Here is a 72,089-nt window from a genome sequence, read left to right on the forward strand (position 1 = left end):
AGGGAATCGTACAGAAAAACTTGCATCGTGCATTGAAAAATTTTGTGTGTGCTCATAGGAATGGTTTAGGGAAATTGCATTAGATTGTGCTCTTTGCTCTTTGATTGAAAGAAATTTGATTTCTCTATCCCTATTACCTAAGATTTTCACTGTCAAAATTGAATGGAAAGAATGCTTATCATATTAGTTTCATTCCAGGAATTTAAAAATACATCACGTAGTGAACCTTGAAAGGAAAATTCTTAATCAAGATCAACTTAAAATTAACTTCAATTTACTTAATGGAGCATTGTCATCTAACGAATAGAAATTAGAGGTTCTAGGCTAGAGACGTATTCCAGCGTCATAAAACATAGCAGTTGTCACTAACTTGTCTGCAATACATCCCGAGTGTGATATCTCATCTCACGTACGTGATTATATCGTAGCTCATCCACGTACCTTTAGGTATATAGGTCAGTGTTACAGTACATAAAGTATATGGGAATGCTCTCACTGTGCGGTTTTGCATTAGATAGCACTAATACGGATTAGGCCTCCATGTACTTTCAGGTATATATGGGAGGACAACACTAGGTTTCTATCCATCCTTAGGTAATCGAGTTGGCTGCCTTGTACATTGTGATACACCAAACACAACATTTGTGGAGATTGCCTACCCGTACTTCTTGGTTCTCCAGGAGGTATTCTGCAGTTCACAGTTTCTTGGTAAACATTTTGTCTAGCTTAACCCTTTTTGTTTATTTATTTTTTGTAATAAAATCAATCAGAAATCATGGAGGAAAATCAACCCTTACCTCATCGTTTGCGAAGAGCAGCGATTAAACCGCCTTTATCTCCTGAAGCTACACCTTTTCGGTCAAAGCGGTCTCATTTGATTGGATCCAATACTTCACAAGCATCTGGTTCTTCATCTGAATTAGCAAAAACTCCTATACTGGTAAGTATTGTGACCCTAGTTACTCCTACGGTTACTGCTACATCTATTACTGAATTGGAATCTCCACAATTACCTGAGGAAACTAGAACCAAATCTAGTGAAATGGTAACCCAAGTTATTCAACAACAAGTTGATTCTCAATCTGAAGTTATTCAACAAGAAATTTCTTCTGAACCTGAATCTGTTCAAATAGAACTGGATCCTGAACCCATCATTGTTCAATCAGAAGTTACTTCTGAGCTAGAAGTTGTTCATGAAGCCCAACCTGAACTTTTTCTTTTACCAGAACATTTGGATCTTGAGGTGGAATAATCAGAAGTTGTTACCTTACCGGAAGAAGATCGACTGGTAGATCCTCAGACATCCATAACTGTCAAGACCTCCTCTTTACCTCAACAACAACCAGAAATCTATTACAGACCAGATGGTAAAGTTCTTCCACCTGGTTTGATTTCAATAGAAGAGAAACCTGAGGTAGAATCACCCAGAACTCCATTCCATTTTGGAACTGGACTTTATCTGTATCCTCATACTCCACATTTCACTTCTCCTTTTGATCTTGATTACTTTCAAACACCTACAGATTTGTTAGGAAACTTATTTGGATATTTGACTATGGCTGAGTCATCATCCCAGACCATACCATCTGTTACGGCTACGACAAAATATTATATCGCAACCTCTTTGATGTTTACTACGACACCTAAGTCACACTTGTATGATGTTCTATCCATCCCACCAGGTTACCAATCTTTATCAAGAACCCACTCAGGTGTTGCTTCTAGCCCTTGGTCTTCACAAATGTCCTTTACTGGAACTTTATCTGGTTCTTCATTTACAGGTATCAAACAGCTCGACCCATCAAGTTCACATCAAGCTGGTTCATTTGGTTACCATCATCTGTATCCGTTTAACACTGGACTACCCCCATACAGAGAACAATATGCATATTCTCCTTATTCTAGGGGGCAACCATAAGTCAATATATCGTCATATTTAGGTCAGCCTGGAATGGCTATCTCTCTGTGGAAACCAACTATGCCCGTTCAACCTAGGCTTGTGTATCCATCACAACCTATGCAAGCTGTCTCATCCATACCTACAACACTTTTTGTTACAACTATGCCACAATCACAAGCCTAGATTGTTGTATCGCAACCTGTGTAAGTTGGCCCTTCAACCTTAGACCCCCAAGTTTCAGGTATACAGATCCAGCCTTCTCAGGCGGTTTTACAACAACCACTTGTGTCTGGAGCCCAACAACTTCAGGCTAGTTTACCTTTTACTGGAATGACTCAGACTTACACTGGTTTAGTGTATTCAAAACCTAGTCAACCTTACATTGGTGGGCAACAACAACCGTTAAATCAACAACCATTGTACCAACAATAACAACAGTTGATTCAACAACCTTGGCAACCCCAATATCAACAACAACAATTCCAACAATACCAACCTCAACATGGACTTGTACAACAAGCTTATGCTGGGTTTGGTCAACAACAATTTTATCCATGCCCTGGTCAACAAGCCTATGCTCGGTTTGGACAACAACAAATTTACCCTAGTGAAAAACAATAACAACCTTACAACAGATTTTCTCAAAAAACTTACCCATATCAAGGTTACCAGCAACAGATGCCTTATCCTGGTATGCGAAGGCCAATTTCCCAGGCAATTCCATTTTACCCTGGATATGCTCAACCTAACCTCAATGGACAATTGCCTTTCGTTGCGACACTTGAGTTACCAGATCTAAATCAGCTCACCAATGACCCATTTCTTTACGCACCTTGGTGGCCGGTGATTCCTCATAAGTTACCTTCTGATATTCCGAAATTCAATGAAAATCCTAGAGAATACCCATCCAACCATGTCATGACATTTCATTTATGGTGTTCATCAAAATCTTTGAATGAAGATTCTGTTAGACTTCGTCTTTTCTAGAGAATGCTTATTGGTCCGGCTACAAAGTGGTACATCGAGTTACCACGAGCTACTTTCAATAACTTCACTTCTTTAGCTACCACGTTTTTAACCCACTTCCAGTTACCCAAATGATATGAGACTGGAACAGAACTACTAACCAACTTTAAATAGACTACTACTACTCATATCTCTGATCATATTCATGAGTTGCATAGTTGTCATCGAATGGTTAAAACTTATGTTCCTAATCAGCTTCTGGTTGAGTGGTTTATAAAATCCTTGCTGCCATCTATCACTGAGGAAGTGGCAAAAGGTGGAGTTGTCATATAAGAGCAAGTAATTGATCGTGCCCAATATTTGGACTTCATATATACACAGTCTAACATTCTCTATGACAAGATCCTAAATGCACCCCGACCAACTTTCACTATTCCTCCTCCACCATCAAGTAAGGACTCTCATGCCAGCGACGATGTGATTGGTTCTTAGAGCACACAAATGGTAGGTAGATGATCTGTGTTAGCACCTAAATCTGCCTTAGGCTGAAGGAAGGCAAAATTTAGGATAACCACAAACCACGCTCAGTCTGGTAGCTAGCCCTACCAGAACAGGAGAGGGCTCTCTCCGAGTCACACTCAGCAAATAAGTAAACGGAATGGTCTGAGATGACTAACAGTGAAATATTGATCTTAGGCTAGTAAGTAAATATGGATACAAGAAGCAATTTTTTATGAATGACTGAGTTTCTGGGATGGTATGGGACCAACGGACAGTAATGAGCAGAGAATTTACTACAAAGGCACAAATTACTTCATGAGGCAAGATAGGCGGAAAGTCTAGCAATTTAGTTTGAAATAACGCGGAATGGAGGAATTGCTTAGGAGGGTGAAAAGGGCATAAGTACATGAATCCTTTTCAACAGAAGAAGAACACTGAACATGAAATTTTCCCACGGGCAGAGCAATAAAAGTGAATTCTACCTTATCTAACTTAGAAAATTTCACTGGAAATGAATATGAAATGAACTGTGAAACATTACGAAATACATATGAAACATAAGAGACACATTTTCTACACTCACAACCACATGAATCTCATGAAACAGAGCCGCTACCTTTCATTAATCCTCTGTCAAAATATACAATGAAGAACTGAGTTTCTCTCCCACAGTCTCCCAGAAATTACAAGCCAACCAACCCTTTGCAAATGGTTTGCATACAATAAATAGACTATGCCATGAGGAAATAGAACGACCAAGAGTTGGGGAGTTTTTCAAATCATTACAAAGTGGAAGTGGAAAGCCAACCATTAGTTATAGGTGCAGCGTTACAAAAATGACAAATGGCTTGGGTGACTGCTCGCCTTCCTTTGCCACTTGGATAGAAGCCAACCTTTAGTGGAAATACTTTAAATTTTACCTTAGGTTCTGAAAAAAGTGTAGTGTAGATGAGCGGGTCCACTTGGAGAAAGTCGCGAATCGAAATGTCGCTTAGCGGAAGTGATTTTGGACTTTTTCTCTATATGCGCCGCGCTCAAATATATACGTGTCGTGCCACTTTGGAGGATATTTTGAGGTACCTACTAGAGTCTAAATTGTGCCCAAGTGTGCTTTTTGGAAAGCACTACCTGTCTACTTTCCAACCCAAGTGGAATTTTGGAATTTGGTGCTCTTTTGCCCCTCCAAAACTTCATTCTCCCAAGACTACTTCCTGTGTGTCAAAATAGGGGCAGAGAGGTCATTTTTTGAGTGTTTTTGACCTCCTGGGGACTCAAATCATGCCCAAATTTCTTGTCCATGCACCAGCAAGCATGATTTTTCATGTTGAATCCAAAAATGCAATCCATTTGTGATTTGGAGCTCCCAATCCTAAGCGTCGTGCCAGTGGCGTGGCGCACAGGGAGAAAAAACCTGTGTTGTGACCAAAAATTTTCCATGTGACCAAAATTACCCCAAATTTCTTGAAATTTGGGCTGGAGCTTCTCTATGAGGTGTTTTGCTGGGCCAAAGAGGCTTGGCCAATATCTGAAGTCGATCGAGCTCCCTTCGCCTCTTTTGCTTCTTGATTGCCTTCCTCAATTTCGCCTTCAAATTCCTGATTCGAGCCTTGCATACTTTGTTTCGCGCCATGTAGTGGAAAGCCATGTGTCTCAGCAATGCATGGTCCTTGTTGGCCTTGTCCAACAGCCTCTCCAAGTGCATGTTAACTCTCTCGAGATTGGCCTCCCGATCCTCATTAATCTCTTGCTCCAATGACGTGAGCTCAACTCTTCTCCTTTAGGCAGCTTGGTGATGCTCACGAATGTTCTGTAGCTCCATGATCGCTTGTTGATCTTCCATCTGTTTGTTCCTCTACTCCAGATATTTCATGTTCCATTTGGCTCTTTCCAAATCAAGGGACAAGGCTTGAATCTCTGCTTGCTGCTCCTGGATGATCTCTTTAAGCTGTGCACTTGTCGGTTCTGTATCTGTATCATCATCATGAAGGAGAACGAATTCGGTCTCTCATTCACTTGATGGCTCACCTGAAGGCCCCTCATCCTGCATTGGCTCCTTTCCTTTGTCCTGTTCTTGTGATGCTGATGGAGGAAGCGAGGCCCCTTCCACCCCGGGTGGAGATAACACTCGCTTTGTCGCTGCAAACAAACGTCTGGTGCCTTTCTGATATGTGATGAAAACTGGCACACTAGCAATCTCATGGTGCTCATACCAACAAGAAGGTTCACCCTCATGCTTAACCTCTGATAATACCTGTGAAGTGCTAAAGAGGTCACGGGAGATGAAATCATCCCAAGTAATGCCCTGCAATCCCAGCTGATGAACCACCAAAATCTTAATAAGAGCAAATTGATAAACACTGTTAAGTTGCTGCTGAGGGGTCTTGTGCTGCATGAAGGTGTTCACCCTCTCTATGTTCCTGCAAATGAAATATGGGATGTTCATCATATGTACCCTAGTAAAGTGCATGAGCAACCTGATGTGATAGGCATATAGATGAGAGAACCTCCCCTCACAGCTGAAGTACTTCATGATCAACTTCATGAGTGGAGCATATTCATCTTTCAAATATCAGAATGGAAAGACTCTTGTGAGCTGCCTCAAGAAACTGGCCTTAATGTAAGGCTCATAATGTTGTCGATCAACCTTCTGTTTCTTGTGCCATGGTTCTCCAACATTTGGTATGTCGGTTGCTAATGAGACAGTTTCAGGTGTCAGTGTGAAGGTGACACCGGCCAAGATAGAGTGATCTCCATGTAGGTGAAGCACAAAAAGACGGGCCAACTCATGATGAACTCGAACATTAGCCACCCTTTGAAAAAATTAAAAACATGATAGATGCTGGAAGCATGACATCGCAAGAGGGCAGCCCTGCAATTTAGTGAGGGTGGTTGGCTCATCCCTAACATGTTTTCCACTCTTGTGATGTCTCCTGGGAGCCTGTTCTTCCAAGGATGAATCACTTTGTGTCTCCATCTCATACTCTGATGAATGCTCAGATGTCATGACTGCTGTGTGTACTATACTTGGGCTGCCCTTTGATGATGGTGTGAAACTAGGTGTTGTTGTGATATCTGCCACCAAGGGCAACAATGAAAAAAAGAGAGTATTAGGAGGGGAATAATATGATGGGAATAGGGGTTGTGGGGAGAGGTTTTGTTTAGGGATATATAGGAGGGTTTGGGGATTTGATAGGGTAGGGTTTTGGGGTTTTGATAAGGTAGGGTTTTGGGGTTTATATTGACCAAAGAGTGGAGGGATAAGGAATAGGGGTTTGGTAATATTTTAGGGTAGGGAGAATAGGAAAAAATGGGATAGGGGGGATAGGGAAAAATGGTAAGAAAGGGAAAATGAGGGGTGATAACGGAACCTTGGCATCAACACCACAATTATGCAACCCTAGCAACAATGGCTTTTGGTGTTTTCTTGTGGTTGGTTTTATGAGTTTTGTTGCAATTAAACATAGCCATGAACCACCATAACATTCACAAAATTTGATGAGCAAGCCATGATATAGAGCCTACCTGTTGATTTGAGGGGTTTCACAGGCAACTTGAGGCAATTTGGCACGGTTTCGGGCCTTTGTGGGTGTGCGTCGCACGCCAAACCCAGTGCGCCGCACCCGTAGAAATTTTGCACTGTGGGGTGGCTTTGTGTGTGCCACGCCCCTCTGTGTGTGCGCCGCGCTCTGGAAAACGACTCCCACTCACTCTTAAACACGCACTTTTCTCTCCTAATCACTTTGCAACATTTCTCTATGACCTTGATTTGCACAATGACCTTGTTTGCTTGTGGAAACCTCTATTTAAAGGCTTTGAAGTCATGGGTTTAAATTTTTCTTCTCCAAAAACCCACTTTGCTAATGTTTCATTTTGGCCTTTTTCACTGACTTAAAGCAACACTTGAATTTCTCCTTTCCCTTTGAAATTTTAGGTCAAATGATGAAGCTTTCGGCACTGGATTGCATGACAGGGCATTTGGCCATGGAAACCACGACTGCACCTGAAGAAATCAACTGACAACTTTTTTGAAAATTTTATCACAAATGACACTGTTTGACTTTTCTTCAAAACAGAGTTTTGAAGAACAGTCAAAATTTGTCCACATGACGATGAAACTCTCTGAATCATAACTTTGTAAGGGCCTCACTCTGGCCTGCATTGTTATAGACATTTTTGTGCCTTGCAGCACCAAGCATGAAATGTCCATAAACCAAGGGCTCCTAAGTCCCTAAAAGTGTTGTTCCAACCCCTAAAGGAACAAGGTCAACAAATTACAGCTTCTCCCACAAGTTCTCCACCAGAAACTGCTCAGAATCAGTCAAATCAGGATCATTTCAGCTGCTCCACTAGCTAGTTGCGTTGCATAAAACCTAAATACACTAGCTAGGTGCGTTGCAACGCACCTAAATGCATTATCAGGGTGCGTTGAGCGGGAAATGACAAATGGCAGTGCCATTCCGCGAGGTGGAAAGACAATGGAAGCTTCCAGAATCTTCTCCAATGACACTTGCCTCACTGAATTCGACCAAGGATGAGTAAGAGGCTCTCAGTCTCCAAGTGGAAGCAAGAACTGACAGAGAGAAGACACTAGTCAAATCATAAGCTGACTCATCCTCCTTGCATACATCTATATATGGATCCCTCATCCCAGAGATCCGGAGGCTAGAATTTTGTGCATTGCAAGGAATTGTTGTTGGTTTTGAGATAGAGATCAGAGTATTGGGTGATTTATGCTTTGTTGGAGGTGAAGAAGGGGCTTCTTTGCTGGGAGGTTGATGCTGGATCAGGAATCATCGGTTGTAACTCCTCCTGGATCTTCTTGTTATATCAATAAAACTATTTGAGTTTCTCCTACATGCTTGTGTATCATTGATGCTTGTTACATTTGTATGTTTAGCTTAAATCTGATCCTAAGCTTTTTATGAATATAGATCCATGTCTTTGTGTAGTTTTCTTCTTCTGTGATCTTACAGGAACTTGGTGAAGCTGGGCAAGTAAGGGAGCAGGTAGCTGGAAGCTGTCAAAGAAGAGAGGGATTGGATCAAAGGACTAGCGCAAGACACAGGTCGGTTCTTTCTATCCCCCTCTATCTTTAATTCATAAAGGAAATACAAAAGTAGTTTTCTCTGTTTGTTTCTAAGGCAGCTGTCACACCTTAGTGGGATAGAGCAGTTCTAAATAGACACTTTTCCCGGTAACAAAATGGCGACTCCGCTGGGGAAGATTGTCTAATTAGTTTGTTTGTGTATCTTTTTGTTGTTTGTTTCATAAGCTTATAAGTAGCATTCGAACTGCATTTGCCATAACAAATGCAAAGTAGACATCTGCTACTTCAATCCATTCACTGGATCTGTTTATGATTTGAACAGCTGATTCACAAATGATCTGATTTCCCTTTTTGATAGCTCTTAGACCCTCCTTAGATCTACCCTCTGATTGTGCATTACTGATTGCTTTTACTCGGCCAAAAACCAAAGACTAAACTGCAAACCGTGACCCAGAACCCGGATAGAATTCTCGTTTCTGCCCCAGCGCAGGTACTGTGAAGAGTTCCTACATTTCAGCGAAGTTCCCGTGAGGGCAACCTGCGCTGCAATCCAGTTTCTCTGTGTTACAGGTGCGCTGATCAGACTAGCCCTGTGTAGCTGAGGTTCTTGTGCTTCATTCTTTCCAGTTTTGTCTCTAATTTTTGCAGCCTGTGATCAGCGTATGTGTCTGTTTAAAAAACCCCTTTTCCTTGCTGTAATTCCACCTCCTTTGTACAAAAGAACTGTAGATGTTTTTATGTGTTTGTTGAGTCATTTACAGTTTTCCATTGCAATAGTAGAATAGTCGTACTGTCGTCCTTTGATTTAGATCTGTCGCAAGTGTCGATTTCGATCATAGGAGAAAGTTTGATTGCTGTTGATAGTTAACTATACTTTTACTTTTGCCTTTGGTCTGAATTTGTGATTTTCTAGTGTCAAAAACAAGTATTTATTTCAAAATCGTAAAGCGTCGTAATCGTCTTTATCTTTTGATTTCGAAAAGAAGCTTGTTTGTGTTTGTCGCTTGAAAGCAAATTCAGATTTGTACATCAACTTTATTTTTAGCATCAATATTAAGAAAGTCGAAAACAAATACATGCACATGTGCATTTGCATATTGACAGTCTGTTTGGCTTGATTTAGGAAAGTGCATTTACAGTGTGCTCTTTGCTCTTTGTGAAAAGATTGTGTCTTTCTTTTCCCCTAGTAGCTAGGATTTTCATTGCTGAAAAGAGATAAAAGTTTGCTTATCATCTTTAGATTGCATTTTAGGAATTACATCTACATCTCGTGGTGAACCAAAAAGGCAAACTTCATAAGAAAGATCAACTTAAAATAAATTCAATGAATCTAACAACGCTTTGGAACTTAACGCACAACATTTAGAGGTCTAGGCTAGAGACATATTCCGGCGTCGTAAAGCCTGGTAACTGTTGTCCTCACTGATGGTTGGGTGATTCCTCCACTTTGAGACGATAAGTGCCAGTATGGACTTGTGCTCCCACGTACCGTCAAGTATATTTTGGGAGACCCCTATAGGCTTAAATCCTTTATCCATAGGAAGATGTGTCTGCCACCCTATCGATCGCAATGCACTAAACACAGCATTCGGGAAGATTGACTGTCATACCGTAAAAAGTATTCTGCAGTTTTGTGATTGGTTTGGTACTCCCTCTACCTAGATCTCCAGAGCAGTCCCTTTCGTTCCTTTTCAGACTCCTTAACGGAAAAGGTCCATCTGAGCACTTGTCACTTCAGGCTCATTAAAAATCGAAGGAGACTAGAGTCATCTTTTGTTTTTTCTCGACTCTTTAAAACTGAAAAAACAAGTTGTGTCAAAAGCGTCTAAAATTCATTTAATTCAGAAACACACTTCCCCTTTTTATTTTAGTTGATTGAGTAATCCGCAATCGTGGAAGAAAGTCAATTGAAACCACGTCATTCACGGAGGCTTACGAGTCAATCGTCTTTGTCTCCGGAATCAAAACCAGTACAGACAAAGCGAACTCGTTTAACCGGTTCCAAATCTCCTATTAAAGTTATAACAAGTGTTCCAACGACATCAGAGACTCCGGTTACTCCAAACATTTATGGAATCCCTGCCTCTACAGAAGAAGTTCGACAGCCACAGAGGGACAGTGATACTGATCCTAATCTGAGAGTAAACACTTGTGTTACCGAACCAGTTCCATCTACAACCAGTTCGGAGAGTCTTGCTCTTCAAACATCTGTCGCTGTCGATTCCATAACTTCTTCGGCACCAGAAATATTTTACGGACCTGACGGTATTCCCATTCCACCTGGTCTGATTGCAATTGAAGAAATTGTAGAAGATCCTCAAACAAGTACTCCAACGCACTTTGGAGTCAGGATCACTCTATATCCTTCTTCATCAGAAGTTAGTCTACCACCAGCGGAAGCTCCTGTAGAATCGCTAGGTAATCTTTTGGATAGACTACAAATGTCTGAGCAACCGTCAACATCTAGGACTGTGTCATCTGACACAGCGACAGCAGAACTCCCTGCTATCACTCCTACAATGTTCACCGGCATACCATCTGTCCCGACTAGCTCTCAGTCGCTAGAAGGAGCCCATTCAGGGGCTATTATGACAGTATGGTCCGTTCCTGTTTGTTCATCCGGAATAATACCCGGAAACTCTTATGTTGAGTCTCAACAAATTGATCCATTTGGAGGTCAATTTGGGCAGTCCGGTCCCCAAGGGCAAACAATTCCCTTGAGTTCCGGATTACCACCGTATGGGGGGCAGTATGCCCTTTCATTATCCCCTCCGGGAGGATATCCATACGGGAGTTCACAACAACATTCAGGTTACACTGGAATTACGTCAAGTGGTTGGGTACCTATACTACCTCAACAACCAAGAGTTGTGTATTCGATGCAACAATGCGTACCTATGTCGAAAATCCCGAATACACCAGCTATTGTGACGGTGTCACAAGTTCAAACGCTGCTTGTTGTATGCCAACCTCAGATTTCTCAGGTTGTAATGCAACAGCCCCTTGACCCTGTGACTCAACCACAATCGCCGACTAGTGGGGCGACACAGGTCCAGACGAGTACAATTACCCCTCACCTTGGTCCAACGGTTAGTATAGCGCAACAGCACATGGCTTCACAACCATGGCTGGTGCAATACCAACAACCACAATTCCAACAAGTATACCAAGGTTCTGAGCAGCAAATCTTTGCGAACAGTGGACAGTCGTACATTCAAAACGGTCAAAATCAACCATTTTACAATGGTCATGTCCACCAACCTTACCAGACATACCAGCATCAAATGCATTATGCTGGTATGCAAAGACCAACTGCTCAGGCAATCCCATCTTATCCTGGGTATGCTTCACCTAACCTGAATCAGCAGTTACCCTTTGTGGCAACCTTAGAGTTACCTAATTTAAATCGGTTAACAAACGATCCAATTGCTTACGCCCCTTGGTGGCCAGCGATTTTACATAAACTTCCATCGGATATTCCTAAATTTAATGGAAATCCGGGTGAAGATCCATCAAATCACGTGATGACATTTCATCCATGGTGTTCATCAAACACCCTAAATGATGATTCGATAAGACTTCGCCTCTTTCAGAGGACGTTAACGGGTCCAGCGGCAAAATGGTACATCGAATTGCCTAGAGCTTCGTTCGACAACTTCAGTACCTTAGCCACAACCTTTTTAACCCATTTTCAATTACCAATAAGGTACGAAACGGGAACAGAACTTCTTACCAACTTCAAACAGACAACGGCCACTCACATATCTGATCATATACATGAGTGGCGACGTCGTCGTAGAATGGTAAAAACGTACGTCCCCGATCAGCTATTAGATGAATGGTTTATCAAGTCATTACTGCCTCCCATCACGGAAGATGTGGCAAAGGGGGGAGTCGTAACAGAAGAGCAAGTTATCGCTCGTGCACAATATCTGGACTTGATCCATACTCAGTCCGGCACGCTCTATGACAAAATACCTGACGCCCCTAGACTGGAATTCTCAATTCTTCCTCCTCCTAAATCAAACAATGACTCTCATGCCGGCGATGGCGTGATTGGCACGACAAACACGAAATCGACAAAGGCTACATCCAAAAAGGCCCGTAAGAATTCAGGTCAAAATGCAAAAGACGAACTTCTTTCTTCGGAAGTAAATGTCGTATCGACAGATAAAGGCAAAGAAACCAAACAACCAGGGAGCAAGAAGAAAGGCAAAGGGAAGAAGAAGAAACAGGAAGAATCATCACCTAAAAAATCTTCTTCAAACCCTCCTGGAGATAGGAAACCAAAAAATCCATGCTATATATGCGATGAGGATCATTGGACCGCGCATTGTCCACACAGAGCTGAGCTTAAGAAATTCTTCAAGAATTCAAAAACCTCCGCAGTGTTAACTGATCTGTTTCCAAATCCAGGAACAAATCTGGTTGAAAGTGGAAATGCTTCCCCATCTCAAGTGCTAATGTTGTCGGTTTCAAAACAGCAAAATGATGCTTTGATATCGACAAGGAACAAAGATTATGGGAATCCACAGCTGTCGAACAACAAGGATAAAGATCAACCAAGTAGTTCGACAACAACTTCGACAGAAGTTGTGCCACCCACCATTCCTGAATTAACGATAAAACCGCCAAAGGGAGTAGTACACAAATCGACATTTAATCCCCGTGCTAGAGCGGCACAGCATTATAACATAGTGGAAGATTTGGCCCAATTGCCATCCGCTATGTCGACTCTTGAAGTACTACAAAATTGCCCATCCCAAAGGCAGGCTTTATTATCAGCCATTGGTGGGATTGACCCAAAGGATTCCAATCTTGTATCCTTTGATCATAAAGGATACGATCCTCAGTTACCATCTCAACTAGCTTTCCTTATTCAAGTGAAATCCCTCAACAAAACTGTTCATCGAACAATTATTGATGAGGGGGCATCTACATGCATTATGTCGATGAGTTGTTGGAAAACTTTAGGATCTCCAACCTTGTCGCGATCTTCGACGACATTAAAAGCATTCGACGGAAGGACATATACCCCATATGGTATCCTAAATAACTTGAAAGTTGAACTAGGAGGGAAAACGGTAGAAATAGATGTTGAAGTCATCGATGGGAATCTTGATTACAACATCCTACTAGGAAGACCATGGATTTATGCCATGGCAGCTGTTGTGTCGACCTATTTTAGAAAGATTGCATTTCCTTTTCAAGGAGGGATTACAATCGTCGATCAACAAAACTTCCTCCCCAATGGTTCTCAAGTTACTAGAAGCATTCCCATGATCCATGGAAGCCCCCATTCGCTTCAGAATATCGGAGTAGGCCTACTGAAAGATCCTATACTAATGGGAACTTTCGCTCTTCCACCTCCAATCAATCTGGCGGAAGTAGCGTCGGTAGGAACCTGCAACATGATATCTTCTACGAAGATCTCAAAAAATGATATCGACATGGATCATGCAGTGGTTTTGCCCCCAAACCCAACGGAAATATTATAGCAATCAATGTTTCTAGCATGGGAGGCAAACCCAAATCAACGCTCATCAAGCGTTTGGATAGATAGGTCTAGAGAAAATGGTACTCCTTCAGATCCTTTGTTGCGAGTGCATGTCACCGACGAAGGAATTGTCCAATCAATGGTAATTGAAGGAGCACCATGGAATGATTCCCACCATCATTCTCTTCTTCCGGATTGTGGAGAAGATACTCAAAATGACCTTTATCATACTTCAGTCTTTGATTTTCTATCAAATACTGTAAATACGGTGGATTCCGAGCGAAACTTATCCAACATTGAAGAGACTATACCCATAAATATCTCGACCAAAACAAATATTGTAGAGAATATTTATGTTGGCAAATGTTGTTCTCCTTCAGAACTGGAAATATATAACGCTCTTTTTCACGAATTCAGAGATGTCTTTGCTTGGTCATACAGTGAAATGCCAGGCATTGACTCGAGTATCGTTGAACACGAAATTAAGATGTATCCAGATGTCAAACCAGTACGACAACGGCTAAGGCAGGTGCACCCCAAGAAAGCCGCTGCCATTAAGGCAGAAGTTGAAAAACTTCTACATGTTGGTTTCATCTACCGGGTTCCTCTAACCGATTGGGTATCGAATATTGTCCCTGTTATGAAAAAACAAGGGACAATTAGAGTGTGCGTCGATTACAGGGATGTAAATCAAGCTTGTCCAAAAGACAACTACCCTACACCCTTCATTGACCAGATAATTGATGAATGCGCCGGATGCGAAATCTTTTCATTCATGGATGGATTCTCCGGGTATAATCAAATAAATATCCACCCACAGGACCAGTCAAAGACTGCATTTATTTGTCTGTGGGGCACATTCGCATATTGAAAATTACCCTTTGGTTTAAAGAACGCAGGGGCAACGTTTCAGAGGGCAATGAATTATGCCTTCCATGACATCAAAAACATCATTCAACCATACCTCGACGACCTTCCGGCTCATTCGCAAAAGCAGACTGATCATCTGCAGCATTTAAGAGCGATATTTCTACGTTGCCGACACTACGAGATACGACTCAATCTGCACAAATGCATATTTTGCGTTAGTTCTGGTCGTTTACTTGGCTTTGTAGTCTCCAAGGATGGGATTCGTCTCGACCCATGTAAGGTCCAGGCAATCATAAATTTGCCTCCACCTTCAAATTTGCTTCAGATTCAGAAACTCCAAGGGAAAGCAAACTTTCTGAGGAGGTTCATTCCAAATTACGCAGAACTTGCTGAGGGTTATACACCTCTTTTGAAAAAGGAGGTACCCTTTGTCTGGGATCAGGTTGCGCAAGCTTCCTTTGATGCTTTGAAAGATTCCCTGATGAAAGCATCATTAATGTACGCCCCTGATTATCAAAGAGACTTTAACCTGTATCTGGCTGCAGCAGATACGACCATCACAATGGTTTTAGTTCAAGAAGTAGATGGAATTGAGCATCCTATATATTATTTAAGTAAAAACTTAAATGATACAGAAAGCAAATATTCTTACATTGAAAAGCTAGCGCTTGCGGCTGTTAAAGCGATACAAAGATTTCGACACTATGTCCTCTTTCGAAAAACTACCATTCTGTCATATTGCAACCCCATGACTTATATATTGTCGCGACAGTTACTGGGGGGAAAATACTCAAAATGGATAGCAATCCTACAAGAGTTTGACCTGGAATTTGTAAAATCCAAGTCAAAGAAAGCTCTAGTTTTTGCAGAATTATTGTGCGATCTCCCATCGTCGTCCAACGATGAAACATCCGAAGAATCAATCGTGGATGAGAGTTTGTTTCTGATATCTACAAGCAATGACTGGTATGGAGATATAATCATTTATCTCCAAACACAAAAATTTAGGCCAAACACCTCCCACTCTGAACAAAAATGTATTCCATACCAAGCAAAAGACTACATGATCGTCGGTGATACACTTTACCGTCGTGGTATCGATACAGTTCTGAAAAGGTGCCTCACCCATGAGGAGGCCGAAAAAGTCCTGAATGAGTGTCATTCAGGCGCGTGTGGGGGGCATCAATCTGGATATGCTACAGCACACAAAAAATTACGAGCAGGATACTTTTGGCCAACAATGTTCAAAGATTGCATAACCGCAGTTAGAAGTTGCCATGCTTGTCAAATTTTTTATAGCAAAAGCAGAAGACCACCCGCACCTCTTCAGCCAATAGTTGCTGTTGGGCCATTCGCCAAATGGAGCATCGATTTCATGACATGTAACCCTACCTCGACCGGGGGGCATGGGTATATCATAGTCGCAGTTGACTATTTTACCAAATGGGCCGAGGCGATGCCTACATTAGATAATACTGGTGAAACAGCTGCCCTCTTCTTTTTCAATCATGTAGTCGCCAGATTCGGCGTACCGTAGGCTATAGTCACAGATCATGGATCACATTTTCGCAATCACATGATGAGCGAATTAGCTGCCAAACTATGGTTGTCTCACGACAGCTCTACTTCGTATTATCCGCAAGCCAACGAACAAGTTGAAGCGATCAACAAGGTCCTGAAACGCATGCTGCAAAGGATGATCGAAGTTCACAAAAGAAGGTGGCACCTAATCCTGTACTCAGCCTTGTGGGCTTACCGAACATCGGTAAGGAATGCAACCGGGTTCACACCCTTCCAACTGGTATATGGCCTGGAAGCAGTCTTACCAATCCAGTGTGAAATCTCGTCTCTCAAACTCGCAATTGATCTCCTCCCCAGAACTTCGGAAGAAGAGGCTCGTTTCTTGGAATTAATCCAATTGGATGAAACCCATCGTGACGCCGCTTTGGCTAACGAAGCCCATAAGAAATGAGTCAAGGCGCAGTTCGACAAAAATGTCAAACCCCGTGTCTTCTCAGAAGGTGACTTGGTCTTGCTTTACAACCAAGAATCCGATAAATTGGGAGCAGGTAAATTTAAGTCTTTATGGATGGGCCCCTATATTTTTAAACGAGTGTTAGCAAAAGGAGCCTATGAGTTAATGGATTATGACGGAATTCCACTGGCACAACCCCGTAATGGGTTGTACCTCAAGCGTTACTATGCGTAATGGTAACCAGCATGCTTTTGTTATGTTTTTGTTTTCGCTAAAGTGTTTGTTTTGGTCGAGTAATCCACTTTTTACATTTATTGCAGATGTCAAACCTATTGGAGCCATGTGTTGGATATGCCGACGGAGCGAGTCGTAGTTCGCGGAACCTGTCCTCCGCAACCTGGGCCATTTTTTATCCAAGCGGCGAGTTAGTAAGTTTCAGAGGTGTATGTATTGGTCAATCAACGAATAACATCACTGAGTATAGCGTGTTGATAGAAATTCTCTCTGATGCCATCACTCATGGTATACGCCGACTAATCGTCAGGCTAGACTCACAACTCGTAATACTACAACTCAATGGTATATATTCCATCTGAAACCCAGCTATTTATTGCATGTTCCTAAGGGTTAAGATTTTGGAAAGACAATTTGATCTTATTCAGTATCAACATATTTCCAGAAACTTAAACACATTAACTGACTCATTAGCAAACTATGTGTTAGATAGACATTTGCAACATTTATAAAAAGAAACACGTCATCAATGTTTCGCATGTGGATCATGTAGCTCAACCAAAATAAAACTCCGAAAATCAAAAATATATATAACTATTTATGGTTTACACATAATGTTCTGTAACCAAGACAAAATCGGTCAAATGACCCAAAAACTCAAAATGCTAGGGGGCACCCTAGTCTAATGATGCTCGTGATAGCAAGTCACAGCCTGTGTGATCATGCGTAAGAGACGAGTCCATCGTCTGGGCACACCAGTAGTATGTTGCTGTAACCGTAAAGGTAGCTCATCGGTCCTCACATCCAGAAGACTGAGAGTGAGGCCCTCAACCTGCTCTTGCAAAGCTATGAGAGTCTCGGCCACATCGAGGTCACGAAGAACGGCTCTTCCAACGGCCTCTCCTGCTGGGGCAGCAGCTAGTACTCTCAGGCGAACTACTGGACGAACAGGACCAACATCTGCATGTACACATGAGTTTGATTAAAGTCTTGATAGAATAAAGCACAAGAACATTACAAGCAAAAAACGATAAACAGTAATATGGTCAAAGATTTTACCAATGGCGCCCCACTGCTCGCCATCCGGCAGTACTAAATCTGGATCACCCCGGAAGTCCATGCCAGCATATGGATACTCAGAATAAACCATCTCCTGACGATCAAACCACCTGAAGAAGGTATCAGAAAATGAAATCTGAGACTGGCCAGCATGCCTAGACATATGGTCAACCCATCTCTGCATACGTGGTTCAGTAGGAGAAGGTAAGTCGAGTGCAATATACTGCGGCTGCATCAGTGGTATCTTCTCCAAGGCAAAGGCGGTCAAAATAGAACCATACCCAAAGTTCTTCAACCTCCCATTCTTTATCTTGGTCAACTGTTCTTTCATCACAAGAAGTACTGCGTCACACCAGTTGAACACCTTCGGTTGGAGGCATTCCAAGGCATGCTGCATATAAGATCGATTGGCTACATGAAGAGACGCACTACCGGCCATCCTACCAAAAGTAAACAGAATAGTCCTAAGGGACCTGTCAGTGACATCACGGATGATGATCTTGCCATCTTTACTCGGCTGAGATCCTTCTCTACAGTACCAGCGGACATAATCTCTCACAGAATCGCCTCCTCAAGCTGACAAAGAGATGGGGACACCCCGCCTCGACAAGCCAGTCAAGAAATAGATGTCTACTGCAGTCAAGGGGATAGATTTTCGCCTGATCTGAAAAACCTGATTGGTAGGGTCCCAAGCATCGAGCAAATACTGCAGTAAGTTGATCTGTTGTCTCATGCTAGAAATGCGGAAGAACTTCAGCAAGCCACAATTCCGCAGCGCGTTCACTGTAACTGGATCATGTAGGGCAACCATGTCCTCTTCTTCATGCTCATGTTCTCGCCATGTAAGGGTCATCTTACTCCAAAGACCTCTGAAAAACAAACAAGAGAGGAGTTAGGTCCTGATTTTGGTGAGAAACAGGCAAAAATTCCATAAAAAATTGTGCATCAAATTCCCTTTTTGCGCCCAACGCACCTGCAGCAGTGTTCTAGGTGCGTTGAATGCCAGACAGCCTTTAGACAGGCCAACATTCAGCGCAGGTTTCGATACACTGAGGGTGCGTTGATGGCAGAATGAGTTCCTCAAACCCCAGGGGCTCAGAAAAGCTAGGAATCAAGCTCAAAATGCAAAATGGAAACCATGAAATGAAAGAGCTCAGGTTTAGCTCCTACCTGGTCCAGACGGCGCCGAGAATCGTCCACAAAATCTCCCGAAATCAACTGGTGAAAATCGAGGGGGAAAAGCACCTCCAAAGCTCCAAAAAACCAAGTTCAAATGAAATGGTAAAATGAGAGGTAAAAAACACTTTTTAATTACTTTTACGTAGTTCAAAGTAAAATATTAGCGTTTTAACTCATTTTCAAGCAAATATTGTTCATTTCTGACTGGTTTGATGAAGCAGTTGAAAATACAGTACGATCTTTGAAAGAACAAAGCTATTTATGGTAAAATCAAAACAAGACCATCCAATCGAGCAGTGTTTACCGCGAGGTTCAAGCTCGTTAAAAAATAAACCCGGACCGAGCAAATGTTTCCACCCACATTTAAGCTCGTTAAAAAATGAACTATTCCCCGGTAAATAACCACCGTGAATGTAGTACTTCAGCCATTAAAGCCTTGGTCGTGTTTGCACCGTCACCTCCACTTTTCCATTGGCCGATCATTCACCTCCATTTGATTGTTTACCCATTTTGAGGAACAGCTGCGAAGAGTGATTTCACTAGCCATCCTTGTGACACTGCCGTGATTGGAAAATTCCAAACCTTACCTGGAATCAGCTGCTACCCATTTTATCACTCGTTCCTCAAAAGACGAGTCTCCTTTAAGCTCTTTTCAACTGACTCGTAAAATATGAAAAGATTGCCGAGTCCTTGGCCTTCCAGCTCGTTAAAGGGACAGGAAGTGCTATCCCTCCTCTAGATTTTAATCTTTTTGGACCTGAGGGATTATTGCACAAAAAGATCGAGCGCTTGTTTTCTTCGGCTCGTTAAAACTATCGAAAATTCATCCCTTCTGTATTGTTTTATACTTTTTCGGACTTAAGGGATTAGATGAAGAAAAAGGAATTTTGGAGTTACCTTTACGTACCTTTTCAGACTCTCTAAAAATGAAAAGGACCGAGTTATCTTTGTCGTTAAACTCATTAAAAAGATTAATAGCGACAAACTTGTCTTTAGACGAGAACGAGTTTCACTATCGCTAGGCTCGTTAAAACATAGCGATGGATTTGCCCGAAGGGAAAATTATAGAACAAGCATATGTTATCCTCCTCAAGCTTGACAAAAATAAAGAGGTACTGGTCAGCAATGACTGGGGAAAAATTGGGAAGAAAATTCAAAGAATCTTTATTGGTAGCAAGTCGCTCTTGAACATGACACTTCCACTTCGTGTCCGAGTCGGGTTGGGTTGTTTCATTCACCGGTCACATCACCATGGTCACGCCATACCATCCACATTTGGGGTAAATGCTACCAATCCATCACATAAGTGTCGCCGACATGTTCAAGAGAAGTCATCCAGAGAAGTCACCTGTGTCCCATCCACTACCATACATTATACTTCATTCTTTCATGACCGCCATCTTGAACCGTATATCATCAGATTGTTTTCACCTCCATCAAAATCATTTTCTCCGTTCCATGTCATTGATGTGGGATTCATTAAGGCCCTCCTTTGACGGATCACTTCTTGTCGACATCAGCTCATTATCCAATAAGTTGATCTAGGAACACCCCATTCAGTACTTTGAAGCTTGCATGCCTTAATGGCAAGTTTCTCACTTCCGGCAACAAGTTTATATCAATGGCCTTCGACCGAAAGATTTTGCATGGTGTTCGACGCCAAGTCCTTTATTCACACCACGTGAATTGTACTGTAGTACCTTGAGGGTCATTATCATTATCAGTGATACCTCTCGCGCTTGTCAACAGTTTACATCATTGATTGGTAATCAAGCGATGTCTTTCCATGTTCGACTTCAGAACATTTCTCACATGGATCGACTTGTACTTCGAGTGAAGATCGGACGAGATTGAAGACCCCAGATCTAGTTTCATCCATCCGGGTTGCGATATATATTCAGGAAAATAAAGACATTAAAATGTACAGCATTGCAGCACAGATAATCATCCTACCAAAAGGATGATGGCTCTATCAGAATCATCAGTCTACACTCAGACGATTGTCTGTCCTATGTACATGAAAATGAATTTATAAAGCTGAGCATGGGAATGCCCGCCTCAGCTAGATCATGAAAAATAGTATGAAGATAATGTATTGTATTGTATCTTATTACAGGTCTCCTCCCAGCATTGAAAGAACTTCGGATCCTCATAATAAAGCATTTCACCCGATTAACGGCCTCATACTTTAGGGTGCAACTGTTATAGACATTTTTGTGCCTTGCAGCACCAAGCATGAAATGTCCATAAACCGAGGGCTCCTAAGTCCCTAAAAGTGTTGTTCCAACCCCTAAAGGAACAAGGTCAACAAATTACATCTTCTCCCAGAAGTTCTCCACCAGAAACTGCTCAGAATCAGTCAAATCAGGATCATTTCAGCTGCTCCACTGGCTAGCTGCGTTGCATAGCACCTAAATACACTAGCTAGGTGTGTTGCAACGAACCTAAATGCACTATTAGGGTGCGTTGAGCGGGAAATGACAAATGGCAGTGCCATTCCGCGAGGTGGAAAGACAATGGAAGCTTCCAGAATCTTCTCCAATGACACTTGCCTCACTGAATTCGACCAAGGATGAGTAAGAGGCTCGCAGTCTCCAAGTGGAAGCAAGAACTGACAGAGAGAAGATACTAGTCAAATCATAAGCTGACTCATCCTCCTTGCATACATCTATATATGGATCCCTCATCCCAGAGATCAGGAGGCTGGAATTTTGTGAATTGCAAGGAATTGTTGTTGGTTTAGAGATAGAGATCAGAGTATTGGGTGATTTATTCGTAGTTGGAGGTGAAGAAGGGGCTTCTTTGCTGGGAGGTTGATGCTGGATCAGGAATCATCGGTTGTAACTCCTCCTGGATCTTCTTGGTATATCAATAAAACTATTTGAGTTTCTCCTACATGCTTGTGTATCATTGATGCTTGTTACATTTGTATGTTTAGCTTAAATCTGATCCTAAGCTTTTTATGAATATAGATCCATGTCTTTGTGTAGTTTTCTTCTTCTGTGATCTTACAGGAACTTGGTGAAGCTGGGCAAGTAAGGGAGCAGGTAGCTGGAAGCTGTCAAAGAAGAGAGGGATTGGATCAAAGGACTAGCGCAAGACACAGGTCGGTTCTTTCTATATCCCTCTATCTTTAATTCATAAAGGAAATACAAAAGTAGTTTTCTCTGTTTGTTTCTAAGGCAGTTGTCACACCTTAGTGGGATAGAGCAGTTCTAAATAGACACTTTTCCCGGTAACATGCATGGCTTTATTGGACATGGTTGAAGACCAAATTGATTAATCCCTAGACCTAATTATCGAAAATGACTTTTATCCATTAAAGGACCAGACCTTGACTGTCATGGACTTTAATGATCATTGACAAAAGACCTAAGCCAGCAGGAGCCAGACATGAGGGGAATGACTAGCATGACCTTCTCCGTCAGATTATGGCATGCTCCTAGCGGAATGCAGTTGGGTGAATGGAGCGGGACTCCTAAAAATGAAATGCATAAAGAGTTTTGATCTCTGACGGAGGACTGACCAGACCGACTCTAACAATCTGGTCAAACATTTTCCATTACCAATCAAACTACAAATGCACCTAATAACACTCTTACTTCTGAAATCAATGTCGTGCCATCTGATAAGGTTAAGAATGAAAAACAACTAGGAGGTAAGAAAAAGGGGAAAAATAGGAAGAAACAAAATAAATCCCTTGAAGAGAAATCATTTGATTCCTCTTCTTCACTAGGAAACCTCATTACCCGTGTTTGATCTGTAACGATGAGAATTTTACGCAAGATTGTCCACACCACTCAGAAGTCTCAAAACTTCTGAAGACTTCTAATACATCTGTGGTATTGACTGATCCTTTTCCAAAACCGGAGATAAATATGGTTGCTACAGACCAAGCTTCCTCTTCCCAAGCGTTTATGCTATCCACCTCTAAGAAGAAAGATAATGTTTTGGTATCAACAGGAAGTAAAGATTATGGAAATCAATCGTTGTCATCGAATAACCAGGTTGATGGACCTAAACCTTCGACTACAACTTCAAATGATCCTATTCCACCACCTATTGCACCAAAGTTAACAATAAAACCACCTAAGGGAGTTGTACACAAATCGACATTTAACCCTTGAGCTTGAGCTACACAGAACTATAACAGAGTAGAAGATTTGGCTCAGTCACCTTCTGCTATGTCTACGCTTGAGGTGCTATAAAATTGTCCCTCCCAAAAGTAGGATTTGTTGTCAACAATTGGTGGAATCGATCCAACTGATTCCAATCTTGTGGTTTTCAACCATGCGGGTTATACACCATAGTTACCAGCACAATTAGCATTTTTGATTCAAGTAAATGCCTTGAATAAACTTGTTCATTGAACCATTATTGACGAGGGGACATCTACTTGTATAATATCTATGAGTTGCTAGAAAACATTTGCCTCACTGCCTTTGTCACGTTCACCAACAACATTAAAATATTTTGACAGTCGGACATATACGCCTTGTGGAATATTGAGTAATGTGGAAATCAAACAAGGAGGCAAAACAATAACGATTTAAGTTGAGGTAGTTGACTGACCCCTTGACTAAAACATTTTGCTAGGAAGATCATGGGTTTATGTCATTGTTGTTGTGGTTTCAACATACTTTCATATGATTACATTTCCTCATAAAGGTGGAATCATAGTTATCGACCAACTCGCCTTCTTCACCTCTAGTTCATAGGTTACTGGAAGCATTCCATTGGTACACAGACCCTCGCTATCTCTCCAAAACATTGGTGTAGGTCTCTTTAAAGACTCTTCCCTAATGGGTACTTTTTCACTACCATCACCATCAAATTTGGTGGAAGTGGCAAAAGTTGAGACTTGCAACATGATATCTTCCACTTCATCTAACTTAAGGAGGATTATGAATAGTTTTGAAGTCGATAGTAGTAATGAAATCATGCTGTTAAGCCCTATTGAGCTAGCACAGCAATCAATATTTGTGGCTTGTGCGAAGAACCCAATATCATTTTCATCAATTGTATGGGTAGATCGTTCATTAGAATTTAGTACTTCTTCTTATCCTTTTTCACGTATATTTTCCACTGATGAAGGAATCGTCCAATCAATGATGATGGAAGGAGAACCATGGGAGGATTATCATCATTGTTCCCATCTTCTAGATCACATTGAAGATTATTCAAATGAACTTAATCATCCTTCAGTTGTCGATTTCCTTTTGAATTTTGTTTTCATAGATACAGTAGATTCCAAGCAAAACTTGTCAAATATTGAAGAAACCATTTCTGTAAATATTTCGACCAAACCTAATATTGTAGAAAAAATTCATGTTGGAAAATCTTGTTCTCCATCAGAACATGATATTTACCATGCTCTTTTTCGTGAATTTCGATATATATTTTCTTGGTCATACGAGGAGATGCCAGGTATAGACTCTAGTATAATTGAGCATGAAAACAAAATGTATCCTGATGTCAAACCAGTACGATAGCGCCTTCGACCTGTTCATCCAAATAAGGTTGCTGCCATTAAAGCAGAGGTTGAAAAAAAATTTCATGTTGGTTTCATTTACCCTGTTCCTCTTACCAACTTGGTTTCCAATATTGTTCCTATCATGAAGAAACAAGGGACAATACAAGTGTGCATCGCTTATAGGGATGTAAATCAGGCTTGCCCAAAAGACAATTATCCCACTCCCTTTATCGACCATATTATTGATGAATGTGTTGGATACGAAATATTCTAGTTTATGGATGGTTTTTTCGGCTACAATCAAATCAATATCTACCCACAAGACCAATCTAAAATTGATTTTATTTGTCCATGGGGCATATTCGCTTATTGGAAACTCCCATTTGGTTTGAAGAAGGCAAGGGCCACATTTCAGAGGTCAACGAACTATGCCTTCCATGACATCAAACATATTGTTCAACCATACCTTGATGATTTACCTGCTCATTCATGAAAGCGGTCCGATCACCCACAGCATTTAAGAGCTATATTTTTACGGTGCTGAAAATACAAAATATGACTCAATCCACACAAATGTGTGTTTTGTGTTGGTTCTAGTCATTTGATTTGATTCATAGTGTCTAAGGAGGGAATTCGACTCGATCCATTCAAGGTTCAGGAAATTCTTGACTTGCCTCCACCTTCAAATCTACTTCAGTTACAGAGACTCCAAGGGAAGGCTAACTTTCTGAGGAGGTTCATTCCCAATTATGCTGAAATGGCTAAAGGATTTACTCGTTTATTGAAAAAGGGGATACCCTTCCATTGGGATCAGGTTGCGCAAGCTTCCTTTGATGCTCTTAAAGATACCTTGATTAGAGCCTCATTAATGTATTCCCTGAATTATCAAAATGACTACTTCCTGTATCTTGTCATTGCAGATACAACCATTGGAATGGTTTTAGTCCAAGAGGAAGATGGGATTGAACATCCTATATATTATTTGAGCCAAAATCTCAATGATATAGAAAGTAAGTACTCTTATGTCGAGAAACTAGCTTTGGCAGTTGTTCAAGTTGTACAAAGATTTTGCCACTATATCATGCTCCGAAAGACCATTGTCATTTTGGATTGCAACCCTATGACATATATTTTGTCACGTCAAATGCTGGGGGAAAAATACTCAAAATGGATAGTCATTTTGTAGGATTTTTATTTGGAATTCATCAAGTCCAAATCAAATAAATCTCTAGTTTTTGCCAAGCTACTTTGTGACCTTCCCTCAACTTCTATCAATTCAACATCAGAACCATCAATTCTAGATGAGTCTCTATTCCTGATTTTGTCATTTGACGTGTGGTATGGAGATATATTGATTTATCTCCAGACCCAAACTTTTCGGCCTAATACCTCTCGCTCACAACAACGACATATCCAATACCAAGCCAAATATTATCTTATCGTTGGCAACACTCTTTACCGTCGTGGTATCGATATGATTTTATGAAGGTGCCTCACTCATGAGGAAGCCGAGAAAGTTTTGAATGATTTCCATTCAGGTGCTTGTGGTGGACACTTATCTGGTTATGCTACCACGTAGAGAATTCTCCATGCTGGTTACTTCTGGCCTAGTATATTCAAAGATTGCATAATTGTTGTTAGAAGTTGTCACACATGCCAGATCTATGACCGTAAAGCTAGATTACCACTTGCACCATTGCATCCTGTCATCACTGTTGGACCATTCACCAAATGGGGCATTGACTTCATGACATGTAACCCCACCTCGGTCGGGGGGCATGGGTACATTATAGTCGTCGTTGACTATTTTACCAAATGGGCCGAGGCGATGCCAACATTAAACAACAGTGGTGAAACGACTGCTCTTTTCTTTTTCAACCATGTGGTTGCCCGATTTGGTGTACCACAACCTATAGTTACAGATCATGGGTCGCATTTTTGCAATCACATGATGGCTAAGTTGACTGCTAAGTTAGGACTTTCACATGATAGTTCTACCCCTTATTATCCGCAAGCGAATGGACAAGTTGAGGCCATCAACAAAGTCCTGAAGCGAATGCTTCAAAGAATGATAGGGGTTCATAAACGAAACTGGCATTTAATCTTGTACTCTGCCTTGTGGGCATATCGAACCTTGGTGAGAAATGCAACTGGATTCACACCCTTTCAATTGGTGTATGGTCTGGAGGCAATCTTACCAATACAATGTGAAATTTCATCTCTCAAACTCGTGATTGACCTGTTACCCGACACTTCTGAAGAAGAAGCGTGTTTCTTGGAACTTATCCATCTATATGAAACCCGTCATGAAGCCACATAAGAAACAAGTCAATGTTAGCATTATGGCTAAAGTGTTGTCCTTGATGGCAACCTATACAGGTGATGGATCACAGGACAACCAGTCAATAGCAAAGATTAATGAGTAGCCTCTCAGATTGGAAGAAAATAAGGAGTACGCAGGTACACCTTACAGAAGGTGCATACACGCAGGTCTATCTTACATAAAGTGCGTACATACCCGTAGTTATCCCGTTCATAAGGTGTGTACCCCCAGTTCACTTACTTCAAGGCAGAGAAAAGCACACGTGGGGTTTCTTATGTTTAACCCTTGGTATTTAGCCGACGGTATTGTGTTATTATGGTTTTGGCCCGTGGTATTGATCCATGATTTGAGGAAGAGCTTGCCTATATAAAGCAAAGGAGATCATTTGGCTTAGGCATGCTTTGGGTTGAACATCTTATGAGAGCTAGATCTGAAATATTATGATCTCTTGGGAGTAAGGTCTAGATCTAGATAAGGCGAATCTACTGATGGATTGAGATCTCTTCGGTGCATGATCAGATCTGTAGATCTGACTGTCTGGGTTATTCTTGAAGTCTTGAAATTATCTATACCCAAAGGTATGCAGGTACAGTGAAAGAAAAGAGCGGAGATACGCAGGCACAAAAGCGTCGCAGGTGCGGAGATACGCAGGCGCAGAAGCGCTGCAGGTGCGGAGGTCCGCAGCGCCACAGAAGGCGCAGCTGTGGAGGTACACGGCGCCACAGAAGGCGCAGCTGCGGAGGTACGCGGTGCCACAGAAGGCGTAGCTACGGAGGTACGCGGCGCCACAGAAGACGCAGCTGCAGAGGTGCGCGGCGCCACAGAAGGCGCAGCTGCGGAGGTACGCGGCGCCACAGAAGGCGCAGCTGCGGAGGTACGCGGCGCCACAGAAGGCACAGCTACGGAGGTGCGTGGCGCCACAGAAGGCTCAGCTACAGAGGTACGCGTCGCCACAGGAGGCGCAGCTGCGGAGGTGTGCGGCGCCACAGGAGTTGTAGCTACAGAGGTGCGCGGCGCCACAGGAGGCGCAGCTGCGAAGGTGCACGGCGCCACAGAAGAATAGTGCGTACTTGTACGCAGGCATTACATGGGTGAAGCTCCGTACTTCTCTTGAAATATATTTAGCTGTCCATGTTTATCATTGCTATGTTCTGGGTTTTGAAGTGATGTCTGGTTTCTGATATTATGACAGTATTCTGAGAAGTGATAGAGTATGTTTCAGTTTTGATAGATGAATGGATTGGGTTCATAATGACTTATCTTCATGTGATCTGATGGACTAAATCTGGTTGATGACTCACTTGTATATGTATGGATCTAGTGCTTGGATGATTCAGAAGCTTGTTTATGTTGTTGTTGGGTCCAGTATGAAAATTGGATGAAATGTGGCCTTTCAGATTATGTGTTGTGCTTCAGTGTATCCAGTCTGAAAATTGATGAAACGTGGTACCTAGAAGAGAGAAGATTGTAGGTCAGCACCTACGTACTAGTATCTAAGCTAGTACAAGAGCTAAAGGAAATATTTGGAGCATTGTAGCAGGTAGCAGCCTGCGTACTAGTAAATGGATCGGCTAGTACAAGAGCAAAGGGGGTTGTAGCTCCCGTACTGGTATAAGACTGCACCAGTACAAACATTGTAAAAGGATTTTCTTATTAAGAAGAAGATTGAGATGACTTGCAGCAGGTGGTTTTCTCCCGCATTGGGTTTCCACCTTATATCATGGTGTTCATGTGTGTGCCTTATGTGTGATGATCTATTCCATGTTACTGCATCTGTTAACTGATAATATGATTGATAATGTTCTAATGCACTCATTGAAGATCAATTAACTTAATCATAAAAAGTTGTGGAAGTAGCATATATGAATCTGATTATGGAAATGGAAAAAGTTTTATTAATGTGGTAATATTGATTCACCCCCCCCCTCTCAGTATTATTTCCAACAGTCAAGGCGCAATATGACAGAAATGTCAAACCTCACGTTTTCTCATAAGGAGACCTGATTTTACTGTATGATCAAGAAGCTGCTAAACTTGGAGCAGGAAAATTTGAACTGGTTTGGATGGGTCCTTATATTGTCAAGCGTGTTTTGGCAAAAGGTTCCTACAAGTTGGTGGATTATGATGGAAATCCATTGTCACAGCCCCGAAATGGGTTGTATCTCAAACTTTACTATGCTTAATTGGGTGTAGTAAAAATCACTGTATATACGATTTAATTGCATATGTGTGTGTCAATGTGTCTTTTAGAGTTTTTATGTGGTTAAGTAATATACTTTGCATTTGTTGCAGATGTCGAAACCTTTGGAACCATTTGTTGGTTACGCTGATGATGCTAGTTGTAGTACGTTGAACCTATCTTCTGCAGCATGGGCCATTTTCGTTCCAAGTGGTGAGTTAGTGAATTTTCAAGGGATTTGTATTGGTCAATTGACGAAAAATATCACTGAGTATAGCGCGTTGATCGAACTTCTCTCTGATTCCATTTCACTTGGCATCCGCCGAATCATTATTAGGCTGGATTCATAACTCGTTCTACTACAACTAACAAACATTTACACTGTCCAAAATCGAACAATTCTTCATATGTTCCTTAGAGTTCGTCTTTTGGAAAGACATTTTGAGTACATTCAATATCAACATATTTCCAGAAACTTTAACACATTAACCAACTCATTAGCGAATTATGTGTTAAACAGACATTTGCGACACATGTAAAAGTAAATTTTCAATTCACATCATTAGTTGAATAGGATTGCATATAGCCATACATATAAAAACTCTGAAAGTTAAAATAGATAGATGTTTTAAAAATTTTTACAAAATTTGTGTCCAAGACACATTTGGTCATCTGACCTAAAAACTCAAAATGCATGCAAAAACATCCTAAGTAGACCTAGTGATGCTCATGATAACAGGTCACAGCCTGAGCTATCATGTGCAAGAGCCACATCCAACAGCCTGGAACACCAATAGTATGGCACTGCAGCCTCATAGGTAACTCCTCGATTCGGACATCCAGAATACCAAGGGTTAATCCCTCCACATGATCTTGCAACTCTGCCAAGGTCTCGGCCAAATCCAAATCCTGGAGAACCACTCTCCCAATGTTTATCCTCACTGGCCCACCTACCTCCTATTGGTGCCTCATAGGTTGAACAATACCCACATCTGCATGCATGAGAATGATTTTAGTTTAGTCTTGGAAACATTAAAAACACAAAAACATGTAGAAACTTGAAAATAAAAAACACTTGGTCAAACAATTTACCTATAACACCCCATTGAGCGCCCACTGGTAAAATCAAATCTGGATCTCCACGAAAATCCATCCCTGAGTATGGATGCTCCTCGATGACAATGTGTTGTCGATCAAGCCAACTGAAGAATGCAGTGGAAAAAATGATTGTTGACTGACCCGCATGTCTAGCCATCAATTCGACCCACCTCTGCATCCATGAATCTCTAGGACGTGCTACACCCAATGTTACATGTTGTGGTTGCATCAATGGAATTCTTTCTAAGGAAAAAGTGATTAAGATCGAACAATAGCTAAAATTATTTGTCATACCACTTTCTACCTTTGTCAGTTTTTATTTTAGTGAAGAAAGCATGGCCTCACACCAGTTGAATACTTTTGGCTCAAGACTCTCTAGTGCATACTACATATATGATTTGTTCGCCTGATGAAATGTCACATTGCCAGCCAACTTTGTGATAGTGAAAATGATAGTTCTCAAAGGAAAATCACTTACATCCTTGATGTTTATTTTCCCATCCTTGCTAGGTTGTGTACCTGGTTGAAAAAACTATCGAATGTAATCCCTCACTGATTCACCTCGACGGGAAAATCCTGAAAGTGAGATGGGGGCACCTCGCCTCGACAGCCCGGTAAGAAACTAAAAATCATCGATCACAATAGGGACCACTTTGTCCCCTATGTGAAAAGCCTAATTTTTCGGATCCCATGCATGAACTAGGAACTACAATAGTTCTATTTGTTGCCTCATTCCGAACAACCTGAAGTATTTGAGAAACCCATAGTTTTTAAGGGCCTCAACTGTACCTGGATTATTTAGGGAAATCATGTCTTGTTCTTCATGCTCTCTTTCTCGCCAAGTAATAGACATTCTGATCCAATGAAAGCATGAAATCAAACCATAATCTTAATTAGGATCCTTTCCATGCAAAAAACATGACAAATTTTGGAGTAAACAGGTGAAACAAGTTTGGGAAACTGGCCCAACACAAACCAGGCAAGGAGATAGTGTGCTGCAAAGCAGGAAACCTTCTATCTGGGTGCTCTTCAACACAGTTTTCAACATGCAAGCCTACGTTGATCCCAGGGTGAAAAAATATAACCCCAGAGGCCCCAAAAAACCCTAAAACTTGCATGAAACAGTAAAAGAATGACATGAAAAGAAAGAGGAGGGGTAGATCTCCTACCTGGTCTAGATGGCACAAGAAATGGTCCATAGAATCTCTCGCAATCAGCTGCTGAAGTTCGAGGTAAAAAACTAGCCCAGAGCACAAAACTAAATGGTAAATATTAAATGGTAAAAATGACATGGTAAATACTTGTTTTATGTTTATTTCATGTTCATTAATCGAATAAACTTTAGTATTTACCTATTTTTACTCATGAAATAGGTATGTTTAATCCATTTGGTGGTGTTTTGAGCAGGTTTTACAACTGACTTATAGAATTTGACGTGCTCGATTGTAAATTGTATCTTTGACCACATATAATACTTTTATATTTTTTTTGAGCTCTGTTAAACATCGAAAAAGGAACCGCCTTGGAGTCCTCTTTAAGCTCTTTTCAGACTCCCTAAATATGAAAAAGATTGCCAAGCACTTGTCCTTTTCATCTCGTTAACGGATTGGAAATGACATCTACTCAATATAAGTTTAACCCTTTTTCGGGCTAAGATAGATTATTTACGAAAAAGGAATACTTTGACCAATCATGGTCAATAGGTTCTCTCTCATATTATTTTATTCTTTTTCAAGCTTGAGAGACAAATCTACGAAAAAGAACATGTGGATTTTTCTTTTCTTCCCTTTTCAAACTCTCTAAACATGAAAAGGACCGATTTATCTTTGTCGTTAAACTCGTTAAAACATCAAATAGAAACAAACTTGCCAACCATGATAAGACCGAGTTTCACCTTCGTTAGACTCGTTAAAACATCACATAACGATGGATTCACCCAAAGGGTGGAATTATATGACAAGCATATGTCATCCTCCTCAAACTTGATAAAAAATAAAGAGGTACTAGTCAGCAATGACTGGGGAAAATGGAAAAAGGGGTAAACCACTTTTGGTAGCAGGTCGCTCTTGAACATGACACTTTCACTTCATCATCGTGACTATTTGAGTTGGGTTATCAGCTTGATGGTTATCATACCGTTGGTTTATCATACCATCCATCACTTTGTTTTGGGTCAATGCTACCAATTCATTTTAGTGTCACCAACATGTTCAAGAGAAGTCATTCAGTCAAAATTCATCCTTTGTAATACCATAAACCTTCATTTTCATGACCTCCATTCCTGAACCTCGTGTCGTCAATCAAATTCCGTCTTCAAAATCATTACAGTCGCTTCATGTCATTGATGTGGGATACATCAAGGCCCTCCTGTGACGAGTCACTTATTGTCGACATCAACACATTATCCAAGAAGTTGACTTAGAAACACCCTTCCAGTACCTTGAGGCTTGCATACATCAATGGCAAGTTTCTCACTTCCGATGATAGGTTGACATCACTGGCCTTCAACCGAAAGAATTTGTATGGTGTTCGACATCAAAACATCCATTCACACCATGCAGAATGTACTGCAGTACCTTGAGGATCATTATCATTATTGGTGATTTCTCTCGCGTCTGTTAATGGCTTACATCATTGGCTGGTAATCAAATGGTGTCTTCCCATGTTCGACTTCAGATCACATATTCACATGGTTAGACTCGTACTTGAGCAAACGATTGAACGAGATAGAAGACCCTGGATCTAGTTTCATCCATTCGGGCTGCAATTTCAGGAAATGTACCAAATCATCTGTACAATGGCTTTACATTAATGGTCATTCCAATCATGGGTCTATATCTGTAGATGATTGTCTATGTACTTGTAATGAAATTTTATATGATGAGCATGGGTATGCCTTCCCTTAGAAATTCATGAGAAAAAAACAAAATATCATGATATTATGTATTGTAATCGATGCAGGTAACCAACCACTTCAGAACATCCTCATCACATTGTAAATCATTTCACTCGACATTAACATTTTTCGAATTCATGCTATAGGGGGCAGCTGTTATAGACCCATTTGGGCACATCTCCCATCATCTAGATCAATGTTTTAGGGATCATCAAACTATAATTTCAGTTGCTACATGCCCTAAACAAGTCAACCTTTTGAATGCCTCATTCCCAGACAGTTTCATGGCCTGAAGACATCCTGAAATGACCTTTAGAGGGACCAGCACAGGTAGGCCCATGCAAGGGTGTGTTGTAGAGTAGTTAAGTCCATGCCAGGGTGCTCTACAAATCACTTAGGCCCTCTTTGACCTGCGCTGGGCGAGTTTGAGTGAAATTCACATAGGGTTTGGGGAATATTCTTATCTTCTGGAGCCTTCTAGAAGATTCCCACACTTATCATCTCCTATGAGCTCAAAAATGGATGAGGAATGAGTTAAGATACCTCCTATCTTCTCATCCCTTCCTCCATGGAACTAATTCTAAGTATGGAGGTCATTCAATACCCTCATTGATGACAAAACCTCCTCCATATTCCTATAAACTGAGCACTCATCTAAGTGATCAAGGGATGGACTTTGATGAATTTTAAGGAGATAATGTTAGTTTGAGAATTGAGACTATTGTAAGTGTCGTTATACCGTTGGAATGTCATGCTTATGATGTGATGTGGATGGAACCAAAGCTGGAGGAGTGAATTCGAATCAAGCTTCATGGTTGTAATTCTTCCTTCTATTCAATAAAGTATTTACACCTTTTTCCATATGTTTATCTTGATATATGATGCTTATATGTGCGAATGTATCTGATTCCATTTACTTGTAATCAATAGATATTTTGCTTTGATTGGTTCTTTGTCTTCTGTTGATGTTTACAGGTACTTCTCAAGCGTGTTAAGTACAGAAAGGAGCAAAAGAACCAATACAAAGGAGACAAGAGGAAAGCGAAAGTACAAGTAGGTCCTCTCATTCTCTTTGTCTTATCTATTGTTTATAGAAAAAGGTTAAATTGCTTTAAATTGTTGTTCTAGATATGGCTACTTATATAGGGAATTAGTATTTATCTGTAGATACCAAATTCTTCATAACAAAATGGCGGCCATACTGGGGAATGATCATCATTCCAAGTAGCTTATACACATCCTAGGACACTCTAGTAGACCTTACTTTCTTTCATTGATTGTATTTCAACCTTATTGAAGTGAATTTTGGTCAAAAACTATGTTTACTTGCCTCTTGAAATGGCTTACTATCACCAGTGCAGGCTTGAGAGGGACATAGTGCGCTGTAGAGCACCCTTGGCTTAGGGACAGTGCTTTGAAGCGCACTGTCTCCCATTCAGGGCTACGTTGATCCTCCTTGGGTCAGTTTTCCACCTTTGGATAGGTTTTTCACCAAATTTCTTCTGTTTGATTGCTTGTTGAATTATCAATGAGTGTTCCGTCTCTGAAACCAAGATTGTATCTCCTTTGCTAGCCCTACTTTGACTTGATTGATTAATGTTTCTTAAATGATTTCTTTGTCATTATCAATTCATCGTCAAAGTTAGATTATAGTCAATTAATCTTTTTTTGAAAGAAAGTGTCGTAAAATTCTTCTTTTTCTTCAAAACATAACTGTCGTAAAGTCTTCATTCTTGTAAAAAGATTGATTGATTGTATGTGCATTAGTTTCCCTTTTTGTTCATCATAACATTAAGGGAATCGAAAAGAAAAACTTGCATCATGCATTGAAAAATTTTGTGTGTGCTCATAGGAATAGTTTATGGAAATTGCATTAGATTGTGCTCTTTGCACTTTTATTGAAAGAAATCTGATTGCTCTATCCCTATTAGCTAATATTTTCATTGTCAAAATTGAATGGAAAGAATGCTTATCATATTAGTTGCATTCTATGAATTTAAAAATACATCACGTGGCGAACCTTGAAAGGCAAATTCTTAATCAAGATCAACTTAAAATTAACTTCAATTTACCTAATGGAGCATTGTCATCTAACGAATAGCATTTAGAGGTTCTAGGCTAGAGACGTGTTCCAGCGTCGTAAAACATAGTAGTTGTCGCTAACTTGTCTGCAATACATCCTAAGCATGATATCTCATTCCACATACGTGAGTATATTGTAGCTCGTCCACATACCTTTGGGTATATAGGGTGGTGTTATAGTACGTAAAGTATATGGGAATGCTCTCACTACGCGGTTTTACATTAGACAACGCTAATACGGAATGGGCCTCCACGTAATTTTGGGTATATATGGGAGGAAAACACTAGGTTGCTATCCATCCTTAGGTAACCAAGTCGGTCGCCTTGTACACTATGATACACCAAACACAACATTTTGGGAGATTTCCTGCCCGTACTTCTTAGTTCGCCAAGAGGTATTCTACAATTCACAAGTGCTTGGTAAACCTTTTGCCTATCTTACCCCTTTTTGTTTATTTCTTTCTTGTAATAAAATCAATCAGCAATCGTGGAGGAAAATCAACCCCTACCCCGTCGTTCGCGGAGAGCAGCGAGTAAACCGCCTTTACTGCCCGAAGCTACACCTTTTCAGTCAGAGCAGTCTCATTTGACTGGATCCAATACTTCACAAGCATCTGGTTCTTCATCTGAATTACCAGAAACACCTATACTGGTAAGTATTGTGACCCCAATTACTCCTACGGTTACTGGTACATCTGTTACTAAAGTGGAATCTCCACAATTACCTGAGGAAACTAGAACTGAATCTAGTGAAACGATAACCCAAGTTGTTCAACAACAAGTTGATTCTCAATCCAAGGTTGTTCAACAAGAAATTTCTTCTGAACCTAAATCTTTTCAACTAGAACTAAATCTTGAACCCATTACTATTCAATCAGAAGTTACTTCTGAGCCAGAAGTTGTTCAGGAAGCCCAACCTAAACTTGTTCTTTTACCAAAACATTTGGATCTTGCGGTGGAACAATAAGAAGTTTTTACCTTAACGAAAGAAGATCGACCGGTAGATACTCAGACATCCATAACTCTCGAGACCTCCTCTTTACCTCAACAACAACCAGAAATCTATTACGAACCAGACGGTGAAGTTCTTCCACCTAGTTTGATTTCAATAGAAGAGGAACTTGAGGTAGAATCACCCAGAACTCCATTCCATTTTGGAACTAAACTTTATATGTATCCTCATACTCCTCATTTCACTGCTCCTTTTGATCTTGATTACTTTCAGACACCTGTTGATTCATTAGGAAACTTATTTGGACATTTGACTATGGCAGAGTCAACATCCCAGACCGTACCATCTGTTACGGCTACGACAGAATCTTTTGTCGCAACCTCTTCAATGTTTACTACGACACTTGAGTCACACTTGTATGGTGTTCCATCCATCCCATCGGGTTACCAATATTTATCAGGAACCCACTCAGGTGTTGCTTCTAGCCCTTGGTCTTCACCAATGTCCTCTACTAGAATTTTATCTGGTTCCTCATTTACGGGTACCGAACAACTAGACCCATCAAGTTCACATCAAGCTGGTTCATCTGGTTACTATCCTCTGTATCTTCTTAACACTGGACTACCCCCATATGGAGAACAATATGCATATTCTCCTTATCCTCCTTATTCTGGGGGGCAACCATATGTCAGTATGCCGTCGTCTTTAGGTTAGCCTAGAATGACTATCTGTTAGTGGCAGCCAACCATGCTCGTTCAACCTAGGCTTGTGTATCCATCACAACCTATGCAAGTTGTCTCATCCATACCTACAACACCTATTGTTACAATTGTGCCATAGTCACAAGCCCAGATTGTTGTATCGCAACCTGTGCAAGCTGGCTCTTCAACCTCAGACCCCCAAGTTTCAAGTATAGAGATCCAACCTTCTCAGGCGGTTTTACAACAACCACTTGTGTCTGGAGCCCAACAACTTCAGGCTAGTTTACCTTTTACTAGCATGACTCAGACTTACACTAGTTTAGTGTATTCACAACCTAGTAAACCTTACATTGGTGGGCAACAACAACCGTTAAACAACAACCATTGTACCAACAATAACAACAGTTGATTCAACAGTATTGGCAACCCCAATATCAACAACAACAATTCCAACAATACCAACCTCAACATGGACTTGGACAACAAGCTTATGTTGGGTTTGGTCAGCAACAAGTTTATCCAAGTCCTAGTCAACAAGCCTATGCTGGGTTTGGACAACAACAAATTTACCTTGGTGCACAAAAACAACAACCTTACACCATATTTGCTCAAAAAACTTACCCATATCAAGGTTACCAGCAGCAAATGCCTTATGTTGGTATGCAAAGGCCCATTGCCCAGGCAATTCCATCTTACCCTAGATATGCTCAACCTGACCTCAATAGACAGTTGCCTTTCGTTGCGACACTTGAGTTACCAGATCTAAATCGGCTCACCAATGACCCAATTCTTTACGCACCTTGGTGGCCGGTGATTCCTCATAAGTTACCTTCCGATATTCCAAAATTCAATGGAAATCCTGGAGAAGACCCATCCAACCATGTCATGACTTTTCATTTATGGTGTTCATCAAACTCCTTGAATGATGATTCTGTTAGACTTCGTCTTTTCTAGAGAACACTTACTGGTTTGGCTACGAAGTGGTACATCGAGTTACCACGAGCTTCTTTTAATAACTTCACTGCTTTAGCTACCACATTTTTAACCCACTTCCAGTTACCCATACGATATGAGACTAGAACAGAACTATTAACCAACTTTAAATAGACTACTGCTACTCATATCTTTGATCATATTCATGAGTGGCGTCATCATCGTTGAATGGTTAAAACTTATGTTCTTGATTAGCTTTTGGTTGAGTGGTTTATAAAATCCTTGCTTCCATCTATCACTAAGGATGTGGCGAAAGGTGGAGTTGTCACAAAAGAGCAAGTAATTGCTCATGAAAAATATTTGGACTTGATATATACACAGTCTGTCACACTCTATGACAAGATCCTGAATGCACCCAGACCAACTTTTACTATTCCTCCTCCACCATCGAGTAAGGACTCTCATGCCGGCAACAGTGTGATTGGTTCTTCGAGCATACAAACGACAGGTATACCATCTGGTCAAACACTTTCCATTACCAATCAAACTACAAAATCACTTGATAACACTCATACTTATGAAATCAATGTTGTGTCATCTGACAAGGGCAAGAATGAAAAGCAACCAGGAGGTAAGAAAAAGGGGAAAAACAAGAAGAAACAAAATAACTCCCTCAAGAGAAATCATATGATTCCTCTTCTTCGGCTAGGAAACCTTGTTATCCGTGTTTGATCTGTAACGATGAGCATTTTACGCGAGATTGTCTACATCACTCCAAAGTCTCAAAACTTATGAAGACTTCTAATACATCTGTGGTATTGACTGATCCTTTTCCAAAACCAGAGACAAATATGGTTGCTACAGACCAAGCTTCCACTTCCCAAGTGCTTATGCTATCTGCCTCTAAGCAGAAAGATGATGTTTTGATGTCAACACGAAGTAAATATTATGGAAATCAACCGTCGTCATCGAATAACCAGGCTAATTGACCTAACCCTTCGACTACAACTTTGAATGATCCTATTCCACCACCTATTGCACCAGAGTTAACAATAAAACTGCCTAAGGGAGTTGTACACAAATCAACATTTAACCCTTGAGCTCGAGCTGCACAGAACTATAACATAGTAGAAGATTTGGCTTAGTCACCTTCTTCTATGTCTACGCTTGAGGTGCTACAAAACTATCCCTCCCAAAAGCAGGCTTTGTTGTTAGCAATTGGTGGAATCGATCCAACTGATTCCAATCTTGTGGTTTTCAACCATGCAGGTTATACGCCACAGTTACTAGCACAATTAGCATTTCTGATTCAAGTAAATTCCTTGAATAAACTTGTTCATTGAACCATTATTGATGAGGGGGCATCTACTTGTATAATGTCTATGAGTTGCTGGAAAACACTTGGCTCACCGCCTTTGTCACATTCACCAACAACATTAAAAGCTTTTGACAGTCGCACATATACGCCTTGTGGAATATTGAGTAATCTGCAAATCGAACTAGGAGGCAAAACAGTAACAGTTGAAGTTGAGGTAGTTGACGGACCCCTTGACTACAACATTTTGCTAGGAAGACCGTGGGTTTATGCCATGGTTGTTGTGGTTTCAACATACTTTCGTATGATTGCATTTCCTCATAAAGGTGGAATCACAATTATCGACCAACTCACCTTCTTCGCCTCTAGTTCACAGGTTACTGGAAGCATTCTGTTGGTACACAGACCCCCGCTATCTCTCCAAAACATTGGTGTAGGTCTCTTTAAAGACTCTTCCCTAATGGGTACTTTTTCACTACCACCACCATCAAATTTGGCGGAAGTGGAAAAAGTTGAGACTTGCAACATGATATCTTCCACTTCATCTGACTTAAGGAGGATTACCAATAGTTTTGAAGTTGATAGTAGTAATGAAATCATGCCGCTAAGCCCTATTGAGCTAGCATAGCAATCAATCTTTCTAGCTTGCGCGACGAACCCAAATCCATTTTCATCAATTGTATGGGTAGATCGTTCATTAGAATTTGGTACTTCTTCCGATCCTTTTTCACATATATTTTCTACTGATGAAGGAATTTTTCAATCAATGATGATGGAAGGAGAACCGTGGGAGGATTATCATCATCGTTGCCATCTTCCAGATCACATTGAATATTATTCAAATGAACTTAATCATCTCTTAGTTTTCGACTTCCTTTCGAATTCTGTTTTCATAGATACAGTAGATTCTGAGCAAAACTTGTCAAATATTGAAGAAACCATTTCTGTAAATATTTCGACCAAACCTAACATTGTAGAAAACATTCATGTTGGAAAATCTTGTTCTCCATCAGAACTTGATATTTACCGTGCTCTTTTTTGTGAATTTTGAGATATATTTGCTTGATCATATGAGGAGATGCCAGGTATAAACTCTAGTATAGTTGAAGATGAAATCAAAATGTATCCCAATGTCAAACCAGTACGACAGCGCCTCTGACCTATTCATCCAAAGAAGGTTGCTGCCATTAAGGCAGAAGTTGAAAAACTTTTGCATGCTGGTTTCATTTACCTTGTTCCTCTTACCAACTGGGTTTCCAATATTGTTCCTATCATGAAGAAACAAGGGACAATATGAGTGTGTGTCGATTATAGGGATGTAAATCAGGCTTGTCCAAAAGACAATTATCCCACTCCCTTTATCGACCAGATTATTGATGAATGTGTTGGATGCAAAATATTCTCGTTTATGGATGGTTTTTCCAGCTACAATCAAATCAATATCCACCCACAGGACCAATCTAAAACTGCTTTTATTTGTCCATGGGGCACATTCGCTTATCAGAAACTCCCATTTGGTTTGAAGAACGCAGGGGCCACATTTCAAAGGGCAATGAACTATGCCTTCCATGACATCAAACATATTTTTCAACCATACCTTGATGATTTACTTGCTCATTCACGAAAGCAGTCCAATCACCCGCAACATTTAAGAGCTATATTTTTACGATGCCAACACTACAAAATACGACTCAATCCACACAAATGTGTGTTTTGTGTTGGTTCTGGTTGTTTGCTTGGATTCATAGTGTCTAAGGAGGGAATTCGGCTCGATCCATTCAAGGTTCAGGAAATTCTTGACTTGCCTCCACCTTCAAATCTACTTCTGTTACAGAGACTCCAAGGGAAGGCTAACTTTCTGAGGAGGTTCATTCCCAATTATGTTGAAATGGCTAAACGATTTACTCGTTTATTGAAAAAGGGTATATCCTTCCATTAGGATCAGGTTGTGCAAGCTTCCTTTGATCCTCATTAATGTATTTCCCGAATTATCAAAACGAATACTTCCTGTATCTCGCCACTACAAATAAAACCATTGGAATGGTTTTAGTCGAAGAGTAATATGGGATTGAACATCCTATATATTATTTGAGCCACAATCTCAATGATACAAAAAGTAAGAACTCTTATGTCGAGAAACTAGCTTTGGCAGTTGTTCAAGCTGTATAGATATTTCGCCACTATATCATGCTTCGAAAGACCATTGTCATGTTGGATTGCAACCCTATGACATATATTTTGTCACGTCAATTGTTGGGGGGCATATATTTTTTTGACCATTGTCATTTCAAATTGCAACCCTATGACATATATTTTTTCACGTCAATGATGATAGAAGAATTTAAAGATATGCTCAGAGAAGAAGAAGATCATAACCGGGAGTAGCAAGCATTACAATGCATACTAGAAGACCACCAGCCAGAACTAGGTACATCTATTCTCCAAATGAAGGGATTTGAAGATAGGATTGTTATTAGAGTAGATGTCAAAGTAAGTGGTTATAAACAATATTCTATGGATGTACAACTAGACACAAGAGCTATGAATTCCTGTGAAAAACATAGTGCCATTCCTGAATACTATTGGCAACCCACAAACTTGCAGTTCAAAGCTGTAAATAAGACGTTAATGACTATCAGAGCTATGGCTCCTGATTTCCCAATTATTCTTAATGGAATTCCTACTTCTATAAATTTGTACAGTTTTGATACAGGTAGTGATATTTTGTTGGGACAAGATTTTGTAAGGAGACATCTTCCTCTTGTTGTAGAAGCAAGCCATATTTGCCTCAACATCCAAGGAAGAACTGTAAAAATCTAGAGCAAGTCGAGCTATGTAAATAGAATTGTAGACCCTATCCCAGATATAGTTGAATGTTCTCTTGACAAGCTAGCAAAAATCAACAAAGTAATCAGAAATGCTGAGATCCAAGGGCCAGAATATATCAGAGAAATAAAAGAGAAAATTGAAGTAGAATGTACAGCAGATGCACCCAATGCATTTTGGAAAAGAGAGAAATACTTTGTGGATCTTCCCTACAAAGAAAATTATTTTGGGACACCTCAGAAATCATCAGCAAACCATATGTCCCCACCAAAGCTCGAACTCTGTAAAAAGGAGATTGCTGAACTATTAGAAAGAAAGTTGATCGAACCAAGCAGAATCCCTTGGGCTTGCCCAACATTCTATGTCAACAAGCATTCAAAGCAAAAGAGAGGTAAACCTCGGATGGTGATTAACTATAGACAATTAAATGATGCTTTGTTGCCTATCAGGTATCCTCTGCCATCTAAAGAAGCTTTATTTCAGAAAATCAGTAATAATAATGTGTTTAGAAAATTTGACCTTAAGAGCAGATTCTGGCAGATAGGGATCAAACCATATGACAGATACAAGACTGGTTTTGTGGTACCACACGGGCAGTTCCAATGGCGAGTAATGCCCTTTGGATTGAAGAATGCACCCTTTGAATTCCAGAAAAGAATGGAAGATATTTTTGGGGACTTGAAATTTGTTATTGTTTATATTGATGACTTATTAATTTGTTCTTTTGATTTAAAGGAACATAGAAAGCACTTGGAGATAGTTCACCACAGGATTTTTAAGCATGGGTTAGTCCTCAGCAAGCCTAAGCTTGAGTTTGCAAAAACTAGAATTGAATATCTAGGACTAATCCTATTCCAAGGCAAAGTTGAATTACAAGAACATGTGTTGAAATATTTAACAGAATCTCAAGATTCCAATTATAATCGCAGACAATTGCAAAGGTTCTTGGGAAGCCTCAATTACATTAGGCAGTTTTATGAAAATCAAATCAAAGATGTCAAGGTCCTACATAAGAGGCTCAGAGGAATAGAATGGACCCCATCTATGACTATTGCAGTTCAAATTATTAAACAAAAGGTTCAAAATTTGCCAAGTCTAGTTCTTCCAAGACATGAATTGCCCTATATTTTAGAAACATATGCATCCAACGAAGTATGGGCAGGAGTTTTGATGCAAAGCATGAAAAAAGGGAAGAAGTTTGCTCATATGCATCAAGATGTTTTAATGAAACTAAACTCGAGTATCCATCTTCACATAAAGAAATCATTGCCGTAAAAAATGGAATCAAGAGATTCAGGTTGTTCCTAAAACTAGTAAGATTCATTGTAAGAACATACCTCAAACATATGGCTAGGATGCTTAGAAACAAAAGATTGTTAGAACAAGGAAATAATAGGATACTAAGATGGAGCTTATGGTTGGATGAATTCAACTTTGAGATTGAGTATAAAAAGGGAAAATATAATTGTTTAGAAGATTTTCTTACAAGAGAAGTTGCTCCGAAAGAAATCAAGATGTTCAATTGTTCATCAGCTTCAACTTCATTAGTACCTCCCTCTGCTCCAGAGGGTTTTCAATGGGTTCTAATATGTAAATATTGTCATATGTCATTTTGTTTTCAATGTCTCATAGACAGGGTCAAGGAGAGTCCTGCATATGAACACATCCTTGAAAAATGGGTTAATAGTAGCCATAGCAATGTAAGTAATATCATGTATTTTATAGAGTCGCCTATAATGTTTCAAGGGGCCATTAAATTTGCACCTTTTGCAGGAAAAATATATATTTGTTTGTATGAGCTATGGTTGAGCTATGTAGACTATTGTAATATCTTGTTGTACACCAAATATGCCAAGAAAGTTTGGCTAATGTTTGAATGTAGTTCTATGTGTAACCCCTATAATCACTAGTCGCCCTGGTTCAAAATATTGCTACATGACTGGTGCCCAAGAGAAGGAATATTCTAGACCATCAGAAGACATGAATTTATTGATTATCTTCGAGAAGATATCAGAACAGCAGCACAGTCCGAGGCATGGTTTTGCTTCTAGATAGAGCATTTGTTTAGCGCACTTAAAGTACATACTACTAAGCCATCAAAGAAACCCGTATACAAGGAAATATCTCAGTTATTTGGATTGATTTGTAATCCAATAGATGAGAGGGTACCTAGTATGTATGGATCTCCTTTCTTTCCATGTTATAATATCATGCCACCTCATGTAAAAGCTCATTTTTCACCAAGCCCGCAACATCTATATTACTCAAGTGACAGTGATAATTATGGATATCCAAGCGACAAACAAAATCTTTGTAAGGAAGCATGGTGGGTTGTATTTCATTATATTTCATGTTTAGTCACCTAACAGTGAGTGTGACTGGTATCATGGGATTTCGATAAGATCTCCACTGTGTAAATATTAAAAGATATTTTTTTTGACAATTTAAATGAATAAGTGGAGGGGTCTGTGACGCAAGCCTAGAGCCTAGCCTGCAATACCAGGATCTTCAAATTGTTTATGCTTATAAACATACATGCTCTGTTTTGCCCAATTCAAAATTAGACAATCTCTTTCAATTTCACTTTTTATGCGGAAGCTTTCTTTCATATTTATGGTTATGAAACCTTTTCACAATAATCATTTCTCAAACATCAAATTATTTATCAATCAGATTTTAGATGCTTCATAACACCAGAACTATGCCTTAAGTCCCTCATGCATTCCATCACCAACATACCATCACAAATTCTTTCCCATGTGTTGGATTCAGTTAAATGCACCCTTGAGTTATCTTAACAACTTAACAAAGTTATTCAAATCCCAATTTGGAAGTCAACCAACTAAATTGCGCCCTTCAATTTGCCACAGTCTTCATCATTATCATAATGGAACTCCATTAACCCAATGCATTACAATTTTTCCATGTTTACAAATTTCATTGCAATTTAACAACATTCTTTGGACTTAAAATTGCCATCTATATAAGCGTCTTACTCCAGGTTCAGGACCACATAATGAATCCAGTTTTCATACCTTTATATCTGCGTTTTTGACCAGAAATGAACTCTATTCCTCAGCACAGATTAGCCTCTTTTCTTTTATGGAGATTCACTGATCAAAATCGATTTATGAAATCGGTCTTTCACAGAGTCTGCGACTCTGCCGGCGCCTATAAACGACAATCCGCTCATGTGATTTAACTTACCTCCACGGTGGTGGATCTGGCCCATGCAACTTGGCATCTGTTTTCCAACATTCCACTTGAAACTTCTTTACAAGTATTCGGGAAAACTGTGTCTTCCACCTTCTGTCCACGCTATCAATTCCGCCTCTTTTCAACTTCAATACCTTTCTGTAAATCGATTTCCTATTTTTGCTTCTGTACTCATCGATTTATTAGTTAATCGATTCAAAACTCTGAAGTTTCAACCAGATTCTGAATTAAAAATAAACTTACCTCTCCACGCAACTTCAATTCGGAATTCAACGTTATTATACATTGAATTCTACAACGTTCTGACCCCTTTCATCTTCTGCACCAGCGTTTGCAATTGTATGATCTGTCTTCACGCCTCAAATTCGAATTCTACCATTGATTTCCTTTACTCATTTGATATAACAAATTGAAAACCCAAATTTCATCAATGTTGCAATGCTGTCACCATTTCAAATCAGATCTGCGCACTGTCAAAGCTAGTAACTCAGCATTCAGTCTTCTGCAAACCATTTGGACTATGAATTCAACGTATTTCTTGTTCTTTCAGCATTTGGCAGTCAACATTAATACATTTACGTTGTAGGTATATACCATCCCTCCTTATATCTGTAGTTAAACTCACAAACTCAAACATTCGTTTCAGTTATGCATAAGATTATATTTTGTTGTTTCACGCATTTGCCAAAGACTATTTCTGCAATCGAACTATGACATCTACCATAATAGAGTCAACATATTCAATTATCTTTTGAACCATTCACGTTTCAATATATATACTCCTTTACCATTTAATGCAACAGCGCTCTCAACGCTCTAACATCTGCTATCGATCACTCAGAATTTCACAAGTCTGACATAATAGAGTTTTGCGTACAGGACTTCACTCCAAAACTGCAGACCTAAAATGTATTAAAATGTTGGCGCCCTTTTCTTTTCATTTTCTATTAATCAAATACAGATCGATATGACACAACCAATCCTAACTCATGCACAGATAACAATTGTTATATTAATAACAATCCTTTTTGCTTGGACACATAAATCGATCTCACTTTTACTACAGGTTTCCTTTGGTCAACCTTTCCAACAATCGATACCTCAATCACATATATACAGTTAGCCAGAAATAACTATAACTTTCACAACTAATCACCAAATGTATATATATAATCTGAAATCAAAACAAGATTACTTACAAACTTTGTTTGGCCTAATATTCCAGATTGATGGCCCTTACAATTTCTGAAGGCTTACAGCCTTGGTTGTTCCAAACCAGCTCTCTACTCCTCTCACTATTCTCAATGTTGTTTTTCTCACAAATCCCCTTCCTATTTATACAATTTTTAAAAATCATTTAATTAAATTCTCAATCCCTTCATTTCCTCAACAAACCCCTAAATCTCTCAACATCCCTAAAGGATAGATCTTTATCCCTAAAATCCTTCAACTAATTAAATTCCCTCATATCCTTTTATTAATAAAAAGATATTTACAAAAATCCTCACCTTCTCCTATTTTATTCAAATTAATTAATAAAATATTAAAATTCATCACACCCCCTTTTAACATATTTAAAAAAATAAAAAAACGCCCCTGATGCTCCTGCATCAGTCTGTCCTCCAAAGTAAAATCTTAGGTTAGATTTCTGGAAGAATATCCGAAACTCGGAGCACTTCTCTAACTTTTGGTGGGACTTGACCCACATTTCATAGAATCTACAGATTAGATTTATAGTTTGTACAATTTAGGTAAATAGAGGTCAAATTTCGAGAAGATATTGGATGCTCTCTTGAAATCCTATAAATAAAGAAAATGCATTGCCATTTGGGCATTTGAGTCATGAGAGTTCTCTCTTTCTACAAGCTCTCTATCATTCTATCTTAGGTCGAGTTCGACAAGCCTGCGCATGTTCACTTTGATGCATATGTGAACCTAAAGTGGCAGGACTCTTAGGAAGCATTGAGTCTGAGACTTTGCTAAGGTCGATCCGCATGCTCTGTGCTATACTACACAGTCTGTAATTTTGGTAAGTGGTGGGACTCTTAGGAAGCATTGAGTCTGAGACTTTGCTAAAGTCGATTCGCACGCTTCGCACTATGCCACACAGTCTGTAATTCTAGTATTAGAGCCAAAAGATTGCATTGTAATAGGCAGAGTCTGTAACGAGCCATAAATATTTCGACCTCTAAACAGTGTTAGCTTCGAATTTCTCGTTTTAGTCTGGTTGATAAATGCTCTTACAATCAATCTATGTATTTATAATGTATCTGTTGTAATATTTTCGATCAGTCAATAAAAGTTGTGCCTTTTCAATCTGAGAGTTGTCTTTATTATTTGAGTAAGCATTCTAAGCCATATTAAGTATCAGTATAGCAAGCGAGATGTGGTTAGTAGCATGAAGACGTTATACGAAAGCCTGTTGCAGCAAAGATTGTTGGTGCACAGCGTCTCTAGATAATTGAAGCCAAAGGAAGGCATTGTAATTCTGAGGGAGTCCCATTCCTCAGAGGCATAATATTTTACCTTCACGTATTTCTTTTCCTTATCTACTTGCACAACACTAAGTAGTGAATTGTAGTAAGAAATGGCCTCAAGTAGTTTTGATTTCTCTGCTGATATGAAAACTTCAAAGAAAACTAGTTGGATTGGAAGGATATTAAACAAATCTGAGCCCTTGTATGATACCAAGGTAGTAATTCAAGAATTTACCCCTACTCCTAACTTGCATCTTCCTCATATATCTCCTAACAATATTTATGACCTTCCAATGATTAAGTTTCATGCAACCAATCTTATTCGATATGCCTTTGTAAATGTGCCTATCAATCTTACCCATCCTATGTATCAGATACCTCTCATAAAACCAGAAGATGTCCAATGGTGACTGGAACAAGGTTATAAGTATGTGCATCTTGAATTAATACAATTTAGCATTAACCTTCTTGTCAGACCTTGTTTGAATGTATCTTTATTAGCTTGTGGGATTGATTCACACCATAATCAATTTACTGATGCCCTACTAGGTGGTTTTGAGGCCCCTTTGCACAATGGTCAAGTTTTGTCTTTTCCATATATTCTCTAAAATGTGGGTCAAGTCCCACCAAAAGTCAAAGAAGTGCTCCGAGTTTCAGATATTTGTCTTGAAAGTTAACCTAAGATTTTACATTGGAGGACAGACCCCTCCACTTAGTCATTTAAATTGTCAAAAAAATATCTTCTAAGATTTACACAGTGGAGATTTTATCGGAATCCCACAATACTGGTCACACTCACTATCAGGTGACTAGACATGAAATACAATGAAATACAACCCACCATGCTTCCTTACAAAGATTTTGTCAGTCGCTTGGATATCCATAATTATCACTATCACTTGAGTAATATAGATGTTGCGGGCTAGGTGACAAATGAGCTTCTACATGAGGTGGCATGATATTATAACACGGAAACAAAGGAGATCCATACATAATAGGTACCCTCTCACCTATTGGATTACAAGTCGATCCAAAGAACTGAGATATTTCCTTGTATACGGGTTTCTATGATGGCTAAGTAGTATGTACTTGAAGTGTGATAAACAAATGATCTATCTCGGAGCAAAACCATACCTCGGACTGTGTTGTTGTTCTTATATCTTCGCAAAGATAATCAATAAATTCATGTCTTCTGATGGTCCAGAATATTCCTTCTCTTGGGCACCAGTCATGTAGCAGTGTTTTGAACCAGGGTGACCAATGATTATAGGGGTTACACGTAGGACTACATTCGAACATCAACCAAACTTTCTTGGCATATTTGGTGTACAACAAGATATTACAATAGTCTACATAGCTCAACCATAGCTCATACAGAAAAATATATCTTTTTCCTACAAAAGGTGAAAATCTAATGGACCCTTGAAACATTATGGGTGACTCTATAAAATACATGGTATTACTTACATTACTATGGCTACTATTAACCCATTTTTCAAGGACGTATTCATATACAGGACTCTCCTTGACCCTATCTATGAGATCTTGAAAACAAAATGACATATGACAATATTTACATATTAGAATCCATTGAAAACTCTCTGGAGAAAAGGGAGATACTGATGAAGTTGACACTGATCAACAACTGAACATTTTGATTTCTTTCGAAGCAGCTTCTCTTGTAAGAAAATACGCTAAACAATTATTGTTTCTGTTTTTAGACTCAATTCAAAGTCGAATCCATCCAACCATAAGCTCCATCTTAGTATCCTATTATTTCCTTGTTCTAACAATCTTTTGTTTCTAAGCATCCCAACCATATGTTTGAGGTATGTTCTTACAATGAATCTTACTGGCTTTAGGAACAACCTGAATCTCTTGATTCCATTTTTTACGGCAAGGATTTCTTTATGAGAAGATGGATACCTGAGTTCAGTGTCATTAAAACATCTTGATGCATATGAGCAAACTTCTTCCCTTTTTTCATGCTTTTGCATCAAAACTCCTACCCATACTTCATTGGATGCATCTGTTTCTAAAATATAGGGCAATTCATGTCTTGGAAGAACCAAACTTGGCAAATTTTGAACCTTTTGTTTAATAATTTGAACTGCAATAGTCATAGATGGGGTCCATTCTATTCCTCTAAGCCTCTTCTGTAGGACCTTGACATCTTTGGCTTGATTTTCATAAAACTTCCTAATGTAATTGAGGCTTCCCAAGAACCTTTGCAATTGTCTGTGATCATAAATGGCATCTAGAAATTCTGTTAAAGCTTTCAACACATGTTCTTGTAATTCAAATTTGCCTTGGAATAGGATTAGTCCTAGATATTCAATTCTAGTTTTTGCAAACTCAAGCTTAGGCTTGCTGAGGACTAACCCATGCTTAAAAATCTTGTGGTGAACTATCTCCAAGTGCTTTCTATGTTCCTTTAAATCAAAAGAACATATTAATGAGTCATCAATATAAACAATAAAAAATTTCAAGTCCCCAGAAATATCTTTCATTATCTTTGGAATTCAGAGGGTGCATTCTCCAATCCAAAGGGCATTACTTGCAATTGGAATTATTAGTGTCAGTATCTGCATACTTCCATCAGGGATCAAAATTTTCTCTTTGCATTTTCATTTTAGGGGTTCCATACTGAAAATTTTGCATCATTCCATTAGGTCATGACATACCGATCCACTGATGATTGTCCTCTCTTCAAAAAATCTAAATTTTTCCCTCATAGAGTATACTTGTTGATCCTTCTTCAGGTTGTCTTCAGTTATGGTTTTATGATCAATCTGCAGTCATCATTTCATTAGGTCATAGGGCATGATTTCATTAGGTCTTAGGGTTTCACCACCAAGGTCAAAAGTTTGATGTTAAAAGGTAAATGAAGGTCAGCAAGGGTATGAGGATGACTGATAAAACAATCATGATGATTTGTAAGTCATAAGCTACTGAGTTATTATTTGTTTTAACCTAATGTAATTTTCACCTCAAAAACATGTTTTGAGGTGAAAATAGAGTATTTTAATTTTATTTGTATTTCATATGTAATTTTAAGTTCCTATATGTAATAATGGAGCTCAGCTGCAGTAGAGCATTTCTCCTCACTGCAAAACAAACAAAAACTGCAAAATTCAAGTCAAATTGAGCATTTATCCACCTGCAAAGATACAACAAAGAAAAGGCATTAAAACAGAGTTTTGAAAAAGAACAAGAAACATTAGAAAAGTGGGTTTTTCAAGTGAAAAATTCAAAATCTTCTCCTATTTAAGCCCTCACATTTCATTTTCAAAGATCATTTTCTCATTTAGCAAGCAAGAAGTCAAAAAGTGAGAAGAAAAGGCAAGCTTGAGGGAGTTTTTGGCATTGGAAGCTTGGTGCTATGTGTTGGCAGAGTGGCACTACGCTTCTGGGCAAGGAAGTTTGGCACTGCGTGTTGAGGACTTAGCGCTGCGCATAGAGGCCGGCACTGCGCGTCTATGTACCAGCGTTGTGTGTTGAGGAGAAGGGTTTTAAAGCCCTCAAAACTTCAAGAAATTTCCACATTTCTCTCTCTTTCCCTTATTTCAAGTAATTTGACCTCCTTTGCCTCATTTTTGGTTTGCATATTGAAATCATAAGCATCATTCTCCATGCTAAAAATCAAACCCTAGTTTCACTCCATATCATCCTAAAAACCCTAACCCCCTCTGTTTGTTCCCATCACCTATCATTAAAACTTAAAGCTCCTCTCTACATCACTATATATCCCCTCATTATATCCTCTCATCCTAAAACCCCTCTCCCTCACTCTCATAATTCACATCTTACCCTTCATTTTCTAGTTTACCCTAACACATCCCTTCACTCCTAAAACACTCCTATTCATTCCCCTTATCCCTTTTCTAGGAGTGTACAACCTTAGACCTTGCAAACATGGACAAAGAAGATCAGGACTATGAGGAGGAAAATATAGACAATTATACCTCAACAGAGAGAGCTAGACAACAGAGAAAACCTCATAAGGGAGGAAAAATTATCAGAGAAGAGCCATCAAACCTTAGGGAACTGCAGGCTTCTCATTTGGCTAGTTCATGTCTTAGATATCTTGGATGCTATGAGTTTCGTGAACAAGTAGAGAGAGTCCAATACCACCCGCAGTTCACCAGACTCTTTGTAGCTCATCTTCAAAACAACAAAGTCACTCTTACTGGGGTGACATTCACAGTATCACCTTCCATCATTTCAGATGCAACTAGGATTCCTAATGTTGGTGAGAAGTGTTACAAGGCCCAGGACCTAGATGAACACTATTATGAGCCTTATATCAAACCCCAGTATAGAAACGAGGTGAAGAGACTATTTTTTTCCAGATTTCTTGAAAACAAGTATGTCCCCATGATGAAAATCATCATGAAATATTTCACTTGTGAGGGAAAATTCTCCAGGTTGTACACATATCACATTAGGCTTCTCATGCATTTTACCAGGGTGAGGATGTTGAACCTCCCTTATTTCTTGTTTAGGAACATTGAGAAGATGGCTCATTTTGTGCAGAAGAAGCCATACCCTCAGCAGATGAGCAGTCTTTATCATTACTCTTTGATCAAGATCATTGTTCTCCATCATCTTAGTCTCCTTAACATCTCTTGGGAGACCTTTATTTCTCATGAGATCTTCAGGGGTCCTCAAATCCCTCCGCCAGTGTCTCAAGAAGCAGGAGGACCTTCTAGCCAAGTAAAAACAGATGAGGAGGCCAAGGAGACAAGAACTACTGAGGTGCCCATTTACATGACATATCAGAGGGGCACTAGGAGATTATTTGTAGCAGATAGGCAAGTGTTTTCTCCACGGGATGTGGAAGGGGCCTTGCCTTCTTCATCAGCTCATAGGCAAATGCTAGCTCCATAGGATGTGGAAGGGGCTTTTCCTTCTTCATCGACACAGTAGGTACAGGTGCAATAGCTGCACAAAGGCAAGGAAAATATGCCAGAGCAGAGTCTTGATGATGAGGAGGAAATGGATTTTGACTTCACTGAGCATGATGAGCCGGAGCAGCATTATACTCGTCATGGAGTTGAAATCATTGACTTAGAGGCTCAGGACGAAGAAACCATCAAAGACATCATCATACGGGAAAGGGAAGCTCAAGTGAAAGCTTTGGCGGACAATTTGGAGAGGGCTAAGTATGTCATCACATACTTGGAGCAAGAAAACAAACAATTGAGTGACAAACAAGTCCTCATGGAACTGGAAGTGCTCAAGGCAAAACGACAAAGTGGCAAAGAAACACAAGTCACTTTGACCCCTATTGAGCAGGAAATTGAAAATGATAGAGAGGCTTGGCTTGAGAGATTTGACTTGCACCTTGAGAAGATGCTATGGAAGGCAAACAGAGATAATCAGATGATCAGACACATGGCCTATCATTACAAGACCCGAAACAAAATTTGCAACATGAGGGTCAAGAAAATGAAATCTAGGCTAAGGCGGGCCCTAAAGGGAAAAAAAGAGGAGGATAGGCTTAGGTTGCTTGCTGAAGCTTCCTTGGCTCATCAAGATGCTTGATGGTGGTGCTTCTCACCAATTTTGGATAGGTTTTGAGCAATTTTTGTCATTTGCAAATTTTGAAAATTGCACACACAAGAAAACTGCCTAGAAGCGCAGCGCCGGCTTTTCCTAGGGGAACCCAATGAGGAAATGCCTTGTATTTTTGGATTTAGAGTAGTGAGGACATGCATCCTAGCAAGTTTCAAATTTTTTTGGGTAGAATTGGTTCACCAAAAGGTCAAAAAACACCCTAAAAATTACCTTTCTGCCACTTTTTGGATGCACAGAAGCAGTCTTAGGAGAATCAAGTTTTTAGTGTTCAAATTAGTTCCAAATGCAGAAATTCTAGATGTTCTGGAAATTAGACTTGAATACCTTTCCAATGAGCTATCATGGGCTCAATTTGGACTCCGGGAGGGTCTCCAAAAGGGACCTGAAAGTGGCATTGCGTGTTGGGCCATTGGCACTGCGTGTTGGGCAATTTTGCTCAGGATGATCATTTTCTGAATTTTTTACTGTTTTTCATGGATTCTCTCTCATGGTGGATAAATTTACCTATGTAAATGATGTCATGGCTTGTAAATATGATGGATAAATAGTAATATAAGGTAGATTCATTGCTTTAGGAGTTAGTTTGAGCTCAAATGAATCAGTTTTTCACTTTTAGAGGCAAGTTGTTGAGATGCCTATATTCCTGTTTTCTTGTTCAGTGTTGGTTATATTAGCTCCTCATCTTGGGTATTAGACCCCTGAGGATGGGAGGAGGTTGAAACAATGTCTATATCTTCTTCTTCTTCCTCATTGTAAAGGGTTGGACTCAGTTGGATGCTCAGACCATGATTGTACGTCTTTGTAAGTAGTTTGGCAGGAGACTAATAAGAATTGCAGCTATTTTTATGGGATCCATGTGGTATGGAGTTTTAGTACATTTTATTCTTGTTTGATCATATGTTAGAATGTTTATTATGCTTCATTAATCATTCCATTGCTTCTTAGTGAATGTTTTCAAGTTGATAGGCAGAATCCATCACAACACTGCTCTGCTTTGGGTAAATATTCACATTTATATGTTTTCTACTGTTTAAGAAGGATCCATGATTGCCAGATGCCCTTCTTAGCTTCTCACCAGTCTTAAACATCTCACCTCATCAAGCCCTAAAGTACTAAATCCTATGCATACCTTGCCCCATAGAACATCCTGCATTTCTGACATAATTTCCCAGACCTAAACTGCCCAACTCCTCCTAATCCAGCAAAACCTCTACAAAATCCAATCAAAACTCTCGAGCTACTATACCTAGCCTAAAATCCTTTACCTAATCCAGTCACCTTGACTGAGATCCATAAGGAGAGAGCCCTCTCCCGGCCTAATAGGGCTAGCTACTTGGTTAATTAGCGTGGTTTGTGGTTATCGTCGCATTGCCTTCCTTCAGCCTGAGGTTCGATACAGGTGATAACATGAACTTCCCATGTGGTACCACAAAACCAATCTTGTACCTTTCAGATGGTTTGATCCCTATATGCCAGAATCCGTTCTTAAGGTCAAAATTGCTAAACACGTTATTATTACTAATTTTCTGAAATAAAGCTTCTTTAGATGGCAGAGGATACCTGATAGGAACAAAGAATAATTTAATTGTCTATAGTTAATCACCATCCGAGGTTTACCTCTCTTTTGCTCTAAATTCTTGTTGACATAGAATGATGGGCAAGCCCAAGGGATTCTACTTGGTTCAATCAACTTTCTTTCTAATAGTTCAACAATCTCTTTTTTATAGAATTCGAGCTCTAGTGGGGACATCTGGTTTGCTGATGATTTCTAAGGTGTCCCAGAATAATTTCCTTTATAGGTAAGATGCACAAAGTATTTCTCTCTTTGTCAAAATGCATTAGGTGCATCTATTGTACATTCCACGTCAATTTTCTCTTTTATTTATCTGATATATTATGGCCCTTGGATCTCAGCATTTCAGATTAATTTGTTGATTTTTGCTAGCTTGTCAAGAGAGCGTTCAACTATATGTGGGATAGGGTCTACAATTCTATTTACATAGCTCGACTTGCTCTGGATTTTTACAGTTCTTCCTTGGATGTTGAGGCAAATATGGCTTGCTTCTACAACAAGAGGAAGATGTCTCCTTACAAAATCTTGTCCCAACAAAATATCACTACCTGTATCAAAACTGTACAAATTTACAGAAGTAGGAATTCCATTAAGAATAATCGGGAAATCAGGAGCCATAGCTCTGATAGTCATTAACGTCTTATTTACAACTCTAAACTGCAAGTTTGTGGGTTGCCAATAGTATTCAGGAATGGCACTATGTTTTGCACAGGAATTCATAGCTCCTGTGTCTAGTTGTGCATCCAGAGAATATTGTTTATAACCACTTACTTTGACATCTACTCTAATAACAATCCTATCTTCAAATCCCTTCATCTAGAGAATAGATGTACATTTTATTAGTGTGTTGTTCAAAATCAGCACATATGTATCTTAACTTCGAATCTATCAAGATATATATATGGCATATACATAGTTGACCTAATTTATTTATTTATTTATTTATTTTTGATCGACATTTTACCCATAAAAATGTTAATACATGCCTTAATGATATTTTGAAGTAGAAAACATATACCCATACGACTTTCCATATATATATAAAATGTTACATCTCCACTCCATATTAAAAAATGAATGAACTATAAATCTCCCTTCAAAAATATATTAATAGAATAAAAATCATTTCTCTCACTACATATAAAATTTATATTAAACATTTTTAAATAATAAATTGTTAGTTGTGTGTGTGTTTTGTTTTATATAGTATATACATAGTTGACATTGAAATATTTTATTTGTGTTTCACATTTTATATATTAAAATGTTAATAGATTCCCAAGTCATATTTAGAAGTATAAAACATATATCCATAGATCTCTCTCTATATATATTTTCTATAATATTATAGGCTTATTTATCTCTCTATGTATATTTATATATAATTTTTGTTATTAATTAATAAAATGTTACAAGCCAACCCCAAACTAAAAAATTAAAAAAAAAAATGCATGAATTACAATTCTCCATTATAAGATTTATCTCTTTATATATATATATATATATATATATATATATATATATATATATATATATATATATATATATATATATATATAGATATATATATATATCTATATCTATAAAATTTAATCCATATTAAACATTTTTAACTAACAAATGTTATATACATATCATTTGTTTTATAAAGTATATACATAAATGATATTGAAATATTTTATTTATGATTCACATTCTACACATTAAAATAGTAATACATGCATCAATCATATTTGGAAGTACGAAACATATAATAGGACTCTCTCTTCATATATAATTATACTTGTTATTAACATTTAAAATGTTACATGTCAACTTCATATTAAAAAATGAATGAATTAGAAATATCTAGAAGGAATCTATTAAAAGAATAAAAATTCTCTCTCTCTCTCTCTCTCTCTCTCTCTCTCTCTCTCTCTATATATATATATATATATATATATATATATATAACTTTTTCTTGTTATTAATATTTTTTAAATGCTATATATCAACTCCAGCTCAAATAGGGATGCCACAAGGATGCCTAATCTTGGTTCAACCATTAGGGGATAAAGGAGGAGATCATCTTGGAGAAGAAAGATAATATTAAAAATACTATTACTTCCAAATTTAAGGATAAGTTGTGGGATGATAAGGAGCTAGAGGGAAAAAGGAAGCTAAGGTATTATAAGGAAGTGATCAACCCCACTCTTGCTAACTAGAATTATCTTACTATCTTGACCGTTGCTAAGAAGAGAATGAACATTCTGAAGATAAGAACCAATTCTTGTGAGCTTTGAAGTGAAACCAGGTGTTTGTCCATACCAAAAACACTTTGAGATGAAAGAACCTGTCACCTTTGTGATACTAAGAGGGTTGAATATTAACAACATTTTCTCTTGGATTGCCCGGCTCTCACTCACATCCATTCTTATTTCAAAAATATTTTCCACACTACCATCCTTCTTGACTTGTTAAGTGAGCAAAATTATAATGATCTAGGAACACTTATTTCCCTTATCTCAATTAATCTCTTTCTTTCGTAAGGTCCAATAGGCCACATTAGTTTTAGTTGAAGTTAATCATCATAATCAAATCCATATTAAGAATGCAATAAATTACAAGTATCCCTATAATGAAAAGTAGAGAACATAAGAATTTTTTGTAATTTAAATAACTTTATTTTTATTTATATAAAATTGATAGAAAACTATGTTATTTAATATGGACGTTGAATTTTTTTTGTTTATGACAAAAATTAAAATAATTTTTTTGTTATTTGTTTATTTTTATTTTCATTTTCACGTAATATGAATTATAGTATTTTTACATCGTATCTATCAACTCCATATTATGTAGTGAAGGACTTACATATCTCTTTAATATTAAAAAGTAAATTAATTTTTTCCCTTTACTTTCAATTACTTTATCTCTATATAAAATGGTTGTAAAATTAGGATGGAAATTGAAGTATTTTATTTATGGGAGACACTGATATTTTTTATTATTGCTACAATTTTTTATGTTGTTATTATAGCTATTATTTTATTATTTTTAAATGTAGCATTACATGACAATATATCCTGCATACTAGACTAGAGAGCACCTCTTGAAGCAATAATTATTTTTAAAAGTGTTATCTATGTCCACTCCATATTAAGAAATGAATGAATTACAAATCTTCCCAAAAATGTTTATGCATATAATATGAATTTGTTCTTTCTTTATATATAAAATCCATATTAAAATTTCTTAAACTATTAAAATGTTAGAACAAGAAGCTACTTGGAGACTTAAGAGTAGAGTTGTTTGGCTTACAGTAGGAGATGAGAATACAATTTTGTTTTTCATAATTTCGCAAAAGGCAGGAAATATGCAAATACTATATGGGAATTGAATGACGTGGAAGGTAATAGAGCCTCTCCATTTAAATATTTAGTAAACATGGTGAGGTATCACTTCAAAACTTTGTTTAGACATCCCCAAGGAGAAACAATAGAAAAAGTTGTGCGACTTGCTTCTTATTTTCCTAGTTTTGTAAATAATGCAGAGATTGCATCTTTATGGAGGAAATCACACCTGAAGAATTAAAAGAGGTGTTGTCAATATTTCAAAAGTAAAAGAGTCCTGACCCTAAAGGGTGGTCAGTGGAATTTTTCATTGATTTATATGAAATCATTGGAGTTGATCTTCTTCGTGTTGTGGAAGAATCACAAGCTATAGGGAAAATTCTAGACTCATTTAATAACAATTTATTTCTATAATTCCAAAAGTAGACAACCCTAGCACTTTTGACGAGTTCTAACCCATATCTCTCTGCAATTGTTTATATAATGTCATTTCTAAGTCCATTTCTCATTGTCTAAATCCAATCTTATCTAAAGTGATATCAAAATAGTAGTTTGGCTTCCTTGAAGGGTGTCCGATCCATAAAGCTATTGGAGTAGCCCAAGAAGGACTACATAATCTAAGACTAAGGAATATCAAAGGTACAATTATGAATATTGACCTTTCAAAAGCATATAATTAGGTAATTTGGATCTATATTCATATATTTCTTACACATATGGGCTTTAGTCTTCCTACTGTAAACTAGATCATGAGATGCATAACCTCTATTTATTTCACTTCTCTTATAAATGGATCAACCTCACCTTTCTTTCAAGCTCAAAAATGTCTTTGAAAAGGATGTCCATTATCACCTCTGCTCTTTTTATTAGTAGCTAAAGGGTTAAGCCGACTTCTTGGGGAGGCTAAAAGGAGGGGTTCTTTGGAAGGATTATGTGTAGCCGTTGGGTTTTTCACTTCACATTTATTATTTGTAAACACCATTCTCATTTTTTTTAGAAGACATGCAACAACCATCAAAGATGCACTTTCTCTCTTTGAAGGTGCTACAAGTATGATGATTAACACACAAAATCTACTTTATCTCTTTGTGGGTTGCATGTTGAAGATATGACATTTTTTCATGGTACTTTTCCCTTTTTTGTAGCTAATATTGATGTGGGACTAAAGTATTTTTGATTCAAGTTAAATATTAACTCATATAAAGTTTCATTTTTGGTTTGGTTAATAGAAAAAATATAAAAAATTCTTTAAAAATGGAGCTTAAGTTGGTTTTCTAGAGTTGGAAGACTTGTTCTTATTAAATCAGTCATTGAGACAATACCAATTTATTGGATATTGCTTGCCTAAATTCCAAAAGGTATATTAAACAAGATAAATAAACGTTTTGGTGAATTTTTTGGTCAAGTTCATTAGATCACTCTATTATTCCATGGGTAATATGGGAAAGAATAACTACTCTTAAATCCTTTTGAGGTTGGGTTTTTAATAACTTGCATTTTTTTGCAAAAGAATTAGTCATTAATGTTGGCTGAAGATTATGATAAACTCACACTCTTTGGATGGAAGTGGTGTATATGTAATATATGCACCCTATGTTGTTAGAGGATTGGATATATTTACCCAATAAATTGAAAACAAATGTTTTTGTCATTTGGAAAGTTGTTCTCTACTCATGTAACACCCTCCTCCCACATCTACCGAAGTAATCAGCCAATAAGGGTAAACATGAGATGAGAAGTTACTATGATATGATTCGACTCCCTATGTGTTAGTTAAGGAAGTGGAACCAATGTAAAACATCACACAAACCTTCCACATAAGCAACAAAACTCCCAGGAACCATCCCAACCACATAGGTAACCAACCCCTGAGACCAATTAAGTTATTAGACCATTACACCACCAGACACTCCCTTGACATGGGTAAGCATGCATCCAGGAGGCTCCAGACGTTCCCACAACATGTGTATGCATGCATATGAGGACTTTTCTCCTCAGACCTGTGCCTGAAACTTCGGGACTTGCACCACTTTTTCAAGCCTAGAGCCTAGGTCACTGCCTAGAACTCAATGAAACCTTCAGAAATGAAATATCACAATAGAACAATGATACTTTTCAAAAACATCAACAAGGACTAGACTAGACCCCTACTAGCCATGAAAGGAATTTCGTCAAATATTTCACAAACACAAAAGCTACAAGTCTTAACAACATAACTTAGCATAGGGTCTCATACTTATTAAGAATCGCTAAGAAGCATTGATGCCTCAACATATTAGTTGCAATTTCATATATTAGGCCATAGATACATTGTTCATTCATTTACAAGTAAAAATATGATGAGATCCATACATAGCCACTATCATAATGCATGTTCATAACCAACATAATAACAACAAAAATACCAAGGAAACAACAACCATATATTCCACATATAAACCAATATAATACTCATGAATTAACAAGGGGAAATGACCTCATATTAATGATGCAAAGGCCAATCAGGTTCGACACTTCCAAAAACCACCCAAACGTAGGCATGGATGAGCCAAATCTCTCTTCATCCACTCACCCTCGTGCAATATTCCAAGCATCAATGTGGGATTGCATGAAACACATAAATTAAAAACATCCAGGGCTTCCAACGGCCAAACCACCTCAACTCATAAAATAGTGATTCTACCTCATGGTCGGACATCACAAACCATAACCAGATTGGTCTCTACCCAAGCCTTATAGGGATCCAGAGAATTTGTTCCAACCAAGGCTCCAAAACTAGTAACTCAACCCATAACTGTTTCTGGGAGCTAGAGCGTTTGTCCAACCAAGGCTCCAGGACTAGTAACTCAACCCACCAAGGGCTCCAGAGCATTTTTCCAACCAAGGCTCCAGGACTAGTAACTCAACCCCAGCTGTTACAAGGCTTCAGAGTGTTTTTCCAACTAAGGCTCCATGAACTAGTAACTCAAACCAAGCTAAAGGAAACATGAGAACCAACCAGAAAAACAAATAAATGAACCCACAACACCATGGCTATCTAGGAAAATCCACTATCAATCTAGGAAATCCTCTATGCCAATGAAATATCATGACCAATAAACCACATGCATATGCCATGCATGAAAAATTTAGTGAGGAAAACATACATGCAACTAGATTCCTACAAGCAAAACCTGTTGTAGCTACTGATCCTGATGTCCTATTATGCTTTTTTGCTCTTCCTTTGCCTTCTTGCTCCAAAACTCCAAGTATGCCACACTCCTCCAATAGTGCTGCAAGAAAAATCTAAGTGTCCAAGAGTATGAGAGAGACAGAATAGAGAGAGAGCTCCAAAACTGAACTAATCCTCAGAAGTTTTTTATTAATGGGGCCTCTATTTTCTTCATTTTCCATTATTTTCCTTCATTTTCCTCCTCACATACAACATGTGACCTTTCACCTCCCTTTTCTCCTAATTTCCATTATTTTCATAAACAAATGTGCCAAAATGCCACTTTGCCTTTCCAAAGCCTTTTCCATTGCCTTTTCCAATCTCCTTAGCCATTCATCAATCACCAATGATCCCCATCACTATGCTTTTGCCCAAGATTCACCTTGGAATAAGTGTCCCATCAACCGTGGTTATTATTTTTCATTTATTAACTTTTACATAGATTTTTTACCAGGGCTATTACAGAATCCTCCCCCTTCGGGGAACATTGTCCTTGGTGTTCAACAACACCTACAACCAACAAGGTTGTCGTAAGAAAAACATACTTCCCGTGGAGCTTTATAAATTAGCTTGTTGCAGCATTTACAATGATCATCCTCCTAAGAAGAAAACCAACATGACAACATAAACGATATAACATCATAATGAAATGGCACCCATACCACTTATTAAAGCTTTATAACATAGGTCATGGCATTATTTACATCCATATACATATGTACATATACCAAACATCACCAAAACATGTACCAAAAACATATACCAAAGACATATACCAAAAATCCTCTCAACCAACGAATAAGGAAGGATACATAGCCCGCATCTAATCCACCATCTCCCATGTAGCTTCATCAGGCCCAAAGTGCTTCCATTGGACTTTAACCTACTCGATTGCTCAGTTCTGGAGCATGAGCATCTTTCTCTGCAAAATAAACTGTTGTTTCGGTTGGAATTATCCTTCAGGCTTCACTTTCAATACAGACCAATCAATCACATGATTAACATCTTTAACATATGTCTTAAGCAATGACACATGGAAAACATCATGGACTTTCACTGTCGGAGGCAGTGTAATTCGATAGGCTACTAGCCCACTCCTCTCAATAATCTTGAAAGGTCCACAAAACTGAAGTGCCACATTGGCACATGATCCAATCTGCAAGGAGATATTCTTCAGTTTAATGTGCAAGTACACATGTTCCCCAACATGGAACTCCTTGAACAACCTATTCTGATCTGCATAGCTCTTCTACCTATCCTGTGCTACTTTCAAATTCTTCTTGATTACCTGTGTTTCCCACTCCATGTCTGCCAACATTTTCGATCCAATCAACACCCTATTAACTCGATCACTCCAACTTATGGGAGTATTACAACCCCACCCATACAATACCTTAAATGGACTCATCCTCAAGAATTCTTGATGTTCGGATAGGAAAAAGGTATGATTTCTCTTCATAAAATGATTCATTTATCATTCATCCTTATATGATTATCTCCGTTTATAGATTAAAATGAGGAAAATATCGGCTAAAGTTGGATGAAACTATTTGGTGATAGAATAGGAAAATCTAGTACAAAAAACTGATTCTTTGCTATCTTTGTATGCAGAGATGTGATTGGGCAAAAGCTGTTCAGTTGGCAGAACAACACGAGGCCATAAAAGGGAAAAGCCATGGCGTCTTGGGCAGACAAGGAAGCGGAAGATCAGTTTGAACATTCCTATTTTATCACATGATCAAATTTTATATTGCGAAATCCTCAAGATCCCCTGATCCCGAGGATTCACTTTTATCCAGTTTCTCTTTTATGTTATATATAGGGCTAAAAGGAAATTAGATACAGTTCAGACTTTTAATTTGTAATTATTCTTTTTGAAACATATACGCTATTATATCAGTGACTCTATCAACTGCTACTTGAAATTAATGAAATAAGGTTGTGTTTGATACATCTTCGTATTCTGAGTTTTTATTAAGCAAAGGCTTCTAACAACTCTGGGACCAATCACAAGAAGTTCCACTGCTCCTTTGTGTTATAGTTTTATATTCAATCCTTGCGATTGATTTAATGTCTAGTTATTTCATTTATCGTGAATATTTGTGATATTGATTTATACTGTTGTTCAATTAGATTCAAAGTGAAGTTGTGAGATATACTTAAGTAGCGCTTTGATTAGAATGAATGAATTCGTGTTGATAGCAGATTATTGTTCATTTGAATAGATGTTATCATAGATCTTGAAAGACAAGATTGATTAACTCCTACAGATTGCAATATAGAATGTTTGCCATTTAGGAATCTTTTATCGCTATTTGTTTTTCAATTGAGTAATGCAGATTGATCTAGGTTGTTATAGATTAGTAGTGTTGTTCAGTGGTTATAGTTTCTTTACGTGATTAAGTGCGATTTGTCTTAAGCTTATTTGAACAATTCTAAGTGTAATTCTTATTTGCATTCAGTTTCAATTGATTTCGGAACAAGTTGCATAGAATTGCAGAGTGTGTTGAGAGTATTTCTTCCATAGATAGTTCTTTTCAAATGAAGAATTACCCCTTAGTGATTGCAACAATTCATCATTAGATAACCTCTAGATTCACTGCACATACAGTGTTGGCACTCTTTAGATAACAAGGCTTACCTCAGGTTGACAACTAACGTAGGGATTAAGATTGCCTGTAAAAAGACATATTAGTGAACCAACATTTTGGCGTCGTTGCCAGGGAGAGTGTTTCAAGTGATTGTTTTTATTTCTTTGTTGTAGGAGAACTAGGTTTTATAAATGGAAGGTAAGAACATACATACCTAGCGAGTAAAGTGCTTGCTTACCTACCCGCTTTACAACAAAACCTTAGAGGTTAAATAGAAATTTGTTTTTATGAATGAATAGAAATAAAAAGATAGAAAAAGAGTAGAATCCTCCACCAAAACCCACAAAACCCAAAGGATCGGTGAACCTTGGGAGAATGACCTTTATAGAAGAAATCATAAGAAGAGTAGAGTCTCAAGCATCAGTAGGATTCTAGGCTATACCTGGAAAAAGTTCTACTACTATCCCTCAAGTAGCAGGCTCACCATCTGCAGCTCATGCTAAGATTCAAATGCAAGTAGGAGGATCAGAATAGAGTTTTCAAGCTACAATAAGCTTACACTCTGATCCTCTACAAGAGGGAAAATCCTATAACTTAAGAGAAGGAAAAGGAGAAACTAGTGGGGTTGCTAAAGTAGAACCACAACTGTCTAAACAAGGATCTCCTGAGATTCTGAACCTAGGAAGTGCTATAAATCCAACTCGGGTTGCTAACTCTCTGCTTACTCGAGAAGCACCCCTTGAAATCCCTGAAGATTATTGGCATATCTTTGATCAAATAGCAGATCAGCCACCCCAAGGTCAAACCTCAACATTAGAGTACCCTATAGTTGACCAGGTGGTCAATGCCCCTATGAAGGCTATTCCTTTGCAGAGCATCCCAACCTTCCATGGGATGATCACAGAGGATCCTGATGCTTTCCTGTTTGAGTTTGATGTCCACTGTAGAGGGTATGACTATACCACCAACCCCCAAAAGCTGAAATTTTTCCCTTCCACTTTGAAAGGGGCAGCTTTGAGATGGTTTATGGGTCTAGGTGGGCGAACCATCAATTCTTGGGACGAAATGAAAACCTCCTTCCTTAAAAAATGCCAGGACTTTTGTAAAACTAGGGAATTGAAAGATGTGATTTTTAAAATGACTACAAAAGATAATGAAACACTAGAAGAATATGTAGAACGATTTAATTATAATTTGCAAAGGTCTCCACACACTTCCCTACCAAAAGAAGTCCTAAGAGTTATCTTGATTAAAGGAATGAAAGAGGAATGGGTAGAAACTCTAAACTTAATGGGAAAAGGAGATATTTCTCAGGAAGATTATAATGAAATTATTCGTTTGTGTATCAGGTGTTCGAAGGGAAGCACACGTATAGCAGAAGCTAGCCAAGATCCAATGAGTAGAGGAAGCAAACCACATAGTAGAGGTGTAGCACAGATGGATATCGGCAACCTCCTGGAAGATTTTAAGACATACATCCTGGGCACTCTTACAACATAGTTGGACGTCCTATAGGCTAAACAAAAACAGGCTTTAGCAGAACAAAATTTGGCCATCTTCTGCCCACGTTGTCGAAAGAAGCACAACCAATGGGAATGCCCATTAGACATGGTTCAAACGTGTGCCATCTGTACTAAAGATCACGACACTGAACAATGTTCATCATTACCCAAGTTGAAAGCAATATTCAAAGAAGTAGAGGAAGAAACAGAACTAGTATATCTTGTAGAATTTTCTCTACAAATCAGCTAGCTCACTAATATCATGTAGAAATTTCCCCTGCAGATCAAACTGATATATGCAATGTACTAAAGCATAATACTAGATCTACATCTACTATAAACTTTGTGGAAGCTTAATCGAACATGAGCAACATCAATAAGAACACATATAACTAATATGGAGAAATCAATCACACATAACACAGAAGATATAACCCAGGGAAAGCCTTAGCCTAAAACCCCAACTCTATATTATCATACATAGGATTTATACAAAGCCTTAGCTCTCACGCAGCTAGCCAGCTCTCAATACAATCCTCACAGATGAAGGTGGAAATACATCAGGATTACACAAAGCCTTAGCTCTCACAGTGAGCCAACTCCTGCTAAGCCTTCTCCTATGCCCTCCAAGCCTCCTATTTCCTTGCACAGTTTCTCCTGGGTGATCCTCCTGTTACCAAGTGTAACACTGATCTCTCACACTGATCTCGCACCTTGTAAAACTGCACAATCCTTAAGGAACCTTGATCCTTCTGCTTGGATGATTTTCCTTTATAGGAAAAAATATTCATCCAACTGATAGTACATTGTCCCTTCTCTGATCTCAACTGGGTCTCTCTCTGACATGCATCATTTATCCATCATGAGTGAATACACAGTTATTTGAAAATAATATTTGTCACATGCATGCAAGCATCAACAAACTATATATCATTAATTTAAAAACTTGTTAAATTAATCTAACTGAACTTGACTAAGTTAAACTAAGTCAACTGATCCTCTCAATATAGAACTCATCCTTAATTCCTCAATCAGTGGAGTAAATCAAGGACACATTCCCCAATTAATGGAGAAATAATTGCATGTTCTCACAAAGACTTCAAGTTTTCCTTTCCTTAACTAATTAACTCATGGAGAATTAATTAATTAATATTCCAAACTATTGGTAAGACCAAATTCAAATTTACTTCCTATAGATAGACCAAGGACTACTATAAATAGGAAGGGACCCAGAAATGCTATTTTTAGAAGATGTTATTTTTAGCAGTTTCACCTCACCCAAGGTGGCCAAAATGCTCATTGGCCAAACTGCTATTTTAGAAGTGTTATTTTTAGCAGTTATATTTTGAGAAATTCCTAAATTTAGAATTTCTTGTCGCACACTTTTCAACATATATGATGAACCAGCGTCGACAATGGCAAACTAAACCTATAGGTATGTCACAAGACACATCCCAATTCTTTCCTTCCTCGCAGTTTAATCAATAGCAAAACCTTGGGGTAGCCTGGCAAGGCCAATCACCCTACCCAAATTGAAAAGCCCGCCATTCCCTATGATATCCTAGCTAGCACAATCTTTTCCAAGAAATCACTGGTTGAATTCTCCTTTTACTCCTGTTTGGCAAGGCAATCCCTATCAATCCCAGTGGCCTGCCTCCACCTCTCAAAATACAAATTGGTCTACAAACTGGCAGCGACCTCTGGGGATATCTAATGTACCTATGGGGACAGGCCCTCATCCTCAACCCGCATTGTTAGCTCCTTATACATTACAACAGAATTCTCAACGTCTTATGTAGCCATAGTTACCAGCTCAGCTGAACCTGAATCCTAATAACAGACCAATCCAATTGGTACAGATTATTGAAAACCCAAAGCATGAGATTGAGCAGAAAGAATGTAATAAGATCAGATTGAGGTCAAGACATGTCATTACCCCTGAGGAAAATAGGGACCAACCTTCAATTGAAAATGTAACTCCACCTGTACATATTCCATCACCTGTACATGTTCCACCACTTGTAAATAATACTGAATCAAAGTAAGGGGAAGAAACAGATCAACATGATGACCCTGAAAAACTTATAGTCACTTCTCCTCCATTCCCCGAAAGGCTAATGATACCTAAACCGATCGCCTACCCTGATTTCAACCTTGTAGGGGAACTAAAAAAATTGTGTATTAAGATTCCTCTCCTCCAAGCTATTCAAGACATTCCCATCTATGCCAAAACAATCAAAGAATTGTGTGTAAGGAAGCCTGTGAGGAAGGTAAAAACCTCACCCACTATCCATGTTGTAGGAACCTTATCTGATCTACTCTTGGGAGAGGAAACTCCAATAAAGTACGAAGATCTTGGAAACCCCATAGTAACAGTTTAGATATATGGCCGCTCTTTTCCAAATACACTAGTTGACCTAGGAGCTGCCATTAACATATTAACAACAGAAACTTGTCAAGCACTTGGTATTACAGAGTTAGAACCGACCACAACTTTATTAGAACTTGTTGACCAATCGGTGCTAAGACCAAAAGGGACCTTACAAGATATCACAGTTTCTGTTGACTCATGGGAATATCCAGTAGATTTCCTGGTTATAAACCCAAGGAGTAGGTTGGATGGGCATCCTTTGATTCTAGGTCGACCTTGGCTGGCAACAATTGATGCATATATTAGCTGCCGAGAAGGAAACACAACTATTACAAAGGGAGATGCTGTAAAAAATCTAGTGTTATATCCTCCTACCAGGCCAAGTTTGCCCATTGCAAAAATACGTAAGCAGCCACCAACGTACCTGGAAGAGAGGATATGTTCACCACTCACAGTAGCAGAAGCATTGGAATTTAAAGATCAAACTGAAGATGACGTTATCAACAATTTTATAAATTAGCTAGCTAATGTGAGTAATGTATAGTGTCAGATGTTGAAAGCAATCCTTGATAACGAAGCCATGGAAGATCCCTTGAAGGATACAAACGACCAACATATTTAGACGATTGTTGTTCATAACAACAAACTAGTTGAGATCGAACCAGGCAAAGTTATAAATATCAATGCTGATCTGGATAGCGAACAACAAAAAAAACTTATCTAGGTATTGCAGAAAAATAAAGGGGTTTTTTCCTAGGATTATCCTGATATGAAAGGGATAGACACACATCTATGTACACACCACATTTATACAGAGAAGGATACATGACCCATCCGATAGCCTCAACGGAGGTTGAACCCACACCTCAAGGATATCGTGAAAGAGGAATTGCAAAGGCTACTAGATGTAAACTTTATTTATCCTATCTCATATAGTAAATGGGTCTCCCCATTGGTGGTTGTCCCCAAGAAAAATGGGAAGTGGCGTATTTGTGTCGACTATTGAGAGCTAAACAAGGAAAAATAGAAAGATCACTTACCCCTCCCATTCATTGATCAGGTCCTCGATATGTTGGCAGGGAAGAAATTCTTCTCCTTTTTAGACGGCTTTAGTGGTTACAATCAAATTCAGATTGCCCCTGAAGACCAGGACAAAACAACCTTCACCTATCCCTGGGGCACATTCGCATATAGGGTATTACCATTTGGCTTGTGCAATGCCCCAGCCACGTTTCAGAGAGCTATACTAAGCATCTTTTCTGATCTAATAAATGAAGGACTGGAGGTATATATGGATGAATTTACTCCATATGGGGATGATTTTGATCAAGCATTGCAAATGCTAGGAAAGGTCTTAGAACGATGCATCACTACCAAGTTATGCTTAAGCAATGTCAATTGTCACATGATGATGACCGAGGGAGTGATCCTGGGACATTACATCTCTGCAGCAGGAATATAGGTAGATCCAGTAAAAATACAGGTAATTCTTTTACTACCTACCCCCTGCACCCAAATAGAGGTACGTAGTTTCCTAGGATATGCAGGTTATTATCGTAAGTTTATCAAGAATTTTTCACAGATTGCAGCACCCTTATACACTTTAACTGGAAATGTTGATTTCAGTTGGTATGACAAGTGTGACATAGCTTTTGCGGGTTTAAAGAAACTAGTCTCAACAACACCAGTATTACGTGGACAAAACGGGAGCTGCCTTTTCACATCTCCACAAATGCATCAAATGTAGCTATAGGCACTGTCCTCGGCCAGGAGGAGGACAAGAAACCTTATGCTATATATTATATTAGAAAAAATCTCACTCCTACAGAACTCAATTACACAGTGACAGAAAAATAATTCTTAGTTGTTATTTATGCAATAAAGAAATTTAGACACTATATAACCAGCTACCAAGTCTTTGTGTACATTGATCACTCTGCCATTTGGTATCTAGCTAATAAAACAATCACAAATGGTAAAGTAACACGGTGGCTATTTCTTTTGCAGGAGTTCGACATTGCTATCAAAGATCGTCCAGGGAAGGAAAATCCAGTTGCTAATTTTCTATCTTGAATCATGAAGGTTAATGATCCACTGACGGTAGATGACCAATTCCCAGATGAACACATGTTTTCCGTGGCAGTTAAGACCCCATGGTACGCAGATGTGGAAAAAAATCTAGAAGTAGGGAAGCTACCTAAACATTTAACAACAAGAGAAAGAAAACTGATTGTTTAGTGTAGCGCCCGGTTCTCTTGGATAGGCGGATATCTTTTTCATACAGGAACTATTATTGGCCCACTATTTTTAAGGATGCTAAAAACTATGCCTAGGCCTGCGACAGTTGCCAAAGGATGGGTCAGCCTGGCCAAAATATGAAATGCCTTTGCAGTCACAATTTGTCATAGAACCCTTCGAGCGTTGGGCATTGGACTTCGTAGGTCCATTCCATCCACCATACAATCAAAATACCTACATATTGGTAGCCACGGATTATGTGACAAAATGGGTGGAAACAATAGATTTACCAAGAGCCACAGAGAAAGCAGTGATTAACTTACTTTTTGGTCTATTTGTGCGGTATGGATTACCACAAGAGGTGATCACAGATGGAGGAAAGCAATTCACAGGGCACAAAATTATTGCCTCTTAGAAACCATCATATCACACACATGATCACTTCTTCGTATCACCTGCAGGTGAACGAGAAGGTCGAAAGCACCAACAAGGTTATAGAAGCAATTCTGACCAAGACAGTTTCAACACACCAGCGAGATTGGGCTGCTAGACTGCTAGAGGCCTTGTGGGCCTATCATATGACTTGGAGGAATAATACTGGATACTCTCCCTACCAGCGTGTGTTCGGTAAAGAACCAATTTTTCGAATCGAATTCGAAATAAAGACTCTAAGGACGACCCAGGAAGTGCGTCTGGATTTAACAGAAGCCCAAACCAAGTGTCTTCAGCAGATTAATGAACTAGATGAGGCTCAATTGCTTGCTTTGCAACGAATTGCAATAATACAGCAACAAAGGGAAAAATGGCATGACAACCTTATCAGGAAGAAAATGTTTCAAAAAGGGGATTGGGCACTTTTGTACGATTCCAAATTCCAAAACTTTCCAGGCAAGCTGCAAACAAGATGGCTCAACTCTTATGAGATCCAAGAAGTACATAACAATGGTACTCTTACCTTGACTACCATAGAGGGAACTAGCCATTCCTTTAAGGTAAATGGGCATCGAGTGCGCCTCCATCATCAACCGCTTACCAAGGAGTATTTCTGCGAGTAAGTACGTGAGGACCCCTCCATGAAAATTTTAGCTGCAGGAAATGATAACCCAGTAAATTTTTCTTTAAAAAATTGAAATTGCTTGAAAGATTGTAAATAATGTACATATCTTTGTAGGCATCACTAGGTAAATATGATTTTATTTTTTTTTAGTTTCATTTTTTTCTTCTTTGTTTTTGTTGTTCAAACAATTGAATATTTGTCATTCAATTGATTGAACATCACATTTTTCTTTTTGTTTTTCGCTATTCAAATAAACGTTTGTCGTTCAATTGATTGAACATCACATTTTTCTTTTTGTAATTCGTTGTTCAAACAATTGAACGTTTGTCGTTCAATTGATTGAACAACACATTTTCCTTTGTTGTTTTTCGTTGTTCAAACAATTGAATGTTTGTCGTTCAATTGATTGAACAAGCACATTTTTCTTTTCTGTTTTATGTTGTTCAAACAATTGAACGTTTGTCGTTCAATTGATTGAAAAACACATGTTCCTTTTTGTTATTCGTTGTTCAAACAAGTGAGCGTTTATTGTTCAATTTACCGAACAACACATTTTCCTTTCATTTGATTTTGTTGTTCAAACTATTGAACAATTGTCGTTCAATTGATTGAAAAATGAAATTTTTTCTTATTTATTTTCGCTATTCAAACTATTGAACGACTTCCATTCAATTGATTGAACGACCCATTTTTTTCTTATTTATTTTTGCTGCCCAAACTATTGAACGATTTCCATTCAATTGATTGAACAACGCAATTTTTCTTATTTGTTTTCACTATTCAAACTATTGAACGACTATTGTTCAATTGATTGAACAATGCAATTTTTCTTAATTTTTTTTCGCTGTACAAACTATTGAACGACTGTCATTCAATTGATTGAACAACATATTTTTATTTTTTTTTGCTGCCCAAAAAATTGAACGATTATTGTT

Source organism: Pinus tabuliformis, chromosome 8 (assembly GCF_031772625.1).
Source record: "Pinus tabuliformis cultivar Carrire ecotype Pingquan chromosome 8, CPIR1, whole genome shotgun sequence".
NCBI lineage: Eukaryota > Viridiplantae > Streptophyta > Pinopsida > Pinales > Pinaceae > Pinus > Pinus tabuliformis.